The following is a 69,443-nucleotide window of genomic DNA, read 5'->3' as shown; positions in this document are numbered from 1 at the left end:
AGGCCCCTCGCCCACCCCGAAAGACACTCGGAGGACCCTCGCCCTCCCCGAAACACACTCGGAGGCCGCTCGCCCACACCGAAAGCCACTCGCAGGCCCCTCGCCCTCCCCGAAAGACACTCGGAGGCACCTCGCCCACCCCGAAAGCCACTCGGAGGCCACTCGCCCTCCCCGAAAGACACTCGGAGGCCCCTCGCTCTCCTCGAAAACCACTCGGAGGCCCCTCGCCAACCCCGAAAGCACTAGGAGGCCCCTCGCCCTCCCCGAAAGCCACTCGGAGGCCCCTCGCCCACACCGAAAGCCACTCGGAGGCCCCTTGCCGTCCCCGAAAGACACTCGGAGGCCCCTCGCCCTCCCCGAAAGACACTCGGAGGCCCCTCGCTCTCCCCGGAACACACTCGGAGGCCCCTCGCCCACCCCAAAAGCCACTCGGAGCCCCCTCGCCCTCCCCGAAAGCCACTCGGAGGACCCTCACCCACCCCGAAAGACACTCGGAGGCCCCTCGCCCACCCCGAAAGACACTCGCAGGCCCCTCGCCCTCCCCGAAAGACACTCGGAGGCCCCTCGCCCACACCGAAAGACACTCGGAGGCCCCTCGCCCTCCCCGAAAGACACTCGGAGGCACCTCGCCCACACCGCAAGCCACTCGGAGGCCCCTCGCCCTGCCCGAAAGCCACTCGGGGGCCCGTCGCCCTCCCCGAAAGACACTCGCAGGCCCCTCGCCCTCCCCGAAAGACACTCGGAGGCCCCTCGCCCTCCCCGAAAGCCACTCGGAGGCCCCTCGCCCTCCCCAAAAGACACTCGGAGGCCCCTCACCCTCCCCGAAAGCCACTCGGAGGCCCCTCGCCCACCCCGAAAGACACTCGGAGGCCCCTCGCCCACCCCGAAAGCCACTCGGAGGCCCCTCGCCCTTCCTGAAAGCCACTCGGAGGCCCCTCGCCCACCCCGAAAGACACTCGGAGGCCCCTCGCCCACCCCGAAACACACTCGGAGGCCCCTCGCCCTCCCCGAAAGACACTCGGAGGACCGTCGCACTGCCCGAAAGCCACTCGGAGGCCCCTCGCCCACCCCGAAAGCCACTCGGAGGCCCCTCGCCCTCCCCCAAAGACACTCGGAGGCCCCTCGCCCTCCCCGAAACACACTCGGAGGCCCCACGCCCTCCCCGAAAGACACTCGGAGGCCCCTCGCCCACCCCGAAAGACACTCGGAGCCCCCTCGCCCTCCCCGAAAGACACTCGGAGGCCCCTCACCCACCCCGAAAGCCACTCGGAGGCCCCTCCCCAAAACACACTCGGAGGCCCCTCGCCCTCCCCGAAAGACACTCGGAGGCCCCTCGCCCTCCCCGAAAGCCACTCGGAGGCCCCTCGCCCACCCCGAAAGACATTCGGAGGCCCCTCGCCCTCCCCGAAAGACACTCCGAGGCACCTCGCCCTCCCCGAAAGACACTCGGAGGTCCCTCGCCCACCCCGAAAGCCACTCCGAGGCCCCTCGCCCACACCGAAAGCCACTCGGAGGCCCCTCGCCCACCCCGAAAGACACTCGGAGGCCCCTCGCCCTGCCCCGGAAGACAGTCGGAGGCCCCTCGCCCTCCCCGAAAGCCACTCGGAGGCCCCTCGCCCACCCCGAAAGCCACTCGGAGGCCCCTCGCCCACCCCGAAAGCCACTCGGAGGCCCCTCGCCCACCCCGAAAGCCACTCGGAGGCCCCTCGCCCTCCCCGGAAGACACTCCGAGGCCCCTCGCCCTCCCCGAAAGACACTCGGAGGCCCCTCGCCCACACCGAAAGCCACTCGGAGGCCCCTCGCCCACACCGAAAGCCACTCGGAGGCCCCTCGCCCACCCCGAAAGCCACTCCGAGGCCCCTCGCCCTCCCCGAAAGACACTCGGAGGCCCCTCGCCCACCCCGAAAGCCACTCGGAGGCCCCTCGCCCTCCCCGAAAGCCACTCGGAGGCCCCTCGCCCTCCCCGAAAGCCACTCCGAGGCCCCTCGCCCTCCCCGAAAGACACTCGGAGGCCCCTCGCCCTCCCCGAAACACACTCGGAGGCCACTCGCCCTCCCCGAAAGACACTCGGAGGCCCCTCGCTCTCCCCGAAAGCCACTCGGAGGCCCCTCGCCCTCCCCGAAAGCCACTCGGAGGCCCCTCGCCCTCCCCGAAAGACACTCGGAGGCCCCTCGCCCTCCCCGAAAGACACTCGGAGGCCCCTCGCCCACCCCGAAAGACACTCGGAGGCCCCTCGCTCTCCCCGAAAGCCACTCGGAGGCCCCTCGCCCTCCCCGAAAGCAACTTGGAGGCCCCTCGCCCTGCCCGAAAGACACTCGGAGGCCCCTCGCCCTCCCCGAAAGACACTCGGAGGCCCCTCGCCCACACCGAAAGCCACTCCGAGGCCCCTCGCCCACACCGAAAGCCACTCGGAGGCCCCTCGCCCTCCCCGAGAGCCACTCGGAGGCGCCTCTCCCGCCCCGAAAGACACTCGGAGGCCCCTCGCCCTCCCCGAAAGACACTCCGAGGCCCCTCGCCCTCCCCGAAAGACACTCGGAGGCCCCTCGCCCACACCGAAAGCCACTCGGAGGCCCCTCGCCCACACCGAAAGCCACTCGGAGGCCCCTCGCCCACCCGGAAAGCCACTCGGAGGTCCCTCGCCCTCCCCGAAAGCCACTCGGAGGCCCCTCGCCCTCCCCGAAAGCCACTCGGAGGCCCCTCGCCCACCCCGAAAGCTACTCGGAGGCCCCTCGCCCTCCCCGAAAGCCACTCGGAGGCCCCTCGCCCTCCCCGAAACACACTCGGAGGCCCCTCGCCCACCCCGAAAGCCACTCGGAGGCCCCTCGCCCTCCCTGAAAGCCACTCGGAGGCCCCTCACCCACCCCGAAAGACACTCGGATTCCCCTCGCCCACCCCGAAACACACTCGGAGGCCCCTCGCCCACCCCGAAAGACACTTGGAGGACCGTCGCACTGCCCGAAAGCCACTCGGAGGCCCCTCGCCCTCCCCGAAAGCCACTCGGAGGCCCCTCGCCCTCCCCGAAAGCCACTCGGAGGCCCCTCGCCCTCCCCGAAAGACACTCGGAGGCCCCTCGCCCTCCCCGAAACACACTCGGAGGCCCCACGCCCTCCCCGAAAGACACTCGGAGGCCCCTCGCCCTCCCCGAAGACACTCGGAGGCCCCTCGCCCTCCCCAAAACACACTCGGAGGCCCCTCGCCCTGCCCGAAAGACACTCGGAGGCCCCTCGCCCTCCCCGAAAGACACTCGGAGTCCCCTCGCCCTCCCCGAAAGACACTCGGAGGCCCCTCGCCCTCCCCGAAAGACACTCGGAGGCCCCTCGCCCACCCCGAAAGCCACTCGGAGGCCCCTCGCCCTCCCCGAAAGCCACTCGGAGGCCCCTCGCCCTCCCCGAAAGACACTCGGAGGCCCCTCGCCCTCCCCGAAAGACACTCGGAGGCCCCTCGCCCTCCCCGAAAGCCACTCGGAGGACCCTCGCCCTCCCCGAAAGCCACTCGGAGGCCCCTCGCCCTCCCCGAAAGACACTCGGAGGCCCCTCGCCCTCCCCGAAAGACACTCGCAGGCCCCTCGCCCTCCCCGAAACACACTCGGAGGCCATTCGCCCTCCCCGAAAGACACTCGGAGGCCCCTCGCCCACACCGAAAGCCACTCGGAGGCCCCTCGCCCTCCCCGAAAGACACTCCGAGGCCCCTCACCCTCCCCGAATGCCACTCGGAGGCCCCTCGCCCTCCCCGAAAGACACTCGGAGGCACCTCGCCCTCCCCGAAAGCCACTCGGAGGCGACTCGCCCTCCCCGAAAGACACTCGGAGGCCCCTCGCCCACCCCGAAAGCCACTCGGAGGCCCCTCGCCCACCCCGAAAGCCACTCGGAGGCCCCTCGCCCTCCCCGAAAGACACTCGGAGGCCCCTCGCCCTCCCCGAAAGACACTCCGAGGCCCCTCGCCCTCCCCGAAAGCCACTCGGAGGCCCCTCGCCCTCCCCGAAAGACACTCGGGGGCCCCTCGCCCACCCCGAAAGACACTCGGAGGCCCCTCGCCCTCCCCGAAAGACACTCGGAGGCCCCTCGCCCTCCCTGAAAGCCACTCGGAGGCCCCTCGCCCTCCCCGAAAGCCACTCGGAGGCCCATCGCCCTCCCCGAAAGACACTCGGAGGCCCCTCGCCCTCCCCGAAAGACACTCGGAGGCCCCTCGCCCACCCCGAAACACACTCGGAGGCCACTCGCCCTCCCCGAAAGACACTCGGAGGCACCTCGCCCTCCCCGAAAGCCACTCGGAGGCCCCTCGCCCAACCCGAAAGACACTCGGAGGCCCCTCGCCCTGCCCGAAAGCCAGTCGGGGGCCCATGCCCACACCGAAAGCCACTCGGAGGCCCCTCGCCCTCCCCGAAAGACACTCGGAGGCCCCTCGCCCTCCCCGAAAGACACTCGGAGACCCCTCGCCCTCCCCGAAAGACACTCGGAGGCCCCTCGCCCACCCCGAAAGACACTCGGAGGCCCCTCGCCCTCCCCGAAAGACACTCCGAGGCCCCTCGCCCTCCCCGAAAGACACTCGGAGGCCCCTCGCCCTCCCCGAAAGACACTCGGAGGCCCCTCGCCCACCCCGAAAGTCACTCGGAGGCCCCTCGCCCTGCCCGAAAGCCACTCGGAGGCCCCTCGCCCTCCCTGAAAGACACTCGGAGGCCCCTCGCCCACCCCGAAAGCCACTCGGAGGCCCCTCGCCCACCCCGAAAGACACTCGGAGGCCCCTCGCCCTCCCCGAAAGACACTCGGAGGACCGTCGCACTGCCCGAAAGCCACTCGGAGGCCCCTCGCCCACCCCGAAAGACACTCGGAGGCCCCTCGCCCTCCCCGAAAGACACTCGGAGGCCCCTCGCCCTCCCCGAAAGTCACTCGGAGGCCCCTCGCCCACCCCGAAAGCCACTCGGAGGCCCCTCGCCCTCCCTGAAAGACACTCGGAGGCCCCTCGCCCACCCCGAAAGCCACTCGGAGGCCCCTCGCCCTCCCCGAAAGACACTCGGAGGCCCCTCGCCCTCCCCGAAAGACACTCGGAGGACCGTCGCACTGCCCGAAAGCCACTCGGAGGCCCCTCGCCCTCCCCGAAAGCCACTCGGAGGCCCCTCGCCCTCCCCGAAAGACACTCGGAGGCCGCTCGCCCACCCCGAAACACACTCGGAGGCCCCACGCCCTCCCCGAAAGACACTCGGAGGCCCCTCGCCCTCCCCGAAAGACACTCGGAGGCCCCTCGCCCTCCCCGAAAGACACTCGGAGGCCCCTCACCCACCCCGAAAGACACTCGGAGGCCCCTCCCCAAAACACACTCGGAGGGCCCTCGCACACCCCGAAAGCCACTCCGAGGCCCCTCGCCCTCCCCGAAAGCCACTCGGAGGCCCCTCGCCCTCCCCGAAAGACACTCCGAGGCCCCTAGCCCTCCCCGAAAGACACTCGGAGGCCCCTCGCCCACCCCGAAAGCCACTCGGAGGCCCCTCGCCCTCCCCGAAAGACACTCGGAGGCCCCTCGCCCTGCCCGAAAGACACTCGGAGGCCCCTCGCCCTCCCCGAAAGACACTCGGAGGCCCCTCGCCCTCCCCGAAACACACTCGGAGGCCCCTCGCCCACACCGAAAGACACTCGGAGGCCCCTCGCCCTCCCCGAAAGCCACTCGGAGGCCCCTCGCCCTCCCCGAAAGACACTCGGAGGCCCCTCGCCCACCCCGAAAGACACTCGGAGGCCCCTCGCCCTCCCCGAAAGACACTCGGAGGCACCTCGCCCTCCCCGAAAGCCACTCGGAGGCCCCTCGCCCACACCGAAAGCCACTCGGAGGCCCCTCGCCCTCCCCGAAAGCCACTCGCAGGCCCCTCGCCCTCCCCGAAAGCCACTCGGAGGCCCCTCGCCCTCCCCGAAAGCCACTCGGAGGCCCCTCGCCCACCCCGAAAGACACTCGGAGGCCCCTCGCCCTCCCCGAAACACACTCGGAGGCCCCTCGCTCTCCCCGAAAGACACTCGGAGGCCCCTCGCCCTCCCCGAAAGCCACTTGGAGGCCACTCGCCCTCCCCGAAAGACACTCGGAGGCCCCTCGCCCTCCCCGAAAGCCACTCCGAGGCCCCTCGCCCACCCCGAAAGCCACTCGGAGGCCCCTCGCCCACCCCGAAAGCCACTCGGAGGCCCCTCGCCCACCCCAAAAGCCACTCGGAGGCCCCTCGCCCTCCCCGAAAGCCACTCGGAGGCCCCTCGCCCACCCCGAAAGACACTCGGAGGCCCCTCGCCCACCGCGAAAGACACTCGGAGGCCCCTCGCCCACCCCGAAAGCCACTCGGAGGCCCCTCGCCCTCCCCGAAAGACACTCCGAGGCCCCTCGCCCACCCCGAAAGACACTCGGAGGCCCCTCGCCCACCCCGAAACACACTCGGAGGCCACTCGCCCTCCCCGAAAGACACTCGGAGGCCCCTCGCTCTCCCCGAAAGCCACTCGGAGGCCCCTCGCCCTCCCCGAAAGCAACTCGCAGGCCCCTCGCCCTCCCCGAAAGCCACTCGGAGGCCCCTCGCCCTCCCCGAAAGCCACTCGGAGGCCCCTCGCCCTCCCCGAAAGACACTCGGAGGCCCCTCGCCCACCCCGAAAGCCACTCGGAGGCCCCTCGCCCTCCCCGAAAGCCACTCGGAGGCCCCTCGCCCTCCCCGAAAGACACTCGGAGGCCCCTCGCCCACCCCGAAAGCCACTCGGAGGCCCCTCGCCCACCCCGAAAGCCACTCCGAGGCACCTCGCCCTCCCCAAAAGACACTCGGAGGCCCCTCGCCCGCCCCGAAAGACACTCGGAGGCGCCTCGCCCGCCCCGAAAGACACTCGGAGGCCCCTCGCCCACCCCGAAAGACACTCGGAGGCCCCTCGCCCACCCCGAAACACACTCGGAGGCCCCTCGCCCACCCCGAAAGACACTTGGAGGACCGTCGCACTGCCCGAAAGCCACTCGGAGGCCCCTCGCCCACCCCGAAAGCCACTCGGAGGCCCCTCGCCCTCCCCGAAAGCTACTCGGAGGCCCCTCGCCCACCCCGAAAGCCACTCCGAGGCCCCTCGCCCTCCCCGAAACACACTCGGAGGCCCCTCGCCCTCCCCGAAAGACACTCGGAGGCCCCTCGCCCTCCCCGAAAGACACTCGGGGGCCCCTCGCCCTCCCCGAAAGACACTCGGAGGCCCCTCGCCCACCCCGAAAGACACTCGGAGGCCCCTCGCCCACACCGCAAGCCACTCGGAGGCCCCTCGCCCTCCCTGAAAGCCACTCGGAGGCCCCTCGCCCTCCCCGAAAGCCACTCGGAGGCCCCTCGCCCACCCCGAAAGACACTCGGAGGCCCCTCGCCCTCCCCGAAAGACACGTGAAGGACCGTCGCACTGCCCGAAAGCCACTCGGAGGCCCCTCGCCCACCCCGAAAGCCACTTGGAGGCAGCTCGCCCTCCCCGAAAGCCACTCGGAGGCCCCTCGCCCTCCCCGAAAGACACTCGGAGGCCCCTCGCCCTCCCCAAAAAACACTCGGAGGCCCCACGCCCTCCCCGAAAGACACTCGGAGGCCCCTCGCCCTGCCCGAAGACACTCGGAGGCCCCTCGCCCTCCCCGAAAGCCACTCGGAGGCCCCTCGCCCACCCCGAAAGCCACTCGGAGGCCCCTCGCCCTCCCCGAAAGACACTCGGAGGCCCCTCGCCCTCCCCGAAAGACACTCGGAGGCCCCTCGCCCTCCCCGAAAGCCACTCGGAGGCCCCTCGCCCTCCCCGAAAGCCACTCGGAGGCCCCTCGCCCTCCCCGAATGCCACTCGGAGGCCCCTCGCCCTCCCCGAAAGACACTCGGAGGCACCTCGCCCTCCCCGAAAGCCACTCGGAGGCGACTCGCCCTCCCCGAAAGACACTCGGAGGCCCCTCGCCCACCCCGAAAGCCACTCGGAGGCCCCTCGCCCTCCCCGAAAGACACTCGGAGGCCCCTCGCCCTCCCCGAAAGACACTCGGAGGCCCCTCGCCCTCCCCGAAAGCCACTCGGAGGCCCCTCGCCCTCCCCGAAAGACACTCGGGGGCCCCTCGCCCTCCCCGAAAGCCACTCGGAGGCCCCTCGCCCTCCCCGAAAGACACTCGGAGGCCCCTCGCCCTCCCCGAAAGACACTCGGAGGCCCCTCGCCCTCCCTGAAAGCCACTCGGAGGCCCCTCGCCCTCCCCGAAAGCCACTCGGAGGCCCCTCGCCCTCCCCGAAAGACACTCGGAGGCCCCTCGCCCACCCCGAAACACACTCGGAGGCCCCTCGCCCTCCCCGAAAGACACTCGCAGGCCCCTCGCCCACCCCGAAAGACACTCGGAGGCCCCTCGCCCACCCCGAAAGACACTCGGAGGCCCCTCGCCCTCCCCGAAAGACACTCGGAGGCCCCTCGCCCTCCCCGAAAGACACTCCGAGGCCCCTCGCCCTCCCCGAAAGACACTCGGAGGCCCCTCGCCCTCCCCGAAAGACACTCGGAGGCCCCTCGCCCACCCCGAAACACACTCGGAGGCCACTCGCCCTCCCCGAAAGACACTCGGAGGCACCTCGCCCACCCCGAAAGACACTCGGAGGCCCCTCGCCCTCCCCGAAAGACACTCCGAGGCCCCTCACTCTCTCCGAAAGCCACTCGGAGGCCCCTTGCCCTCCCCGAAAGACACTCGGAGGCCCCTCGCCCTGCCCGAAAGCCACTCGGGGGCCCATGCCCACACCGAAAGCCACTCGGAGGCCCCTCGCCCTCCCCGAAAGACACTCGGAGGCCCCTCGCCCTCCCCGAAAGACACTCCGAGGCCCCTCGCCCTCCCCGAAAGCCACTCGGAGGCCCCTCGCCCTCCCCGAAAGCCACTCGGAGGCCCCTCGCCCTCCCCGAAAGCCACTCGGAGGCCCCTCGCCCACACCGAAAGCCACTCGGAGGCCCCTCGCCCACCCCGAAAGACACTCGGAGGCCCCTCGCCCACCCCGAAACACACTCGGAGGCCCCTCGCCCTCCCCGAAAGCCACTCGGAGGCCCCTCGCCCTCCCCGAAAGCCACTCGGAGGCCCCTCGCCCACACCGAAAGCCACTCGGAGGCCCCTCGCCCACCCCGAAAGACACTCGGAGGCCCCTCGCCCTCCCCGAAAGACACTCGGAGAACCGTCGCACTGCCCGAAAGCCACTCGGAGGCCCCTCGCCCACCCCGAAAGCCACTCGGAGGCCCCTCGCCCTCCCCGAAAGACACTCGGAGGCCGCTCGCCCACCCCGAAACACACTCGGAGGCCCCACGCCCTCCCCGAAAGACACTCGGAGGCCCCTCGCCCTCCCCGAAAGACACTCGGAGGCCCCTCGCCCTCCCCGAAAGACACTCGGAGGCCCCTCACCCACCCCGAAAGCCACTCGGAGGCCCCTCCCCAAAACACACTCGGAGGGCCCTCGCACACCCCGAAAGCCACTCCGAGGCCCCTCGCCCTCCCCGAAAGCCACTCGGAGGCCCCTCGCCCTCCCCGAAAGGCACTCCGAGGCCCCTCGCCCTCCCCGAAAGACACTCGGAGGCCCCTCGCCCTCCCCGAAAGCCACTCGGAGGCCCCTCGCCCTCCCCGAAAGCCACTCGGAGGCCCCTCGCCCTCCCCGAAAGACACTCGGAGGCCCCTCGCCCTGCCCGAAAGACACTCGGAGGCCCCTCGCCCTCCCCGAAAGACACTCGGAGGCCCCTCGCCCACACCGAAAGACACTCGGAGGCCCCTCGCCCTCCCCGAAAGCCACTCGGAGGCCCCTCGCCCTCCCCGAAAGACACTCGGAGGCCCCTCGCCCACCCCGAAAGACACTCGGAGGCCCCTCGCCCTCCCCGAAAGACACTCGGAGGCACCTCGCCCTCCCCGAAAGCCACTCGGAGGCCCCTCGCCCACCCCGAAAGACACTCGGAGGCCCCTCGCCCTCCCCGAAAGCCACTCGGAGGCCCCTCGCCCTCCCCGAAAGACACTCGGAGGCCCCTCGCCCTCCCCGGAAGACACTCGCAGGCCCCTCGCCCTCCCCGAAAGACACTCGGAGGCCCCTCGCCCTCCCCGAAACACACTCGGAGGCCCCTCGCTCTCCCCGAAAGACACTCGGAGGCCCCTCGCCCTCCCCGAAAGCCACTCGGAGGCCCCTCGCCCTCCCCGAAAGACACTCGGAGGCCCCTCGCCCTCCCCGAAACACACTCGGAGGCCCCTCGCCCTCCCCGAAAGCCACTCGGAGGCCCCTCGCCCACCCCGAAAGCCACTCGGAGGCCCCTCGCCCTCCCCAAAAGACACTCGGAGGCCCCTCGCCCTCCCCGAAAGCCACTCGGAGGCCCCTCGCCCACCCCGAAAGACACTCGGAGGCCCCTCGCCCACCGCGAAAGACACTCGGAGGCCCCTCGCCCTCCCCAAAACACACTCGGAGGCCCCTCGCCCTCCCCGAAAGACACTCCGAGGCCCCTCGCCCACCCCGAAAGACACTCGGAGGCCCCTCGCCCACCCCGAAACACACTCGGAGGCCACTCGCCCTCCCCGAAAGACACTCGGAGGCCCCTCGCTCTCCCCGAAAGCCACTCGGAGGCCCCTCGCCCACCCCGAAGCCACTCGGAGGCCCCTCGCCCTCCCCAAAAGCAACTCGGAGGCCCCTCGCCCTCCCCGAAAGGCACTCCGAGGCCCCTCGCCCTCCCCGAAAGCCACTCGGAGGCCCCTCGCCCTCCCCGAAAGACACTCGGAGGCCCCTCGCCCACCCCGAAAGCCACTCGGAGGCCCCTCGCCCACCCCGAAAGCCACTCGGAGGCCCCTCGCCCTCCCCGAAAGACACTCGGAGGCCCCTCGCCCACCCCGAAAGCCACTCGGAGGCCCCTCGCCCACCCCGAAAGCCACTCCGAGGCACCTCGCCCTCCCCAAAAGACACTCGGAGGCCCCTCGCCCTCCCCGAAAGACACTCGGAGGCGCCTCGCCCGCCCCGAAAGACACTCGGAGGCCCCTCGCCCACCCCGAAAGACACTCGGATTCCCCTCGCCCACCCCGAAACACACTCGGAGGCCCCTCGCCCACCCCGAAAGACACTTGGAGGACCGTCGCACTGCCCGAAAGCCACTCGGAGGCCCCTCGCCCACCCCGAAACACACTCGGAGGCCGCTCGCCCACACCGAAAGCCACTCGCAGGCCCCTCGCCCTCCCCGAAAGACACTCGGAGGCCCCTCGCCCTCCCCGAAAGCCACTCGGAGGCCCCTCGCCCACACCGCAAGCCACTCGGAGGCCCCTCGCCCACCCCGAAAGACACTCGGAGGCCCCTCGCCCTCCCCGAAAGCCACTCGGAGGCCCCTCGCCCTCCCTGAAAGCCACTCGGAGGCCCCTCGCCCTCCCCGAAAGCCACTCGGAGGCCCCTCGCCCACCCCGAAACACAGTCAGAGGCCCCTCGCCCTCCCCGAAAGATACGTGGAGGACCGTCGCACTGCCCGAAAGCCACTCGGAGGCCCCTCGCCCACCCCGAAAGCCACTCGGAGGCCCCTCGCCCACCCCGAAAGCCACTCGGAGGCCCCTCGCCCTCCCCGAAAGACACTCGGAGGCCCCTCGCCCTCCCCAAAAAACACTCGGAGGCCCCACGCCCACCCCGAAAGACACTCGGAGGCCCCTCGCCCTGCCCGAAGACACTCGGAGGCCCCTCGCCCTCCCCGAAACACACTCGGAGGCCCCTCGCCCACCCCGAAAGACACTCGGAGGCCCCTCGCCCTCCCCAAAACACACTCGGAGGCCCCTCGCCCTCCCCGAAAGACACTCGGAGGCCCCTCGCCCTCCCCGAAAGCCACTCGGAGGCCCCTCGCCCACCCCGAAAGCCACTCGGAGGCCCCTCGCCCTCCCCGAAAGACACTCGGAGGCCCCTCGCCCTCCCCGAAAGCCACTCGGAGGCCCCTCGCCCTCCCCGAAAGCCACTCCGAGGCCCCTCGCCCTCCCCGAAAGACACTCGGAGGCCCCTCGCCCTCCCCGAAAGACACTCGGAGGACCCTCGCCCTCCCCGAAACACACTCGGAGGCCCCTCGCCCTCCCCGAAAGACACTCGGAGGCCGCTCGCCCACACCGAAAGCCACTCGCAGGCCCCTCGCCCTCCCCGAAAGCCACTCGGAGGCACCTCGCCCACCCCGAAAACCACTCGGAGGCCACTCGCCCTCCCCGAAAGACACTCGGAGGCCCCTCGCCCTCCCCGAAAGCCACTCGGAGGCCCCTCGCCCTCCCCGAAAGACACTCGGAGGCCCCTCGCCCACCCCGAAAGCCACTCGGAGGCCCCTCGCCCACACCGAAAGCCACTCGGAGGCCCCTCGCCCTCCCCGAAAGACACTCGGAGGCCCCTCGCCCTCCCCGAAACACACTCGGAGGCCCCTCGCCCTCCCCGAAAGACACTCGGAGGGCCCTCGCCCACACCGAAAGCCACTCGGAGGCCCCTCGCCCACCCCGAAAGACACTCGGAGGCCCCTCGCCCACCCCGAAAGCCACTCGGAGGCCCCTCGCCCACCCCGAAAGACACTCGGAGGCCCCTCGCCCACCCCGGAACACACTCGGAGGCCCCTCGCCCACCCCAAAAGCCACTCGGAGGCCCCTCGCCCTCCCCGAAAGCCACTCGGAGGACCCTCACCCACCCCGAAAGCCACTCGGAGGCCCCTCGCCCACCCCGAAAGCCACTCGGAGGCCCCTCGCCCACCCCGAAACACACTCGGAGGCCCCTCGCCCACACCGAAAGACACTCGGAGGCCCCTCGCCCTCCCCGAAACACACTCGGAGGCCCCTCGCCCTCCCCGAAAGCCACTCGGAGGCCCCTCGCCCTCCCCGAAAGCCACTCGGAGGCCCCTCGCCCTCCCCGAAAGACACTCGCAGGCCCCTCGCCCTCCCCGAAAGACACTCGGAGGCCCCTCGCCCTCCCCGAAAGACACTCGGAGGCCCCTCGCCCTCCCCGAAAGCCACTCGGAGGCCCCTCGCCCTCCCCGAAAGCCACTCGGAGGCCCCTCGCCCACCCCAAAAGACACTCGGAGGCCCCTCGCCCACCCCGAAAGACACTCCGAGGCCCCTCACTCTCCCCGAAAGCCACTCGGAGGCCCCTCGCCCACACCGCAAGCCATTCGGAGGCCCCTCGCCCTCCCCGAAAGACACTCGCAGGCCCCTCGCCCTCCCCGAAAGACACTCGGAGGCCCCTCGCCCTCCCCGAAAGCCACTCGGAGGCCCCTCGCCCACCCCGAAAGCCACTCGGAGGCCCCTCGCCCTCCCCGAAAGACACTCGGAGGCCCCTCGCCCTCCCCGAAAGCCACTCGGAGGCCCCTCGCCCACCCCGAAAGTCACTCGGAGGCCCCTCGCCCACCCCGAAAGCCACTCGGAGGCCCCTCGCCCTCCCTGAAAGCCACTCGGAGGCCCCTCGCCCACCCCGAAAGACACTCGGAGGCCCCTCGCCCACCCCGAAACACACTCGGAGGCCCCTCGCCCTCCCCGAAAGACACTCGGAGGACCCTCGCCCACCCCGAAAGCCACTCGGAGGCCCCTCGCCCTCCCCGAAAGCCACTCGGAGGCCCCTCGCCCTCCCCGAAAGACACTCGGAGGCACCTCGCCCACCCCGAAACACACTCGGAGGCCCCACGCCCTCCCCGAAAGACACTCGGAGGCCCCTCGCCCACCCCGAAAGACACTCGGAACCCCCTGGCCCTCCCCGAAAGACACTCGGAGGCCCCTCACCCACCCCGAAAGACACTCGGAGGACCCTCCCCAAAACACACTCGGAGGCACCTCGCCCTCCCCGAAAGACACTCGGAGGCCCCTCGCCCTCCCCGAAAGACACTCGGAGGCACCTCGCCCTCCCCGAAAGCCACTCGGAGGCCCCTCGCCCACCCCGAAAGTCACTCGGAGGCCCCTCGCCCTCCCCGAAAGACACTCCGAGGCCCCTCGCCCTCCCTGAAAGCCACTCGGAGGCCCCTCGCCCACCCCGAAAGACACTCGGAGGCCCCTCGCCCACCCCGAAACACACTCGGAGGCCCCTCGCCCTCCCCGAAAGACACTCGGAGGACCCTCGCCCACCCCGAAAGCCACTCGGAGGCCCCTCGCCCTCCCCGAAAGCCACTCGGAGGCCCCTCGCCCTCCCCGAAAGACACTCGGAGGCACCTCGCCCACCCCGAAAGACACTCGGAGGCCCCACGCCCTCCCCGAAAGACACTCGGAGGCCCCTCGCCCACCCCGAAAGACACTCGGAACCCCCTGGCCCTCCCCGAAAGACACTCGGAGGCCCCTCACCCACCCCGAAAGACACTCGGAGGACCCTCCCCAAAACACACTCGGAGGCACCTCGCCCTCCCCGAAAGACACTCGGAGGCCACTCGCCCTCACCGAAAGACACTCGGATGCCCCTCGCCCTCCCCGAAAGCCACTCGGAGGCCCCTCGCCCACCCCGAAAGACACTCCGAGGCCCCTCGCCCTCCCCGAAAGACACTCGGAGGTCCCTCGCCCACCCCGAAAGCCACTCCGAGGCCCCTCGCCCACACCGAAAGACACTCGGAGGCCCCTCGCCCTCCCCGAAAGACACTCGCAGGCCCCTCACCCTGCCCCGGAAGACACTCGGAGGCCCCTCGCCCTCCCCGAAAGGCACTCGGAGGACCCTCGCCCACACTGAAAGCCACTCGGAGGCCCCTCGCCCACCCCGAAAGACACTCGGAGGCCCCTCGCCCTCCCCGAAAGACACTCGGAGGCCCCTCGCCCACCCCGAAAGACACTCGGAGGCCCCTCGCCCTCCCCGAAAGACACTCGGAGGCCCCTCGCCCACACCGAAAGCCACTCGGAGGCCCCTCGCCCTCCCCGAAAGACACTCGGAGACCCCTCGCCCACCCCGAAAGCCACTCGGAGGTCCCTCGCCCTCCCCGAAACACACTCGGAGGCCCCTCGCCCACCCCGAAAGACACTCGGAGGCCCCTCGCCCTCCCCGAAAGCCACTCGGAGGCCCCTCGCCCACACTGAAAGCCACTCGGAGGCCCCTCGCCCACCCCGAAAGCCACTCGGAGGCCCCTCGCCCTCCCCGAAAGCCACTCCGAGGCCCCTCGCCCACCCCGAAAGACACTCGGAGGCCCCTCGCCCTCCCCGAAACACACTCGGAGGCCACTCGCCCTCCCCGAAAGCCACTCGGAGGCCCCTCGCCCTCCCCGAAACACACTCGGAGGCCCCTCGCCCTCCCCGAAAGCAACTCGGAGGCCCCTCGCCCTCCCCGAAAGCCACTCGGAGGCCCCTCGCCCTCCCCGAAAGACACTCGGAGGCCCCTCGCCCTCCCCGAAAGACACTCGGAGGCCCCTCGCCCTCCCCGAAAGACACTCGGAGGCCCCTCGCTCTCCCCGAAAGCCACTCGGAGGCCCCTCGCCCTCCCCGAAAGCCACTCGGAGGCCCCTCGCCCTCCCCGAAAGACACTCGGAGGCCCCTCGCCCTCCCCGAAAGACACTCGGAGGCCCCTCGCCCTCCCCGAAAGGCACTCCGAGGCCCCTCGCCCTCCCCGAAAGCCACTCGGAGGCCCCTCGCCCACCCCGAAAGCCACTCGGAGGCGCCTCGCCCGCCCCGAAAGACACTCGGAGGCCCCTCGCCCGCCCCGAAAGACACTCCGAGGCCCCTCGCCCTCCCCGAAAGACACTCGGAGGCCCCTCGCCCACACCGAAAGCCACTCGGAGGCCCCTCGCCCTCCCCGAAAGCCACTCGGAGGCCCCTCGCCCACACTGAAAGCCACTCCGAGGCCCCTCGCCCACCCCGAAAGCCACTCGGAGGCCCCTCGCCCTCCCCGAAAGCCACTCGGAGGCCCCTCGCCCACCCCGAAAGACACTCGGAGGCCCCTCGCCCTCCCCGAAAGACACTCGGAGGCCCCTCGCCCTCCCCGAAAGCCACTCGGAGGCCCCTCGCCCTCCCCGAAAGACACTCGGAGGCCACTCGCCCTCCCCGAAAGACACTCGGAGGCCCCTCGCTCTCCCCGAAAGCCACTCGGAGGCCCCTCGCCCTCCCCGAAAGACACTCGGAGGCCCCTCGCCCACCCCGAAAGACACTCGGAGGCCCCTCGCCCACCCCGAAAGCCACTCGGAGGCCCCTCGCCCACCCCGAAAGACACTCGGAGGCCCCTCGCCCACCCCGAAAGCCACTCGGGGGCCCCTCGCCCACACCGAAAGCCACTCGGAGGCGCCTCGCCCGCCCCGAAAGACACTCGGAGGCCCCTCGCCCGCCCCGAAAGACACTCCGAGGCCCCTCGCCCTCCCCGAAAGACACTCGGAGGCCCCTCGCCCACACCGAAAGCCACTCGGAGGCCCCTCGCCCACACCGAAAGACACTCGGAGGCCCCTCGCCCTCCCCGAAAGACACTCGGAGGCCCCTCGCCCTCCCCGGAAGACACTCCGAGGCCCCTCGCCCTCCCCGAAAGACACTCGGAGGCCCCTCGCCCTCCCCGAAAGACACTCGGAGGCCCCTCGCCCTCCCCGAAAGGCACTCCGAGGCCCCTCGCCCTCCCCGAAAGCCACTCGGAGGCCCCTCGCCCACCCCGAAAGCCACTCGGAGGCGCCTCGCCCGCCCCGAAAGACACTCGGAGGCCCCTCGCCCGCCCCGAAAGACACTCCGAGGCCCCTCGCCCTCCCCGAAAGACACTCGGAGGCCCCTCGCCCACACCGAAAGCCACTCGGAGGCCCCTCGCCCACACCGAAAGCCACTCGGAGGCCCCTCGCCCACACCGAAAGACACTCGGAGGCCCCTCGCCCACCCGGAAAGCCACTCGGAGGTCCCTCGCCCTCCCCGAAAGACACTCGGAGGCCCCTCGCCCTCCCCGAAAGACACTCGGAGGCCCCTCGCCCTCCCCGAAAGCCACTCGGAGGCCCCTCGCCCACACTGAAAGCCACTCCGAGGCCCCTCGCCCACCCTGAAAGCCACTCGGAGGCCCCTCGCCCTCCCCGAAAGCCACTCCGAGGCCCCTCGCCCACCCCGAAAGACACTCGGAGGCCCCTCGCCCTCCCCGAAAGACACTCGGAGGCCCCTCGCCCTCCCCGAAAGCCACTCGGAGGCCCCTCGCCCTCCCCGAAAGACACTCGGAGGCCACTCGCCCTCCCCGAAAGACACTCGGAGGCCCCTCGCTCTCCCCGAAAGCCACTCGGAGGCCCCTCGCCCTCCCCGAAAGACACTCGGAGGCCCCTCGCCCACCCCGAAAGACACTCGGAGGCCCCTCGCCCACCCCGAAAGCCACTCGGAGGCCCCTCGCCCACCCCGAAAGACACTCGGAGGCCCCTCGCCCACCGCGAAAGACACTCGGAGGCCCCTCGCCCACCCCGAAAGACACTCGGAGGACCCTCGCCCTCCCCGAAAGACACTCGGAGGCCCCTCGCCCACCCCGAAAGACACTCGGAGGCCCCTCGCCCACACCGCAAGCCACTCGGAGGCCCCTCGCCCACCCCGAAAGCCACTCGGGGGCCCCTCGCCCACACCGAAAGCCACTCGGAGGCCCCTCGCCCTCCCCGAAAGACACTCGGAGGACCCTCGCCCACCCCGAAAGACACTTGGAGGCACCTCGCCCACCCCGAATGCCACTCGGAGGCCCCTCGCCCTCCCCGAAAGCCACTCGGAGGCCCCTCGCCCACCCCGAAAGCAACTTGGAGGCCCCTCGCCCTCCCCGAAAGACACTCGGAGGCCCCTCGCCCTCCCCGAAAGCCACTCGGAGGCCCCACGCCCTCCCCGAAAGACACTCGGAGGCCCCTCGCCCTCCCCGAAAGACACTCCGAGGCCCCTCGCCCTCCCCGAAAGCCACTCGGAGGCCCCTCGCCCTCCCCAAAACACACTCGGAGGCACCTCGCCCTCCCCGAAAGACACTCGCAGGCCCCTCGCCCTCCCCGAAAGCCACTCGGAGGCCCCTCGCCCTCCCCGAAAGCCACTCGGAGGCCCCTCGCCCTCCCCGAAAGACACTCGGAGGCCCCTCGCCCTCCCCGAAAGACACTCGGAGGCCCCTCGCCCACCCCGAAAGACACTCGGAGGCCCCTCGCCCTCCCCGAAAGCCACTCGGAGGACCCTCGCCCTCCCCGAAAGACACTCGGAGGCCCCTCGCCCTCCCCGAAAGACACTCGGAGGCCCCTCGCCCACCCCGAAAGACACTCGGAGGACCCTCGCCCACCCCGAAAGCCACTCGGAGGCCATTCGCCCTCCCCGAAAGACACTCGGAGGCCCCTCGCCCACACCGAAAGCCACTCGGAGGCCCCTCGCCCTCCCCGAAAGCCACTCGGAGGCCCCTCGCCCTCCCCGAAACACACTCGGAGGCCCCTCGCCCTCCCCGAAAGACACTCGGAGGCACCTCGCCCACCCCGAAAGCCACTCGGAGGCCCCTCGCCCTCCCCGAAAGCCACTCGGAGGCCCCTCGCCCTCCCCGAAAGACACTCGGAGGCCCCTCGCCCTCCCCGAAAGACACTCGGAGGACCCTCGCCCACCCCGAAAGACACTTGGAGGCACCTCGCCCACCCCGAATGCCACTCGGAGGCCCCTCGCCCTCCCCGAAAGCCACTCGGAGGCCCCTCGCCCACCCCGAAAGCAACTTGGAGGCCCCTCGCCCTCCCCGAAAGACACTCGGAGGCCCCTCGCCCTCCCCGAAAGCCACTCGGAGGCCCCTCGCCCTCCCCGAAAGACACTCGGAGGCCCCTCGCCCTCCCCGAAAGACACTCGGAGGCCCCTCGCCCTCCCCGAAAGCCACTCGGAGGCCCCTCGCCCTCCCCAAAACACACTCGGAGGCACCTCGCCCTCCCCGAAAGACACTCGCAGGCCCCTCGCCCTCCCCGAAAGCCACTCGGAGGCCCCTCGCCCTCCCCGAAAGCCACTCGGAGGCCCCTCGCCCTCCCCGAAAGACACTCGGAGGCCCCTCGCCCTCCCCGAAAGACACTCGGAGGCCCCTCGCCCACCCCGAAAGACACTCGGAGGCCCCTCGCCCTCCCCGAAAGCCACTCGGAGGACCCTCGCCCTCCCCGAAAGACACTCGGAGGCCCCTCGCCCTCCCCGAAAGACACTCGGAGGCCCCTCGCCCTCCCCAAAACACACTCGGAGGACCCTCGCCCACCCCGAAAGCCACTCGGAGGCCATTCGCCCTCCCCGAAAGACACTCGGAGGCCCCTCGCCCACACCGAAAGCCACTCGGAGGCCCCTCGCCCTCCCCGAAAGCCACTCGGAGGCCCCTCGCCCTCCCCGAAAGACACTCGGAGGCCCCTCGCCCTCCCCGAAAGACACTCGGAGGCACCTCGCCCACCCCGAAAGCCACTCGGAGGCCCCTCGCCCTCCCCGAAAGCCACTCGGAGGCCCCTCGCCCTCCCCGAAAGCCACTCGGAGGCCCCTCGCCCTCCCCGAAAGACACTCGGAGGCCCCTCGCCCTCCCCGAAAGCCACTCGGAGGCCCCTCGCCCACCCCGAAAGCCACTCGGAGGCCCCTCGCCCTCCCCGAAAGCCACTCGGAGGCCCCTCGCCCACCCCGAAAGCCACTCGGAGGCCCCTCGCCCTCCCCGAAAGCCACTCGGAGGCCCCTCGCCCTCCCCGAAAGACACTCGGAGGCCCCTCACCCTCCCTGAAAGCCACTCGGAGGCCCCTCGCCCTCACCGAAAGACACTCGGAGGCCCCTCGCCCACCCCGAAACACACTCGGAGGCCCCTCGCCCTCCCCGAAAGACACTCGGAGGCCCCTCGCCCACCCCGAAAGGCACTCGGAGGCCCCTCGCCCTCCCCGAAAGCCACTCCGAGGCCCCTCGCCCTCCCCGAAAGACACTCGGAGGCCCCTCGCCCTCCCCGAAAGACACTCGCAGGCCCCTCGCCCTCCCCGAAACACACTCGGAGGCCCCTCGCCCTCCCCGAAAGCCACTCGGAGGCCCCTCGCCCACACCGAAAGCCACTCGGAGGCCCCTCGCCCTCCCCGAAAGACACTCGGAGGCCCCTCGCCCACCCCGAAAGCCACTCGGAGGCCCCTCGCCCAACCCGAAAGACACTCCGAGGCCCCTCACTCTCCCCGAAAGCAACTCGGAGGCCCCTCGCCCTCCCCGAAAGCCACTCGGAGGCCCCTCGCCCTGCCCGAAAGCCACTCGGAGGCCCCTCGCCCACACCGCAAGCCACTCGGAGGCCCCTCGCCCTGCCCGAAAGCCACTCGGGGGCCCGTCGCCCTCCCCGAAAGACACTCGCAGGCCCCTCGCCCTCCCCGAAAGACACTCGGAGGCCCCTCGCCCTCCCCGAAAGACACTCGGAGGCCCCTCACCCTCCCCGAAAGCCACTCGGAGGCCCCTCGCCCACCCCGAAAGACACTCGGAGGCCCCTCGCCCACCCCGAAAGCCACTCGGAGGCCCCTCGCCCTCCCTGAAAGCCACTCGGAGGCCCCTCGCCCACCCCGAAAGACACTCGGAGGCCCCTCGCCCACCCCGAAACACACTCGGAGGCCCCTCGCCCTCCCCGAAAGACACTCGGAGGACCGTCGCACTGCCCGAAAGCCACTCGGAGGCCCCTCGCCCACCCCGAAAGCCACTCGGAGGCCCCTCGCCCTCCCCCAAAGACACTCGGAGGCCCCTCGCCCTCCCCGAAAGCCACTCGGAGGCCCCTCGCCCTCCCCGAAAGACACTCGGAGGCCCCTCGCCCTCCCCGAAAGACACTCGGAGCCCCCTCGCCCTCCCCGAAAGACACTCGGAGGCCCCTCACCCACCCCGAAAGCCACTCGGAGGCCCCTCCCCAAAACACACTCGGAGGCCCCTCGCCCTCCCCGAAAGACACTCGGAGGCCCCTCGCCCTCCCCGAAAGCCACTCGGAGGCCCCTCGCCCTCCCCGAAAGACACTCGGAGGCCCCTCGCCCTCCCCGAAAGACACTCGGAGGCCCCTCGCCCTCCCCGAAAGACACTCGGAGGTCCCTCGCCCACCCCGAAAGCCACTCGGAGGCCCCTCGCCCACACCGAAAGCCACTCGGAGGCCCCTCGTCCTGCCCGAAAGACACTCGGAGGCCCCTCGCCCTCCCCGAAAGACACTCGGAGGCCCCTCGCCCACCCCGAAAGCCACTCGGAGGCCCCTCGCCCTCCCCGAAAGCCACTCGGAGGCCCCTCGCCCTCCCCGAAAGACACTCGGAGGCCCCTCGCCCACCCCGAAAGCCACTCGGAGGCCCCTCGCCCACCCCGAAAGCCACTCCGAGGCACCTCGCCCTCCCCGAAAGCCACTCGGAGGCGCCTCGCCCGCCCCGAAAGACACTCGGAGGCCCCTCGCCCACCCCGAAAGACACTCGGATTCCCCTCGCCCACCCCGAAACACACTCGGAGGCCCCTCGCCCACCCCGAAAGACACTTGGAGGACCGTCGCACTGCCCGAAACACACTCGGAGGCCCCTCGCCCACCCCGAAAGCCACTCGGAGGCCCCTCGCCCTCCCCGAAAGCCACTCGGAGGCCCCTCGCCCTCCCCGAAAGACACTCGGAGGCCCCTCGCCCTCCCCGAAAGACACTCGGAGGCCCCTCGCCCTCCCCGAAAGACACTCGGAGGCCCCTCGCCCTCCCCGAAAGACACTCGGAGGCCCCTCGCCCTCCCCGAAAGACACTCGGAGGCCCCTCGCCCACCCCGAAAGACACTCGGAGGCCCCTCGCCCTCCCCGAAAGCCACTCGGAGGCCCCTCGCCCTCCCTGAAAGCCACTCGGAGGCCCCTCGCCCTCCCCGAAAGCCACTCGGAGGCCCCTCGCCCACCCCGAAACACAGTCAGAGGCCCCTCGCCCTCCCCGAAAGACACGTGGAGGACCGTCGCACTGCCCGAAAGCCACTCGGAGGCCCCTCGCCCACCCCGAAAGCCACTCGGAGGCCCCTCGCCCACCCCGAAAGCCACTCGGAGGCCCCTCGCCCTCCCCGAAAGACACTCGGAGGCCCCTCGCCCTCCCCAAAAAACACTCGGAGGCCCCACGCCCACCCCGAAAGACACTCGGAGGCCCCTCGCCCTGCCCGAAGACACTCGGAGGCCCCTCGCCCTCCCCGAAACACACTCGGAGGCCCCTCGCCCACCCCGAAAGACACTCGGAGGCCCCTCGCCCTCCCCAAAACACACTCGGAGGCCCCTCGCCCTCCCCGAAAGACACTCGGAGGCCCCTCGCCCTCCCCGAAAGCCACTCGGAGGACCCTCGCCCACCCCGAAAGCCACTCGGAGGCCCCTCGCCCTCCCCGAAAGACACTCGGAGGCCCCTCGCCCTCCCCGAAAGACACTCGGAGGCCCCTCGCCCTCCCCGAAAGCCACTCGGAGGCCCCTCGCCCTCCCCGAAAGCCACTCCGAGGCCCCTCGCCCACACCGAAAGACACTCGGAGGCCCCTCGCCCTCCCCGAAAGACACTCGGAGGACCCTCGCCCTCCCCGAAAGACACTCGGAGGCCCCTCGCCCTCCCCGAAAGACACTCGGAGGCCGCTCGCCCACACCGAAAGCCACTCGCAGGCCCCTCGCCCTCCCCGAAAGACACTCGGAGGCACCTCGCCCACCCCGAAAACCACTCGGAGGCCACTCGCCCTCCCCGAAAGACACTCGGAGGCCCCTCGCCCTCCCCGAAAGCCACTCGGAGGCCCCTCGCCCTCCCCGAAAGACACTCGGAGGCCCCTCGCCCACCCCGAAAGCCACTCGGAGGCCCCTCGCCCACACCGAAAGCCACTCGGAGGCCCCTCGCCCTCCCCGAAAGACACTCGGAGGCCCCTCGCCCTCCCCGAAACACACTCGGAGGCCCCTCGCCCTCCCCGAAAGACACTCGGAGGGCCCTCGCCCACCCCGAAAGCCACTCGGAGGCCCCTCGCCCACCCCGAAAGACACTCGGAGGCCCCTCGCCCACCCCGAAAGCCACTCGGAGGCCCCTCGCCCTGCCCGAAAGACACTCGGAGGCCCCTCGCCCACCCCGGAACACACTCGGAGGCCCCTCGCCCACCCCAAAAGCCACTCGGAGGCCCCTCGCCCTCCCCGAAAGCCACTCGGAGGACCCTCACCCACCCCGAAAGCCACTCGGAGGCCCCTCGCCCACCCCGAAAGCCACTCGGAGGCCCCTCGCCCTCCCCGAAACACACTCGGAGGCCCCTCGCCCTCCCCGAAAGACACTCGGAGGCCCCTCGCCCTCCCCGAAAGACACTCGGAGGCCCCACGCCCTCCCCGAAAGACACTCGGAGGCCCCTCGCCCTCCCCGAAAGCCACTCGGAGGCCCCTCGCCCACACCGAAAGACACTCGCAGGCCCCTCGCCCTCCCCGAAAGACACTCGGAGGCCCCTCGCCCTCCCCGAAAGACACTCGGAGGCCCCTCGCCCTCCCCGAAAGCCACTCGGAGGCCCCTCGCCCTCCCCGAAAGACACTCGGAGGCCCCTCGCCCTCCCCGAAAGCCACTCGGAGGCCCCTCGCCCTCCCCGAAAGCCACTCGGAGGCCCCTCGCCCTCCCCGAAAGACACTCGGAGGCCCCTCGCTCTCCCCGAAAGCCACTCGGAGGCCCCTCGCCCTCCCCGAAAGACACTCGGAGGCCCCTCGCCCACCCCGAAAGACACTCGGAGGCCCCTCGCCCACCCCGAAAGCCACTCGGAGGCCCCTCGCCCACCCCGAAAGACACTCGGAGGCCCCTCGCCCACCGCGAAAGACACTCGGAGGCCCCTCGCCCACCCCGAAAGACACTCGGAGGACCCTCGCCCTCCCCGAAAGACACTCGGAGGCCCCTCGCCCTCCCCGAAAGACACTCGGAGGCCCCTCGCCCACACCGCAAGCCACTCGGAGGCCCCTCGCCCACCCCGAAAGCCACTCGGGGGCCCCTCGCCCACACCGAAAGCCACTCCGAGGCCCCTCGCCCTCCCCGAAAGACACTCGGAGGACCCTCGCCCACCCCGAAAGACACTTGGAGGCACCTCGCCCACCCCGAATGCCACTCGGAGGCCCCTCGCCCTCCCCGAAAGCCACTCGGAGGCCCCTCGCCCACCCCGAAAGCAACTTGGAGGCCCCTCGCCCACCCCGAAAGACACTCCGAGGCCCCTCGCCCTCCCCGAAAGCCACTCGGAGGCCCCTCGCCCTCCCCGAAAGCCACTCGGAGGCCCCTCGCCCTCCCCGAAAGACACTCGGAGGCCCCTCGCCCTCCCCGAAAGACACTCGGAGGCCCCTCGCCCTCCCCGAAAGCCACTCGGAGGCCCCTCGCCCTCCCCAAAACACACTCGGAGGCCCCTCGCCCTCCCCGAAAGACACTCGCAGGCCCCTCGCCCTCCCCGAAAGCCACTCGGAGGCCCCTCGCCCTCCCCGAAAGACACTCGGAGGCCCCTCGCCCTCCCCGAAAGACACTCGGAGGCCCCTCGCCCTCCCCGAAAGACACTCGGAGGCCCCTCGCCCTCCCCGAAAGACACTCGGAGGCCCCTCGCCCTCCCCGAAAGCCACTCGGAGGACCCTCGCCCTCCCCGAAAGCCACTCGGAGGCCCCTCGCCCTGCCCGAAAGCCACTCGGAGGCCCCTCGCCCACCCCGAAAGACACTCGGAGGACCCTCGCCCACCCCGAAAGCCACTCGGAGGCCATTCGCCCTCCCCGAAAGACACTCGGAGGCCCCTCGCCCACACCGAAAGCCACTCGGAGGCCCCTCGCCCTCCCCGAAAGCCACTCGGAGGCCCCTCGCCCTCCCCGAAAGACACTCGGAGGCCCCTCGCCCTCCCCGAAAGACACTCGGAGGCACCTCGCCCACCCCAAAAGCCACTCGGAGGCCCCTCGCCCACCCCGAAAGCCACTCGGAGGCCACTCGCCCTCCCCGAAAGACACTCGGAGGCCCCTCGCCCTCCCCGAAAGACACTCGGAGGCCCCTCGCCCTCCCCGAAAGCCACTCGGAGGCCCCTCGCCCACCCCGAAAGCCACTCGGAGGCCCCTCGCCCTCCCCGAAAGCCACTCGGAGGCCCCTCGCCCACCCCGAAAGCCACTCGGAGGCCCCTCGCCCTCCCCGAAAGCCACTCGGAGGCCCCTCGCCCTCCCCGAAAGACACTCGGAGGCCCCTCACCCTCCCTGAAAGCCACTCGGAGGCCCCTCGCCCTCACCGAAAGACACTCGGAGGCCCCTCGCCCACCCCGAAACACACTCGGAGGCCCCTCGCCCTCCCCGAAAGACACTCGGAGGCCCCTCGCCCACCCTGAAAGGCACTCGGAGGCCCCTCGCCCTCCCCGAAAGACACTCCGAGGCCCCTCGCCCTCCCCGAAAGACACTCGGAGGCCCCTCGCCCTCCCCGAAAGACACTCGCAGGCCCCTCGCCCTCCCCGAAAGACACTCGGAGGCCCCTCGCCCTCCCCGAAAGCCACTCGGAGGCCCCTCGCCCACACCGAAAGCCACTCGGAGGCCCCTCGCCCTCCCCGAAAGACACTCGGAGGCCCCTCGCCCACCCCGAAAGCCACTCGGAGGCCCCTCGCCCAACCCGAAAGACACTCCGAGGCCCCTCACTCTCCCCGAAAGCAACTCCGAGGCCCCTCGCCCTCCCCGAAAGCCACTCGGAGGCCCCTCGCCCTCCCCGAAAGCCACTCGGAGGCCCCTCGCCCACACCGCAAGCCACTCGGAGGCCCCTCGCCCTGCCCGAAAGCCACTCGGGGGCCCGTCGCCCTCCCCGAAAGACACTCGCAGGCCCCTCGCCCTCCCCGAAAGACACTCGGAGGCCCCTCGCCCTCCCCGAAAGCCACTCGGAGGCCCCTCGCCCTCCCCGAAAGACACTCGGAGGCCCCTCGCCCTCCCCGAAAGCCACTCGGAGGCCCCTCGCCCACCCCGAAAGACACTCGGAGGCCCCTCGCCCACCCCGAAAGCCACTCGGAGGCCCCTCGCCCTCCCTGAAAGCCACTCGGAGGCCCCTCGCCCACCCCGAAAGACACTCGGAGGCCCCTCGCCCACCCCGAAACACACTCGGAGGCCCCTCGCCCTCCCCGAAAGACACTCGGAGGACCGTCGCACTGCCCGAAAGCCACTCGGAGGCCCCTCGCCCACCCCGAAAGCCACTCGGAGGCCCCTCGCCCTCCCCCAAAGACACTCGGAGGCCCCTCGCCCTCCCCGAAAGACACTCGGAGGCCCCTCGCCCTCCCCGAAAGACACTCGGAGGCCCCTCGCCCACCCCGAAAGACACTCGGAGCCCCCTCGCCCTCCCCGAAAGACACTCGGAGGCCCCTCACCCACACCGAAAGCCACTCGGAGGCCCCTCCCCAAAACACACTCGGAGGCCCCTCGCCCTCCCCGAAAGACACTCGGAGGCCCCTCGCCCTCCCCGAAAGCCACTCGGAGGCCCCTCGCCCACCCCGAAAGCCACTCGGAGGCCCCTCGCCCTCCCCGAAAGACACTCCGAGGCACCTCGCCCTCCCCGAAAGACACTCGGAGGTCCCTCGCCCACCCCGAAAGCCACTCGGAGGCCCCTCGCCCACACCGAAAGCCACTCGGAGGCCCCTCGCCCTGCCCGAAAGACACTCCGAGGCCCCTCGCCCTGCCCCGGAAGACAGTCGGAGGCCCCTCGCCCTCCCCGAAAGCCACTCGGAGGACCCTCGCCCACACCGAAAGCCACTCCGAGGCCCCTCGCCCTGCCCGGAAGCCACTCGGAGGCCCCTCGCCCTCCCCGAAAGACACTCGCAGGCCCCTCGCCCTCCCCGGAAGACACTCCGAGGCCCCTCGCCCTCCCCGAAAGACACTCGGAGGCCCCTCGCCCACACCGAAAGCCACTCGGAGGCCCCTCGCCCACACCGAAAGCCACTCGGAGGCCCCTCGCCCACCCCGAAAGCCACTCGGAGGTCCCTCGCCCTCCCCGAAAGACACTCGGAGGCCCCTCGCCCACCCCGAAAGACACTCGGAGGCCCCTCGCCCGCCCCGAAAGACACTCGGAGGCCCCTCGCCCGCCCCGAAAGCCACTCGGAGGCGCCTCGCCCACCCCGAAAGCCACTCGCAGGCCAATCGCCCTCCCCGAAAGCCACTCCGAGGCCCCTCGCCCACCCGGAAAGACACTCGGAGGCCCCTCGCCCTCCCCGAAACACACTCGGAGGCCACTCGCCCTCCCCGAAAGCCACTCGGAGGCCCCTCGCTCTCCCCGAAAGCCACTCGGAGGCCCCTCGCCCTCCCCGAAAGACACTCGGAGGCCCCTCGCCCTCCCCGAAAGACACTCGGAGGCCCCTCGCCCTCCCCGAAAGACACTCCGAGGCCCCTCGCCCACACCAAAAGCCACTCGGAGGCCCCTCGCCCTCCCCGAGAGCCACTCGGAGGCGCCTCGCCGGCCCCGAAAGACACTCGGAGGCCCCTCGCCCAACCCGAAAGACACTCCGAGGCCCCTCGCCCACACCGAAAGCCACTCGGAGGCCCCTCGCCCTCCCCGAAAGCCACTCGGAGGCCCCTCGCCCACACCGAAAGCTACTCGGAGGCCCCTCGCCCTCCCCGAAAGCCACTCGGAGGCCCCTCGCCCTCCCCGAAAGCCACTCGGAGGCCCCTCGCCCTCCCCGAAAGACACTCGGAGGCCCCTCGCCCACACCGAAAGCCACTCGGAGGCCCCTCGCCCTCCCCGAAAGACACTCGGAGGCCCCTCGCCCACCCCGAAAGCCACTCGGAGGCCCCTCGCCCAACCCGAAAGACACTCCGAGGCCCCTCACTCTCCCCGAAAGCCACTCGGAGGCCCCTCGCCCACACCGCAAGCCACTCGGAGGCCCCTCGCCCTGCCCGAAAGCCACTCGGAGGCCCCTCGCCCACACCGCAAGCCACTCGGAGGCCCCTCGCCCTGCCCGAAAGCCACTCGGGGGCCCGTCGCCCTCCCCGAAAGACACTCGCAGGCCCCTCGCCCTCCCCGAAAGACACTCGGAGGCCCCTCGCCCTCCCCGAAAGCCACTCGGAGGCCCCTCGCCCTCCCCGAAAGACACTCGGAGGCCCCTCACCCTCCCCGAAAGCCACTCGGAGGCCCCTCGCCCACCCCGAAAGACACTCGGAGGCCCCTCGCCCACCCCGAAAGCCACTCGGAGGCCCCTCGCCCTCCCTGAAAGCCACTCGGAGGCCCCTCGCCCACCCCGAAAGACACTCCGAGGCCCCTCGCCCACCCCGAAACACACTCGGAGGCCCCTCGCCCTCCCCGAAAGACACTCGGAGGACCGTCGCACTGCCCGAAAGCCACTCCGAGGCCCCTCGCCCACCCCGAAAGCCACTCGGAGGCCCCTCGCCCTCCCCCAAAGACACTCGGAGGCCCCTCGCCCTCCCCGAAACACACTCGGAGGCCCCACGCCCTCCCCGAAAGACACTCGGAGGCCCCTCGCCCACCCCGAAAGACACTCGGAGCCCCCTCGCCCTCCCCGAAAGACACTCGGAGGCCCCTCACCCACCCCGAAAGACACTCGGAGGCCCCTCCCCAAAACACACTCGGAGGCCCCTCGCCCTCCCCGAAAGACACTCGGAGGCCCCTCGCCCTCCCCGAAAGCCACTCGGAGGCCCCTCGCCCACCCCGAAAGACATTCGGAGGCCCCTCGCCCTCCCCGAAAGACACTCCGAGGCACCTCGCCCTCCCCGAAAGACACTCGGAGGTCCCTCGCCCTCCCCGAAAGCCACTCCGAGGCCCCTCGCCCACACCGAAAGCCACTCGGAGGCCCCTCGCCCTGCCCGAAAGACACTCGGAGGCCCCTCGCCCTGCCCCGGAAGACAGTCGGAGGCCCCTCGCCCTCCCCGAAAGCCACTCGGAGGACCCTCGCCCACACTGAAAGCCACTCGGAGGCCCCTCGCCCACCCCGAAAGCCACTCGGAGGCCCCTCGCCCTCCCCGAAAGACACTCGGAGGCCACTCGCCCTCCCCGGAAGACACTCCGAGGCCCCTCGCCCTCCCCGAAAGACACTCGGAGGCCCCTCGCCCACACCGAAAGCCACTCGGAGGCCCCTCGCCCTCCCCGAAAGACACTCGGAGGCCCCTCGCCCACCCCGAAAGCCACTCGGAGGTCCCTCGCCCTCCCCGAAAGACACTCGGAGGCCCCTCGCCCACCCCGAAAGACACTCGGAGGCCCCTCGCCCGCCCCGAAAGACACTCGGAGGCCCCTCGCCCACCCCGAAAGCCACTCGGAGGCCCCTCGCCCACCCCGAAAGCCACTTGCAGGCCAATCGCCCTCCCCGAAAGCCACTCCGAGGCCCCTCGCCCACCCCGAAAGACACTCGGAGGCCCCTCGCCCTCCCCGAAACACACTCGGAGGCCCCTCGCCCTCCCCGAAAGACACTCGGAGGCCCCTCGCCCTCCCCGAAAGACACTCCGAGGCCCCTCGCCCACCCCGAAAGCCACTCGCAGGCCAATCGCCCTCCCCGAAAGCCACTCCGAGGCCCCTCGCCCACCCCGAAAGACACTCGGAGGCCCCTCGCTCTCCCCGAAAGCCACTCGGAGGCCCCTCGCCCTCCCCGAAAGCCACTCGGAGGCCCCTCGCCCTCCCCGAAAGACACTCGGAGGCCCCTCGCCCTCCCCGAAAGACACTCGGAGGCCCCTCGCCCTCCCCGAAAGACACTCGGAGGCCCCTCGCTCTCCCCGAAAGACACTCGGAGGCCCCTCGCCCTCCCCGAAAGCCACTCGGAGGCCCCTCGCCCTGCCCGAAAGACACTCGGAGGCCCCTCGCCCTGCCCGAAAGACACTCGGAGGCCCCTCGCCCACACCGAAAGCCACTCCGAGGCCCCTCGCCCACACCGAAAGCCACTCGGAGGCCCCTCGCCCTCCCCGAGAGCCACTCGGAGGCGCCTCGCCCGCCCCGAAAGACACTCGGAGGCCCCTCGCCCTCCCCGAAAGACACTCGGAGGCCCCTCGCCCTCCCCGAAAGACACTCGGAGGCCCCTCGCCCACCCCGAAAGCCACTCGGAGGCCCCTCGCCCACACCGAAAGCCACTCGGAGGCCCCTCGCCCACCCGGAAAGCCACTCGGAGGTCCCTCGCCCTCCCCGAAAGCCACTCGGAGGCCCCTCGCCCTCCCCGAAAGCCACTCGGAGGCCCCTCGCCCACCCCGAAAGCTACTCGGAGGCCCCTCGCCCTCCCCGAAAGCCACTCGGAGGCCCCTCGCCCGCCCCGAAAGACACTCGGAGGCCCCTCGCCCTCCCCGAAAGCCACTCGGAGGCCCCTCGCCCTCCCTGAAAGCCACTCGGAGGACCCTCACCCACCCCGAAAGACACTCGGATTCCCCTCGCCCACCCCGAAACACACTCGGAGGCCCCTCGCCCACCCCGAAAGACACTCGGAGGCCCCTCGCCCGCCCCGAAAGACACTCGGAGGCCCCTCGCCCGCCCCGAAAGCCACTCGGAGGCGCCTCGCCCACCCCGAAAGCCACTCGCAGGCCAATCGCCCTCCCCGAAAGCCACTCCGAGGCCCCTCGCCCACCCGGAAAGACACTCGGAGGCCCCTCGCCCTCCCCGAAACACACTCGGAGGCCACTCGCCCTCCCCGAAAGCCACTCGGAGGCCCCTCGCTCTCCCCGAAAGCCACTCGGAGGCCCCTCGCCCTCCCCGAAAGACACTCGGAGGCCCCTCGCCCTCCCCGAAAGACACTCGGAGGCCCCTCGCCCTCCCCGAAAGACACTCCGAGGCCCCTCGCCCACACCAAAAGCCACTCGGAGGCCCCTCGCCCTCCCCGAGAGCCACTCGGAGGCGCCTCGCCGGCCCCGAAAGACACTCGGAGGCCCCTCGCCCAACCCGAAAGACACTCCGAGGCCCCTCGCCCACACCGAAAGCCACTCGGAGGCCCCTCGCCCTCCCCGAAAGCCACTCGGAGGCCCCTCGCCCACACCGAAAGCTACTCGGAGGCCCCTCGCCCTCCCCGAAAGCCACTCGGAGGCCCCTCGCCCTCCCCGAAAGCCACTCGGAGGCCCCTCGCCCTCCCCGAAAGACACTCGGAGGCCCCTCGCCCACACCGAAAGCCACTCGGAGGCCCCTCGCCCTCCCCGAAAGACACTCGGAGGCCCCTCGCCCACCCCGAAAGCCACTCGGAGGCCCCTCGCCCAACCCGAAAGACACTCCGAGGCCCCTCACTCTCCCCGAAAGCCACTCGGAGGCCCCTCGCCCACACCGCAAGCCACTCGGAGGCCCCTCGCCCTGCCCGAAAGCCACTCGGAGGCCCCTCGCCCACACCGCAAGCCACTCGGAGGCCCCTCGCCCTGCCCGAAAGCCACTCGGGGGCCCGTCGCCCTCCCCGAAAGACACTCGCAGGCCCCTCGCCCTCCCCGAAAGACACTCGGAGGCCCCTCGCCCTCCCCGAAAGCCACTCGGAGGCCCCTCGCCCTCCCCGAAAGACACTCGGAGGCCCCTCACCCTCCCCGAAAGCCACTCGGAGGCCCCTCGCCCACCCCGAAAGACACTCGGAGGCCCCTCGCCCACCCCGAAAGCCACTCGGAGGCCCCTCGCCCTCCCTGAAAGCCACTCGGAGGCCCCTCGCCCACCCCGAAAGACACTCCGAGGCCCCTCGCCCACCCCGAAACACACTCGGAGGCCCCTCGCCCTCCCCGAAAGACACTCGGAGGACCGTCGCACTGCCCGAAAGCCACTCCGAGGCCCCTCGCCCACCCCGAAAGCCACTCGGAGGCCCCTCGCCCTCCCCCAAAGACACTCGGAGGCCCCTCGCCCTCCCCGAAACACACTCGGAGGCCCCACGCCCTCCCCGAAAGACACTCGGAGGCCCCTCGCCCACCCCGAAAGACACTCGGAGCCCCCTCGCCCTCCCCGAAAGACACTCGGAGGCCCCTCACCCACCCCGAAAGACACTCGGAGGCCCCTCCCCAAAACACACTCGGAGGCCCCTCGCCCTCCCCGAAAGACACTCGGAGGCCCCTCGCCCTCCCCGAAAGCCACTCGGAGGCCCCTCGCCCACCCCGAAAGACATTCGGAGGCCCCTCGCCCTCCCCGAAAGACACTCCGAGGCACCTCGCCCTCCCCGAAAGACACTCGGAGGTCCCTCGCCCTCCCCGAAAGCCACTCCGAGGCCCCTCGCCCACACCGAAAGCCACTCGGAGGCCCCTCGCCCTGCCCGAAAGACACTCGGAGGCCCCTCGCCCTGCCCCGGAAGACAGTCGGAGGCCCCTCGCCCTCCCCGAAAGCCACTCGGAGGACCCTCGCCCACACTGAAAGCCACTCGGAGGCCCCTCGCCCACCCCGAAAGCCACTCGGAGGCCCCTCGCCCTCCCCGAAAGACACTCGGAGGCCACTCGCCCTCCCCGGAAGACACTCCGAGGCCCCTCGCCCTCCCCGAAAGACACTCGGAGGCCCCTCGCCCACACCGAAAGCCACTCGGAGGCCCCTCGCCCTCCCCGAAAGACACTCGGAGGCCCCTCGCCCACCCCGAAAGCCACTCGGAGGTCCCTCGCCCTCCCCGAAAGACACTCGGAGGCCCCTCGCCCACCCCGAAAGACACTCGGAGGCCCCTCGCCCGCCCCGAAAGACACTCGGAGGCCCCTCGCCCACCCCGAAAGCCACTCGGAGGCCCCTCGCCCACCCCGAAAGCCACTTGCAGGCCAATCGCCCTCCCCGAAAGCCACTCCGAGGCCCCTCGCCCACCCCGAAAGACACTCGGAGGCCCCTCGCCCTCCCCGAAACACACTCGGAGGCCCCTCGCCCTCCCCGAAAGACACTCGGAGGCCCCTCGCCCTCCCCGAAAGACACTCCGAGGCCCCTCGCCCACCCCGAAAGCCACTCGCAGGCCAATCGCCCTCCCCGAAAGCCACTCCGAGGCCCCTCGCCCACCCCGAAAGACACTCGGAGGCCCCTCGCTCTCCCCGAAAGCCACTCGGAGGCCCCTCGCCCTCCCCGAAAGCCACTCGGAGGCCCCTCGCCCTCCCCGAAAGACACTCGGAGGCCCCTCGCCCTCCCCGAAAGACACTCGGAGGCCCCTCGCCCTCCCCGAAAGACACTCGGAGGCCCCTCGCTCTCCCCGAAAGACACTCGGAGGCCCCTCGCCCTCCCCGAAAGCCACTCGGAGGCCCCTCGCCCTGCCCGAAAGACACTCGGAGGCCCCTCGCCCTGCCCGAAAGACACTCGGAGGCCCCTCGCCCACACCGAAAGCCACTCCGAGGCCCCTCGCCCACACCGAAAGCCACTCGGAGGCCCCTCGCCCTCCCCGAGAGCCACTCGGAGGCGCCTCGCCCGCCCCGAAAGACACTCGGAGGCCCCTCGCCCTCCCCGAAAGACACTCGGAGGCCCCTCGCCCTCCCCGAAAGACACTCGGAGGCCCCTCGCCCACCCCGAAAGCCACTCGGAGGCCCCTCGCCCACACCGAAAGCCACTCGGAGGCCCCTCGCCCACCCGGAAAGCCACTCGGAGGTCCCTCGCCCTCCCCGAAAGCCACTCGGAGGCCCCTCGCCCTCCCCGAAAGCCACTCGGAGGCCCCTCGCCCACCCCGAAAGCTACTCGGAGGCCCCTCGCCCTCCCCGAAAGCCACTCGGAGGCCCCTCGCCCGCCCCGAAAGACACTCGGAGGCCCCTCGCCCTCCCCGAAAGCCACTCGGAGGCCCCTCGCCCTCCCTGAAAGCCACTCGGAGGACCCTCACCCACCCCGAAAGACACTCGGATTCCCCTCGCCCACCCCGAAACACACTCGGAGGCCCCTCGCCCACCCCGAAAGACACTTGGAGGACCGTCGCACTGCCCGAAAGCCACTCGGAGGCCCCTCGCCCACCCCGAAAGACACTCGGAGGCCCCTCGCCCTCCCCGAAAGCCACTCGGAGGCCCCTCGCCCTCCCCGAAAGACACTCGGAGGCCCCTCGCCCACCCCGAAACACACTCGGAGGCCCCACGCCCTCCCCGAAAGACACTCGGAGGCCCCTCGCCCTCCCCGAAGACACTCGGAGGCCCCTCGCCCTCCCCAAAACACACTCGGAGGTCCCTCGCCCTGCCCGAAAGACACTCGGAGGCCCCTCGCCCTCCCCGAAAGACACTCCGAGGCCCCTCGCCCTCCCCGAAAGACACTCGGAGGCCCCTCGCCCTCCCCGAAAGCCACTCGGAGGCCCCTCGCCCACCCCGAAAGCCACTCGGAGGCCCCTCGCCCTCCCCGAAAGCCACTCGGAGGCCCCTCGCCCTCCCCGAAAGACACTCTGAGGCCCCTCGCCCTCCCCGAAAGACACTCGGAGGCCCCTCGCCCTCCCCGAAAGCCACTCGGAGGACCCTCGCCCTCCCCGAAAGACACTCGGAGGCCCCTCGCCCTCCCCGAAAGACACTCGGAGGCCCCTCGCCCACCCCGAAAGACACTCGGAGGCCCCTCGCCCTCCCCGAAACACACTCCGAGGCCACTCGCCCTCCCCGAAAGACACTCGGAGGCCCCTCGCCCACACGGAAAGCCACTCGGAGGCCCCTCGCCCTCCCCGAAAGCCACTCGGAGGCCCCTCGCCCTGCCCGAAAGACACTCGGAGGCCCCTCGCCCTGCCCGAAAGACACTCGGAGGCCCCTCGCCCACACCGAAAGCCACTCCGAGGCCCCTCGCCCACACCGAAAGCCACTCGGAGGCCCCTCGCCCTCCCCGAGAGCCACTCGGAGGCGCCTCGCCCGCCCCGAAAGACACTCGGAGGCCCCTCGCCCTCCCCGAAAGACACTCGGAGGCCCCTCGCCCTCCCCGAAAGACACTCGGAGGCCCCTCGCCCACCCCGAAAGCCACTCGGAGGCCCCTCGCCCACACCGAAAGCCACTCGGAGGCCCCTCGCCCTCCCCGAAAGACACTCGGAGGTCCCTCGCCCACCCCGAAAGACACTCGGAGGCCCCTCGCCCACCCCGAAAGCCACTCGGAGGCCCCTCGCCCACCCCGAAAGACACTCGGAGGCCCCTCGCCCACCCCGAAAGCCACTCGGGGGCCCCTCGCCCACACCGAAAGCCACTCGGAGGCGCCTCGCCCGCCCCGAAAGACACTCGGAGGCCCCTCGCCCGCCCCGAAAGACACTCGGAGGCCCCTCGCCCTCCCCGAAAGCCACTCGGAGGCCCCTCGCCCACACCGAAAGCCACTCGGAGGCCCCTCGCCCACACCGAAAGACACTCGGAGGCCCCTCGCCCTCCCCGAAAGACACTCGGAGGCCCCTCGCCCTCCCCGGAAGACACTCGGAGGCCCCTCGCCCTCCCCGAAAGACACTCGGAGGCCCCTCGCCCTCCCCGAAAGACACTCGGAGGCCCCTCGCCCTCCCCGAAAGGCACTCCGAGGCCCCTCGCCCTCCCCGAAAGCCACTCGGAGGCCCCTCGCCCACCCCGAAAGCCACTCGGAGGCGCCTCGCCCGCCCCGAAAGACACTCGGAGGCCCCTCGCCCGCCCCGAAAGACACTCCGAGGCCCCTCGCCCTCCCCGAAAGACACTCGGAGGCCCCTCGCCCACACCGAAAGCCACTCGGAGGCCCCTCGCCCACACCGAAAGACACTCGGAGGCCCCTCGCCCACCCGGAAAGCCACTCGGAGGTCCCTCGCCCTCCCCGAAAGACACTCGGAGGCCCCTCGCCCTCCCCGAAAGACACTCGGAGGCCCCTCGCCCTCCCCGAAACACACTCGGAGGCCCCTCGCCCACACTGAAAGCCACTCGGAGGCCCCTCGCCCACCCCGAAAGCCACTCGGAGGCCCCTCGCCCTCCCCGAAAGCCACTCCGAGGCCCCTCGCCCACCCCGAAAGACACTCGGAGGCCCCTCGCCCTCCCCGAAAGACACTCGGAGGCCCCTCGCCCTCCCCGAAAGCCACTCGGAGGCCCCTCGCCCTCCCCGAAAGACACTCGGAGGCCACTCGCCCTCCCCGAAAGACACTCGGAGGCCCCTCGCTCTCCCCGAAAGCCACTCGGAGGCCCCTCGCCCTCCCCGAAAGACACTCGGAGGCCCCTCGCCCACCCCGAAAGACACTCGGAGGCCCCTCGCCCACCCCGAAAGCCACTCGGAGGCCCCTCGCCCACCCCGAAAGACACTCGGAGGCCCCTCGCCCACCGCGAAAGACACTCGGAGGCCCCTCGCCCACCCCGAAAGACACTCGGAGGACCCTCGCCCTCCCCGAAAGACACTCGGAGGCCCCTCGCCCTCCCCGAAACACACTCGGAGGCCCCTCGCCCACACCGCAAGCCACTCGGAGGCCCCTCGCCCACCCCGAAAGCCACTCGGGGGCCCCTCGCCCACACCGAAAGCCACTCGGAGGCCCCTCGCCCTCCCCGAAAGACACTCGGAGGACCCTCGCCCACCCCGAAAGACACTTGGAGGCACCTCGCCCACCCCGAATGCCACTCGGAGGCCCCTCGCCCTCCCCGAAAGACACTCGGAGGCCCCTCGCCCACCCCGAAAGCAACTTGGAGGCCCCTCGCCCACCCCGAAAGACACTCCGAGGCCCCTCGCCCTCCCCGAAAGCCACTCGGAGGCCCCTCGCCCTCCCCGAAAGACACTCGGAGGCCCCTCGCCCTCCCCGAAAGACACTCGGAGGCCCCTCGCCCTCCCCGAAAGACACTCGGAGGCCCCTCGCCCTCCCCGAAAGCCACTCGGAGGCCCCTCGCCCTCCCCAAAACACACTCGGAGGCCCCTCGCCCTCCCCGAAAGACACTCGCAGGCCCCTCGCCCTCCCCGAAAGCCACTCGGAGGCCCCTCGCCCTCCCCGAAAGACACTCGGAGGCCCCTCGCCCTCCCCGAAAGACACTCGGAGGCCCCTCGCCCTCCCCGAAAGACACTCGGAGGCCCCTCACCCACCCCGAAAGACACTCGGAGGCCCCTCGCCCTCCCCGAAAGCCACTCGGAGGACCCTCGCCCTCCCCGAAAGACACTCGGAGGCCCCTCGCCCTCCCCGAAAGACACTCGGAGGCCCCTCGCCCTCCCCGAAAGACACTCGGAGGACCCTCGCCCACCCCGAAAGCCACTCGGAGGCCATTCGCCCTCCCCGAAAGACACTCGGAGGCCCCTCGCCCACACCGAAAGCCACTCGGAGGCCCCTCGCCCTCCCCGAAAGCCACTCGGAGGCCCCTCGCCCTCCCCGAAAGACACTCGGAGGCCCCTCGCCCTCCCCGAAAGCCACTCGGAGGCACCTCGCCCACCCCGAAAGCCACTCGGAGGCCCCTCGCCCTCCCCGAAAGCCACTCGGAGGCCACTCGCCCTCCCCGAAAGACACTCGGAGGCCCCTCGCCCTCCCCGAAAGACACTCGGAGGCCCCTCGCCCTCCCCGAAAGCCACTCGGAGGCCCCTCGCCCACCCCGAAAGCCACTCGGAGGCCCCTCGCCCTCCCCGAAAGCCACTCGGAGGCCCCTCGCCCGCCCCGAAAGACACTCGGAGGCCCCTCGCCCTCCCCGAAAGCCACTCGGAGGCCCCTCGCCCTCCCCAAAAGACACTCGGAGGCCCCTCACCCTCCCTGAAAGCCACTCGGAGGCCCCTCGCCCTCACCGAAAGACACTCGGAGGCCCCTCGCCCACCCCGAAACACACTCGGAGGCCCCTCGCCCTCCCCGAAAGACACTCGGAGGCCCCTCGCCCACCCTGAAAGGCACTCGGAGGCCCCTCGCCCTCCCCGAAAGACACTCCGAGGCCCCTCGCCCTCCCCGAAAGACACTCGGAGGCCCCTCGCCCTCCCCGAAAGACACTCGCAGGCCCCTCGCCCTCCCCGAAAGACACTCGGAGGCCCCTCGCCCTCCCCGAAAGCCACTCGGAGGCCCCTCGCCCACACCGAAAGCCACTCGGAGGCCCCTCGCCCTCCCCGAAAGACACTCGGAGGCCCCTCGCCCACCCCGAAAGCCACTCGGAGGCCCCTCGCCCAACCCGAAAGACACTCCGAGGCCCCTCACTCTCCCCGAAAGCAACTCCGAGGCCCCTCGCCCTCCCCGAAAGCCACTCGGAGGCCCCTCGCCCTCCCCGAAAGCCACTCGGAGGCCCCTCGCCCACACCGCAAGCCACTCGGAGGCCCCTCGCCCTGCCCGAAAGCCACTCGGGGGCCCGTCGCCCTCCCCGAAAGACACTCGCAGGCCCCTCGCCCTCCCCGAAAGACACTCGGAGGCCCCTCGCCCTCCCCGAAAGCCACTCGGAGGCCCCTCGCCCTCCCCGAAAGACACTCGGAGGCCCCTCACCCTCCCCGAAAGCCACTCGGAGGCCCCTCGCCCACCCCGAAAGACACTCGGAGGCCCCTCGCCCACCCCGAAAGCCACTCGGAGGCCCCTCGCCCTCCCTGAAAGCCACTCGGAGGCCCCTCGCCCACCCCGAAAGACACTCGGAGGCCCCTCGCCCACCCCGAAACACACTCGGAGGCCCCTCGCCCTCCCCGAAAGACACTCGGAGGACCGTCGCACTGCCCGAAAGCCACTCGGAGGCCCCTCGCCCACCCCGAAAGCCACTCGGAGGCCCCTCGCCCTCCCCCAAAGACACTCGGAGGCCCCTCGCCCTCCCCGAAAGCCACTCGGAGGCCCCTCGCCCTCCCCGAAAGACACTCGGAGGCCCCTCGCCCACCCCGAAAGACACTCGGAGCCCCCTCGCCCTCCCCAAAAGACACTCGGAGGCCCCTCACCCACCCCGAAAGCCACTCGGAGGCCCCTCCCCAAAACACACTCGGAGGCCCCTCGCCCTCCCCGAAAGACACTCGGAGGCCCCTCGCCCTCCCCGAAAGCCACTCGGAGGCCCCTCGCCCACCCCGAAAGCCACTCGGAGGCCCCTCGCCCTCCCCGAAAGACACTCCGAGGCACCTCGCCCTCCCCGAAAGACACTCGGAGGTCCCTCGCCCACCCCGAAAGCCACTCGGAGGCCCCTCGCCCACACCGAAAGCCACTCGGAGGCCCCTCGCCCTGCCCGAAAGACACTCCGAGGCCCCTCGCCCTGCCCCGGAAGACAGTCGGAGGCCCCTCGCCCTCCCCGAAAGCCACTCGGAGGACCCTCGCCCACACCGAAAGCCACTCCGAGGCCCCTCGCCCTGCCCGGAAGCCACTCGGAGGCCCCTCGCCCTCCCCGAAAGACACTCGCAGGCCCCTCGCCCTCCCCGGAAGACACTCCGAGGCCCCTCGCCCTCCCCGAAAGACACTCGGAGGCCCCTCGCCCACACCGAAAGCCACTCGGAGGCCCCTCGCCCACACCGAAAGCCACTCGGAGGCCCCTCGCCCACCCCGAAAGCCACTCGGAGGTCCCTCGCCCTCCCCGAAAGACACTCGGAGGCCCCTCGCCCACCCCGAAAGACACTCGGAGGCCCCTCGCCCGCCCCGAAAGACACTCGGAGGCCCCTCGCCCGCCCCGAAAGCCACTCGGAGGCGCCTCGCCCACCCCGAAAGCCACTCGCAGGCCAATCGCCCTCCCCGAAAGCCACTCCGAGGCCCCTCGCCCACCCGGAAAGACACTCGGAGGCCCCTCGCCCTCCCCGAAACACACTCGGAGGCCACTCGCCCTCCCCGAAAGCCACTCGGAGGCCCCTCGCTCTCCCCGAAAGACACTCGGAGGCCCCTCGCCCTCCCCGAAAGCCACTCGGAGGCCCCTCGCCCTCCCCGAAAGACACTCGGAGGCCCCTCGCCCTCCCCGAAAGACACTCGGAGGCCCCTCGCCCTCCCCGAAAGCCACTCGGAGGCCCCTCGCTCTCCCCGAAAGCCACTCGGAGGCCCCTCGCCCTCCCCGAAAGCCACTCGGAGGCCCCTCGCCCTGCCCGAAAGACACTCGGAGGCCCCTCGCCCTCCCCGAAAGACACTCGGAGGCCCCTCGCCCTCCCCGAAAGCCACTCCGAGGCCCCTCGCCCACACCAAAAGCCACTCGGAGGCCCCTCGCCCTCCCCGAGAGCCACTCGGAGGCGCCTCGCCGGCCCCGAAAGACACTCGGAGGCCCCTCGCCCTCCCCGAAAGACACTCCGAGGCCCCTCGCCCTCCCCGAAAGACACTCGGAGGCCCCTCGCCCACACCGAAAGCCACTCGGAGGCCCCTCGCCCACACCGAAAGCCACTCGGAGGCCCCTCCCCCACCCGGAAAGCCACTCGGAGGTCCCTCGCCCTCCCCGAAAGCCACTCGGAGGCCCCTCGCCCTCCCCGAAAGCCACTCGGAGGCCCCTCGCCCACCCCGAAAGCTACTCGGAGGCCCCTCGCCCTCCCCGAAAGCCACTCGGAGGCCCCTCGCCCTCCCCGAAAGCCACTCGGAGGCCCCTCGCCCTCCCCGAAAGACACTCGGAGGCCCCTCGCCCACACCGAAAGCCACTCGGAGGCCCCTCGCCCTCCCCGAAAAACACTCGGAGGCCCCTCGCCCACCCCGAAAGCCACTCGGAGGCCCCTCGCCCAACCCGAAAGACACTCCGAGGCCCCTCACTCTCCCCGAAAGCCACTCGGAGGCCCCTCGCCCACACCGCAAGCCACTCGGAGGCCCCTCGCCCTGCCCGAAAGCCACTCGGAGGCCCCTCGCCCACACCGCAAGCCACTCGGAGGCCCCTCGCCCTGCCCGAAAGCCACTCGGGGGCCCGTCGCCCTCCCCGAAAGACACTCGCAGGCCCCTCGCCCTCCCCGAAAGACACTCGGAGGCCCCTCGCCCTCCCCGAAAGCCACTCGGAGGCCCCTCGCCCTCCCCGAAAGACACTCGGAGGCCCCTCACCCTCCCCGAAAGCCACTCGGAGGCCCCTCGCCCACCCCGAAAGACACTCGGAGGCCCCTCGCCCACCCCGAAAGCCACTCGGAGGCCCCTCGCCCTCCCCGAAAGCCACTCGGAGGCCCCTCGCCCACCCCGAAAGACACTCCGAGGCCCCTCGCCCACCCCGAAAGACACTCGGAGGCCCCTCGCCCTCCCCGAAAGACACTCGGAGGACCGTCGCACTGCCCGAAAGCCACTCCGAGGCCCCTCGCCCACCCCGAAAGCCACTCGGAGGCCCCTCGCCCTCCCCCAAAGACACTCGGAGGCCCCTCGCCCTCCCCGAAACACACTCGGAGGCCCCACGCCCTCCCCGAAAGACACTCGGAGGCCCCTCGCCCACCCCGAAAGACACTCGGAGCCCCCTCGCCCTCCCCGAAAGACACTCGGAGGCCCCTCACCCACCCCGAAAGCCACTCGGAGGCCCCTCCCCAAAACACACTCGGAGGCCCCTCGCCCTCCCCGAAAGACACTCGGAGGCCCCTCGCCCTCCCCGAAAGCCACTCGGAGGCCCCTCGCCCACCCCGAAAGACATTCGGAGGCCCCTCGCCCTCCCCGAAAGACACTCCGAGGCACCTCGCCCTCCCCGAAAGACACTCGGAGGTCCCTCGCCCTCCCCGAAAGCCACTCCGAGGCCCCTCGCCCACACCGAAAGCCACTCGGAGGCCCCTCGCCCTGCCCGAAAGACACTCGGAGGCCCCTCGCCCTGCCCCGGAAGACAGTCGGAGGCCCCTCGCCCTCCCCGAAAGCCACTCGGAGGACCCTCGCCCACACTGAAAGCCACTCGGAGGCCCCTCGCCCACACCGAAAGCCACTCGGAGGCCCCTCGCCCTCCCCGAAAGACACTCGGAGGCCACTCGCCCTCCCCGGAAGACACTCCGAGGCCCCTCGCCCTCCCCGAAAGACACTCGGAGGCCCCTCGCCCACACCGAAAGCCACTCGGAGGCCCCTCGCCCTCCCCGAAAGACACTCGGAGGCCCCTCGCCCACCCCGAAAGCCACTCGGAGGTCCCTCGCCCTCCCCGAAAGACACTCGGAGGCCCCTCGCCCACCCCGAAAGACACTCGGAGGCCCCTCGCCCGCCCCGAAAGACACTCGGAGGCCCCTCGCCCACCCCGAAAGCCACTCGGAGGCCCCTCGCCCACCCCGAAAGCCACTCGCAGGCCAATCGCCCTCCCCGAAAGCCACTCCGAGGCCCCTCGCCCACCCCGAAAGACACTCGGAGGCCCCTCACCCTCCCCGAAACACACTCGGAGGCCCCTCGCCCTCCCCGAAAGACACTCGGAGGCCCCTCGCCCTCCCCGAAAGACACTCCGAGGCCCCTCGCCCACCCCAAAAGCCACTCGCAGGCCAATCGCCCTCCCCGAAAGCCACTCCGAGGCCCCTCGCCCTGCCCGAAAGACACTCGGAGGCCCCTCGCTCTCCCCGAAAGCCACTCGGAGGCCCCTCGCCCTCCCCGAAAGCCACTCGGAGGCCCCTCGCCCTCCCCGAAAGACACTCGGAGGCCCCTCGCCCTCCCCGAAAGACACTCGGAGGCCCCTCGCCCTCCCCGAAAGACACTCGGAGGCCCCTCGCTCTCCCCGAAAGACACTCGGAGGCCCCTCGCCCTCCCCGAAAGCCACTCGGAGGCCCCTCGCCCTGCCCGAAAGACACTCGGAGGCCCCTCGCCCTGCCCGAAAGACACTCGGAGGCCCCTCGCCCACACCGAAAGCCACTCCGAGGCCCCTCGCCCACACCGAAAGCCACTCGGAGGCCCCTCGCCCTCCCCGAGAGCCACTCGGAGGCGCCTCGCCCGCCCCGAAAGACACTCGGAGGCCCCTCGCCCTCCCCGAAAGACACTCGGAGGCCCCTCGCCCTCCCCGAAAGACACTCGGAGGCCCCTCGCCCACCCCGAAAGCCACTCGGAGGCCCCTCGCCCACACCGAAAGCCACTCGGAGGCCCCTCGCCCACCCGGAAAGCCACTCGGAGGTCCCTCGCCCTCCCCGAAAGCCACTCGGAGGCCCCTCGCCCTCCCCGAAAGCCACTCGGAGGCCCCTCGCCCACCCCGAAAGCTACTCGGAGGCCCCTCGCCCTCCCCGAAAGACACTCGGAGGCCCCTCGCCCGCCCCGAAAGACACTCGGAGGCCCCTCGCCCTCCCCGAAAGCCACTCGGAGGCCCCTCGCCCTCCCTGAAAGCCACTCGGAGGCCCCTCACCCACCCCGAAAGACACTCGGATTCCCCTCGCCCACCCCGAAACACACTCGGAGGCCCCTCGCCCACCCCGAAAGACACTTGGAGGACCGTCGCACTGCCCGAAAGCCACTCGGAGGCCCCTCGCCCACCCCGAAAGCCACTCGGAGGCCCCTCGCCCTCCCCGAAAGCCACTCGGAGGCCCCTCGCCCTCCCCGAAAGACACTCGGAGGCCCCTCGCCCACCCCGAAACACACTCGGAGGCCCCACGCCCTCCCCGAAAGACACTCGGAGGCCCCTCGCCCTCCCCGAAGACACTCGGAGGCCCCTCGCCCTCCCCAAAACACACTCGGAGGTCCCTCGCCCTGCCCGAAAGACACTCGGAGGCCCCTCGCCCTCCCCGAAAGACACTCCGAGGCCCCTCGCCCTCCCCGAAAGACACTCGGAGGCCCCTCGCCCTCCCCGAAAGCCACTCGGAGGCCCCTCGCCCACCCCGAAAGCCACTCGGAGGCCCCTCGCCCTCCCCGAAAGCCACTCGGAGGCCCCTCGCCCTCCCCGAAAGACACTCTGAGGCCCCTCGCCCTCCCCGAAAGACACTCGGAGGCCCCTCGCCCTCCCCGAAAGCCACTCGGAGGACCCTCGCCCTCCCCGAAAGACACTCGGAGGCCCCTCGCCCTCCCCGAAAGACACTCGGAGGCCCCTCGCCCACCCCGAAAGACACTCGGAGGCCCCTCGCCCTCCCCGAAACACACTCGGAGGCCATTCGCCCTCCCCGAAAGACACTCGGAGGCCCCTCGCCCACACGGAAAGCCACTCGGAGGCCCCTCGCCCTCCCCGAAAGCCACTCGGAGGCCCCTCGCCCTGCCCGAAAGACACTCGGAGGCCCCTCGCCCTGCCCGAAAGACACTCGGAGGCCCCTCGCCCACACCGAAAGCCACTCCGAGGCCCCTCGCCCACACCGAAAGCCACTCGGAGGCCCCTCGCCCTCCCCGAGAGCCACTCGGAGGCGCCTCGCCCGCCCCGAAAGACACTCGGAGGCCCCTCGCCCTCCCCGAAAGACACTCGGAGGCCCCTCGCCCTCCCCGAAAGACACTCGGAGGCCCCTCGCCCACCCCGAAAGCCACTCGGAGGCCCCTCGCCCACACCGAAAGCCACTCGGAGGCCCCTCGCCCTCCCCGAAAGACACTCGGAGGTCCCTCGCCCTCCCCGAAAGCCACTCGGAGGCCCCTCGCCCTCCCCGAAAGCCACTCGGAGGCCCCTCGCCCACCCCGAAAGCTACTCGGAGGCCCCTCGCCCTCCCCGAAAGCCACTCGGAGGCCCCTCGCCCGCCCCGAAAGACACTCGGAGGCCCCTCGCCCTCCCCGAAAGCCACTCGGAGGCCCCTCGCCCTCCCTGAAAGCCACTCGGATGCCCCTCACCCACCCCGAAAGACACTCGGATTCCCCTCGCCCACCCCGAAACACACTCGGAGGCCCCTCGCCCACCCCGAAAGACACTTGGAGGACCGTCGCACTGCCCGAAAGCCACTCGGAGGCCCCTCGCCCACCCCGAAAGCCACTCGGAGGCCCCTCGCCCTCCCCGAAAGCCACTCGGAGGCCCCTCGCCCTCCCCGAAAGACACTCGGAGGCCCCTCGCCCTCCCCGAAACACACTCGGAGGCCCCACGCCCTCCCCGAAAGACACTCGGAGGCCCCTCGCCCTCCCCGAAGACACTCGGAGGCCCCTCGCCCTCCCCGAAAGACACTCGGAGGCCCCTCGCCCACACCGAAAGCCACTTGGAGGCCCCTCGCCCTCCCCGAAAGACACTCCGAGGCCCCTCGCCCTCCCCGAAAGACACTCGGAGGCCCCTCGCCCTCCCCGAAAGCCACTCGGAGGCCCCTCGCCCACCCCGAAAGCCACTCGGAGGCCCCTCGCCCTCCCCGAAAGACACTCGGAGGCCCCTCGCCCTCCCCGAAAGACACTCGGAGGCCCCTCGCCCTCCCCGAAAGACACTCGGAGGCCCCTCGCCCTCCCCGAAAGCCACTCGGAGGACCCTCGCCCTCCCCGAAAGACACTCGGAGGCCCCTCGCCCTCCCCGAAAGACACTCGGAGGCCCCTCGCCCACCCCGAAAGACACTCGGAGGCCCCTCGCCCTCCCCGAAACACACTCGGAGGCCATTCGCCCTCCCCGAAAGACACTCGGAGGCCCCTCGCCCACACCGAAAGCCACTCGGAGGCCCCTCGCCCTGCCCGAAAGACACTCGGAGGCCCCTCGCCCTCCCCGAATGCCACTCGGAGGCCCCTCGCCCTCCCCGAAAGACACTCGGAGGCACCTCGCCCACCCCGAAAGCCACTCGGAGGCGACTCGCCCTCCCCGAAAGACACTCGGAGGCCCCTCGCCCACCCCGAAAGCCACTCGGAGGCCCCTCGCCCACCCCGAAAGCCACTCCGAGGCCCCTCGCCCTCCCCGAAAGACACTCGGAGGCCCCTCGCCCTCCCCGAAAGCCACTCGGAGGCCCCTCGCCCTCCCCGAAAGACACTCGGGGGCCCCTCGCCCACCCCGAAAGCCACTCGGAGGCCCCTCGCCCTCCCCGAAAGACACTCGGAGGCCCCTCGCCCTCCCCGAAAGACACTCGGAGGCCCCTCGCCCTCCCTGAAAGCCACTCGGAGGCCCCTCGCCCTCCCCGAAAGCCACTCGGAGGCCCCTCGCCCTCCCCGAAAGACACTCGGAGGCCCCTCGCCCACCCCGAAACACACTCGGAGGCCCCTCGCCCTCCCCGAAAGACACTCGCAGGCCCCTCGCCCACCCCGAAAGCCACTCGGAGGCCCCTCGCCCACCCCGAAAGCCACTCGGGGGCCCCTCGCCCACCCCGAAAGCCACTCGGAGGCCCCTCGCCCTCCCCGAAAGACACTCGGAGGCCCCTCGCCCTCCCCGAAAGACACTCGGAGGCCCCTCGCCCTCCCCGAAAGACACTCGGAGGCCCCTCGCCCACCCCGAAACACACTCGGAGGCCACTCGCCCTCCCCGAAAGACACTCGGAGGCACCTCGCCCACCCCGAAAGCCACTCGGAGGCCCCTCGCCCAACCCGAAAGACACTCCGAGGCCCCTCACTCTCCCCGAAAGCCACTCGGAGGCCCCTTGCCCTCCCCGAAAGACACTCGGAGGCCCCTCGCCCTGCCCGAAAGCCAGTCGGGGGCCCATGCCCACACCGAAAGCCACTCGGAGGCCCCTCGCCCTCCCCGAAAGACACTCGGAGGCCCCTCGCCCTCCCCGAAAGACACTCCGAGGCCCCTCGCCCACACCGAAAGACACTCGGAGGCCCCTCGCCCACCCCGAAAGACACTCGGAGGCCCCTCGCCCTCCCCGAAAGCCACTCCGAGGCCCCTCGCCCTCCCCGAAAGCCACTCGGAGGCCCCTCGCCCTCCCCGAAAGACACTCGGAGGCCCCTCGCCCTCCCCGAAAGACACTCGGAGGCCCCTCGCCCTCCCCGAAAGCCACTCGGAGGCCCCTCGCCCTCCCTGAAAGACACTCGGAGGCCCCTCGCCCACCCCGAAAGCCACTCGGAGGCCCCTCGCCCACCCCGAAAGACACTCGGAGGCCCCTCGCCCTCCCCGAAACACACTCGGAGGACTGTCGCACTGCCCGAAAGCCACTCGGAGGCCCCTCGCCCACCCCGAAAGCCACTCGGAGGCCCCTCGCCCTCCCCGAAAGACACTCGGAGGCCGCTCGCCCACCCCGAAAGCCACTCCGAGGCCCCACGCCCTCCCCGAAAGACACTCGGAGGCCCCTCGCCCTCCCCGAAAGACACTCGGAGCCCCCTCGCCCTCCCCAAAAGACACTCGGAGGCCCCTCACCCACCCCGAAAGCCACTCGGAGGCCCCTCCCCAAAACACACTCGGAGGCCCCTCGCCCTCCCCGAAAGCCACTCCGAGGCCCCTCGCCCTCCCCGAAAGACACTCGGAGGCACCTCGCCCTCCCCGAAAGACACTCGGAGGCCCCTCGCCCACACGGAAAGCCACTCGGAGGCCCCTCGCCCTCCCCGAAAGGCACTCGGAGGCCCCTCGCCCTCCCCGAAAGCCACTCGGAGGCCCCTCGCCCTGCCCGAAAGACACTCGGAGGCCCCTCGCCCTGCCCGAAAGACACTCGGAGGCCCCTCGCCCTCCCCGGAAGACACTCGGAGGCCCCTCGCCCACACCGGAAGACACTCGGAGGCCCCTCGCCCTCCCCGAAAGCCACTCGGAGGCCCCTCGCCCTCCCCGAAAGACACTCGGAGGCCCCTCGCCCACCCCGAAAGACACTCGGAGGCCCCTCGCCCTCCCCAAAACACACTCGGAGGCACCTCGCCCTCCCCGAAAGCCACTCGGAGGCCCCTCGCCCTCCCCGAAAGCCACTCGGAGGCCCCTCACCCACCCCGAAAGCCACTCGGAGGCCCCTCGCCCTCCCCGAAAGACACTCGGAGGCCCCTCGCCCTCCCCGGAAGCCACTCGGAGGCCCCTCGCCCACCCCGAAAGACACTCGGAGGCCCCTCGCCCTCCCCGAAACACACTCGGAGGCCCCTCGCTCTCCCCGAAAGACACTCGGAGGCCCCTCGCCCTCCCCGAAAGCCACTCGGAGGCCCCTCGCCCTCCCCGAAAGCCACTCGGAGGCCCCTCGCCCTCCCCGAAAGCCACTCCGAGGCCCCTCGCCCACACCGCAAGCCACTCGGAGGCCCCTCGCCCTGCCCGAAAGCCACTCGGAGGCCCCTCGCCCACACCGCAAGCCACTCGGAGGCCCCTCGCCCTGCCCGAAAGCCACTCGGGGGCCCGTCGCCCTCCCCGAAAGACACTCGCAGGCCCCTCGCCCTCCCCGAAAGACACTCGGAGGCCCCTCGCCCTCCCCGAAAGACACTCGGAGGCCCCTCGCCCTCCCCGAAAGACACTCGGAGGCCCCTCACCCTCCCCGAAAGCCACTCGGAGGCCCCTCGCCCACCCCGAAAGACACTCGGAGGCCCCTCGCCCACCCCGAAAGCCACTCGGAGGCCCCTCGCCCTCCCTGAAAGCCACTCGGAGGCCCCTCGCCCACCCCGAAAGACACTCCGAGGCCCCTCGCCCACCCCGAAACACACTCGGAGGCCCCTCGCCCTCCCCGAAAGACACGTGGAGGACCGTCGCACTGCCCGAAAGCCACTCGGAGGCCCCTCGCCCACCCCGAAAGCCACTCGGAGGCCCCTCGCCCTCCCCCAAAGACACTCGGAGGCCCCTCGCCCTCCCCGAAACACACTCGGAGGCCCCACGCCCTCCCCGAAAGACACTCGGAGGCCCCTCGCCCACCCCGAAAGACACTCGGAGCCCCCTCGCCCTCCCCGAAAGACACTCGGAGGCCCCTCACCCACCCCGAAAGCCACTCGGAGGCCCCTCCCCAAAACACACTCGGAGGCCCCTCGCCCTCCCCGAAAGACACTCGGAGGCCCCTCGCCCTCCCCGAAAGCCACTCGGAGGCCCCTCGCCCACCCCGAAAGACATTCGGAGGCCCCTCGCCCTCCACAAAAGACACTCCGAGGCACCTCGCCCTCCCCGAAAGACACTCGGAGGTCCCTCGCCCACACCGAAAGCCACTCCGAGGCCCCTCGCCCACACCGAAAGCCACTCGGAGGCCCCTCGCCCTCCCCGAAAGACACTCGGAGGCCCCTCGCCCTGCCCCGGAAGACAGTCGGAGGCCCCTCGCCCTCCCCGAAAGGCACTCGGAGGACCCTCGCCCACACTGAAAGCCACTCGGAGGCCCCTCGCCCACCCCGAAAGCCACTCGGAGGCCCCTCGCCCTCCCCGAAAGACACTCGGAGGCCCCTCGCCCTCCCCGGAAGACACTCCGAGGCCCCTCGCCCTCCCCGAAAGACACTCGGAGGCCCCTCGCCCACACCGAAAGACACTCGGAGGCCCCTCGCCCACACCGAAAGCCACTCGGAGGCCCCTCGCCCACCCCGAAAGCCACTCGGAGGTCCCTCGCCCTCCCCGAAAGCCACTCGGAGGCCCCTCGCCCACCCCGAAAGACACTCGGAGGCCCCTCGCCCGCCCCGAAAGACACTCGGAGGCCCCTCGCCCACCCCGAAAGCCACTCGGAGGCCCCTCGCCCACCCCGAAAGCCACTCGCAGGCCAATCGCCCTCCCCGAAAGCCACTCCGAGGCCCCTCGCCCACCCCGAAAGACACTCGGAGGCCCCTCGCCCTCCCCGAAACACACTCGGAGGCCACTCGCCCTCCCCGAAAGACACTCGGAGGCCCCTCGCTCTCCCCGAAAGCCACTCGGAGGCCCCTCGCCCACACCGAAAGCCACTCGGAGGCCCCTCGCCCTCCCCGAAAGACACTCGGAGGCCCCTCGCCCTCCCCGAAAGACACTCGGAGGCCCCTCGCCCTCCCCGAAAGCCACTCGGAGGCCCCTCGCTCTCCCCGAAAGCCACTCGGAGGCCCCTCGCCCTCCCCGAAAGCCACTCGGAGGCCCCTTGCCCTGCCCGAAAGACACTCGGAGGCCCCTCGCCCTCCCCGAAAGACACTCGGAGGCCCCTCGCCCACACCGAAAGCCACTCCGAGGCCCCTCGCCCTCCCCGAAAGCCACTCGGAGGCCCCTCGCCCTCCCCGAGAGCCACTCGGAGGCGCCTCGCCCGCCCCGAAAGACACTCGGAGGCCCCTCGCCCTCCCCGAAAGCCACTCCGAGGCCCCTCGCCCTCCCCGAAAGCCACTCGGAGGCCCCTCGCCCACACCGAAAGCCACTCGGAGGCCCCTCGCCCACACCGAAAGCCACTCGGAGGCCCCTCGCCCACCCGGAAAGACACTCGGAGGTCCCTCGCCCTCCCCGAAAGCCACTCGGAGGCCCCTCGCCCTCCCCGAAAGCCACTCGGAGGCCCCTCGCCCACCCCGAAAGCTACTCGGAGGCCCCTCGCCCTCCCCGAAAGCCACTCGGAGGCCCCTCGCCCGCCCCGAAAGACACTCGGAGGCCCCTCGCCCTCCCCGAAAGCCACTCGGAGGCCCCTCGCCCTCCCTGAAAGCCACTCGGAGGCCCCTCACCCACCCCGAAAGACACTCGGATTCCCCTCGCCCACCCCGAAACACACTCGGAGGCCCCTCGCCCACCCCGAAAGACACTTGGAGGACCGTCGCACTGCCCGAAAGCCACTCGGAGGCCCCTCGCCCACCCCGAAAGCCACTCGGAGGCCCCTCGCCCTCCCCGAAAGCCACTCGGAGGCCCCTCGCCCTCCCCGAAAGACACTCGGAGGCCCCTCGCCCTCCCCGAAACACACTCGGAGGCCCCACGCCCTCCCCGAAAGACACTCGGAGGTCCCTCGCCCTCCCCGAAGACACTCGGAGGCCCCTCGCCCTCCCCGAAAGACACTCGGAGGGCCCTCGCCCTCCCCGAAAGACACTCGGAGGCCCCTCGCCCTCCCCGAAAGCCACTCGGAGGACCCTCGCCCACCCCGAAAGCCACTCGGAGGCCCCTCGCCCTCCCCGAAAGACACTCGGAGGCCCCTCGCCCACCCCGAAAGCCACTCGGAGGCCCCTCGCCCTCCCCGAAACACACTCGGAGGCCATTCGCCCTCCCCGAAAGCCACTCGGAGGCCCCTCGCCCACACCGAAAGCCACTCGGAGGCCCCTCGCCCTCCCCGAAAGCCACTCGGAGGCCCCTCGCCCTCCCCGAATGCCACTCGGAGGCCCCTCGCCCTCCCCGAAAGACACTCGGAGGCACCTCGCCCACCCCGAAAGCCACTCGGAGGCGACTCGCCCTCCCCGAAAGACACTCGGAGGCCCCTCGCCCACCCCGAAAGCCACTCGGAGGCCCCTCGCCCACCCCGAAAGCCACTCGGAGGCCCCTCGCCCTCCCCGAAAGACACTCGGAGGCCCCTCGCCCTCCCCGAAAGCCACTCGGAGGCCCCTCGCCCTCCCCGAAAGACACTCGGGGGCCCCTCGCCCACCCCGAAAGCCACTCGGAGGCCCCTCGCCCTCCCCGAAAGACACTCGGAGGCCCCTCGCCCTGCCCGAAAGACACTCGGAGGCCCCTCGCCCTCCCTGAAAGCCACTCGGAGGCCCCTCGCTCTGTCCGAAAGCCACTCGGAGGCCCCTCGCCCTCCCCGAAAGACACTCGGAGGCCCCTCGCCCACCCCGAAACACACTCGGAGGCCCCTCGCCCTCCCCGAAAGACACTCGCAGGCCCCTCGCCCACCCCGAAAGCCACTCAGAGGCCCCTCGCAAACCCCGAAAGCCACTCGGGGGCCCCTCGCCCACCCCGAAAGCCACTCCGAGGCCCCTCGCCCTCCCCGAAAGACACTCGGAGGCCCCTCGCCCTCCCCGAAAGACACTCGGAGGCCCCTCGCCCTCCCCGAAAGACACTCGGAGGCCCCTCGCCCACCCCGAAACACACTCGGAGGCCACTCGCCCTCCCCGAAAGACACTCGGAGGCACCTCGCCCACCCCGAAAGCCACTCGGAGGCCCCTCGCCCACCCCGAAAGCCACTCGGAGGCCCCTCACTCTCCCCGAAAGACACTCGGAGGCCCCTTGCCCTCCCCGAAAGACACTCGGAGGCCCCTCGCCCTCCCCGAAAGCCAGTCGGGGGCCCATGCCCACACCGAAAGCCACTCGGAGGCCCCTCGCCCTCCCCGAAAGACACTCGGAGGCCCCTCGCCCTCCCCGAAAGACACTCCGAGGCCCCTCGCCCTCCCCGAAAGACACTCGGAGGCCCCTCGCCCACCCCGAAAGACACTCGGAGGCCCCTCGCCCTCCCCGAAAGCCACTCGGAGGCCCCTCGCCCTCCCCGAAAGCCACTCGGAGGCCCCTCGCCCTCCCCGAAAGACACTCGGAGGTCCCTCGCCCTCCCCGAAAGACACTCGGAGGCCCCTCGCCCACCCCGAAAGCCACTCGGAGGCCCCTCGCCCTCCCTGAAAGACACTCGGAGGCCCCTCGCCCACCCCGAAAGACACTCCGAGGCCCCTCGCCCACCCCGAAAGACACTCGGAGGCCCCTCGCCCTCCCCGAAAGACACTCGGAGGACCGTCGCACTGCCCGAAAGCCACTCGGAGGCCCCTCGCCCACCCCGAAAGCCACTCGGAGGCCCCTCGCCCTCCCCGAAAGACACTCGGAGGCCGCTCGCCCACCCCGAAACACACTCGGAGGCCCCACGCCCTCCCCGAAAGACACTCGGAGGCCCCTCGCCCACACCGAAAGACACTCGGAGGCCCCTCGCCCTCCCCGAAAGACACTCGGAGGCCCCTCACCCACCCCGAAAGCCACTCGGAGGCCCCTCCCCAAAACACACTCGGAGGGCCCTCGCACACCCCGAAAGCCACTCCGAGGCCCCTCGCCCTCCCCGAAAGCCACTCGGAGGCCCCTCGCCCTCCCCGAAAGACACTCCGAGGCCCCTCGCCCACCCCGAAAGACACTCCGAGGCCCCTCGCCCACCCCGAAAGGCACTCGGAGGCCCCTCGCCCTCCCCGAAAGCCACTCGGAGGCCCCTCGCCCTGCCCGAAAGACACTCGGAGGCCCCTCGCCCTGCCCGAAAGACACTCGGAGGCCCCTCGCCCTCCCCGAAAGACACTCGGAGGCCCCTCGCCCACACCGAAAGACACTCGGAGGCCCCTCGCCCTCCCCGAAAGCCACTCGGAGGCCCCTCGCCCTCCCCGAAAGACACTCGGAGGCCCCTCGCCCTCCCCGGAAGACACTCGGAGGCCCCTCGCCCTCCCCGAAAGACACTCGGAGGCACCTCGCCCTCCCCGAAAGCCACTCGGAGGCCCCTCGCCCACACCGAAAGCCACTCGGAGGCCCCTCGCCCTCCACAAAAGCCACTCGGAGGCCCCTCGCCCTCCCCGAAAGACACTCGGAGGCCCCTCGCCCTCCCCGGAAGCCACTCGGAGGCCCCTCGCCCACCCCGAAAGACACTCGGAGGCCCCTCGCCCTCCCCGAAACACACTCGGAGGCCCCTCGCCCTCCCCGAAAGACACTCGGAGGCCCCTCGCCCTCCCCAAAAGCCACTCGGAGGCCCCTCGCCCTCCCCGAAAGCCACTCCGAGGCCCCTCGCCCACACCGAAAGCCACTCGGAGGCCCCTCGCCCTCCCCGAAACACACTCGGAGGCCCCTCGCCCTCCCCGAAAGACACTCGGAGGCCCCTCGCCCTCCCCGAAAGCCACTCGGAGGCCCCTCGCCCACCCCGAAAGACACTCGGAGGACCCTCGCCCACCGCGAAAGACACTCGGAGGCCCCTCGCCCACCCCGAAAGCCACTCGCAGGCCCCTCGCCCTCCCCGAAAGACACTCCGAGGCCCCTCGCCCACCCCGAAAGCCACTCGGAGGCCCCTCGCCCACCCCGAAACACACTCGGAGGCCACTCGCCCTCCCCGAAAGACACTCGGAGGCCCCTCGCTCTCCCCGAAAGCCACTCGGAGGCCCCTCGCCCTCCCCGAAAGCAACTCGGAGGCCCCTCGCCCTCCCCGAAAGCCACTCGGAGGCCCCTCGCCCTCCCCGAAAGCCACTCGGAGGCCCCTCGCCCTCCCCGAAAGACACTCGGAGTCCCCTCGCCCACCCCGAAAGCCACTCGGAGGCCCCTCGCCCTCCCCGAAAGCCACTCGCAGGCCCCTCGCCCTCCCCGAAAGACACTCGGAGGCCCCTCGCCCACCCCGAAAGCCACTCGGAGGCCCCTCGCCCACCCCGAAAGCCACTCCGAGGCCCCTCGCCCACACCGAAAGCCACTCGGAGGCCCCTCGCCCACCCCGAAAGACACTCGGAGGCGCCTCGCCCGCCCCGAAAGACACTCGGAGGCCCCTCGCCCACCCCGAAAGACACTCGGAGGCCCCTCGCCCACACCGCAAGCCACTCAGAGGCCCCTCGCCCTCCCCGAAAGCCACTCGGGGGCCCCTCGCCCACAACGAAAGCCACTCGGAGGACCCTCGCCCTCCCCGAAAGACACTCGGAGGACCCTCACCCACCCCAAAAGCCACTTGGAGGCACCTCGCCCACCCCGAAAGCCACTTGGAGGCCCCTCGCCCTCCCCGAAAGCCACTCGGAGGACCCTCGCCCTCCCCGAAAGCCACTTGGAGGCCCCTCGCCCTCCCCGAAAGACACTCGGAGGCCCCTCGCCCTCCCCGAAAGACACTCGGAGGCCCCTCGCCCACCCCGAAAGACACTCGGAGGCCCCTCGCCCACACCGCAAGCCACTCGGAGGCCCCTCGCCCTCCCTGAAAGCCACTCGGAGGCCCCTCGCCCTCCCCGAAAGCCACTCGGAGGCCCCTCGCCCACCCCGAAACACAGTCAGAGGCCCCTCGCCCTCCCCGAAAGACACGTGGAGGACCGTCGCACTGCCCGAAAGCCACTCGGAGGCCCCTCGCCCACCCCGAAAGCCACTTGGAGGCACCTCGCCCTCCCCGAAAGCCACTCGGAGGCCCCTCGCCCTCCCCGAAAGACACTCGGAGGCCCCTCGCCCTCCCCAAAAAACACTCGGAGGCCCCACGCCCTCCCCGAAAGACACTCGGAGGCCCCTCGCCCTGCCCGAAGACACTCGGAGGCCCCTCGCCCTCCCCGAAACACACTCGGAGGCCCCTCGCCCTCCCCGAAAGACACTCGGAGGCCCCTCGCCCTCCCCAAAACACACTCGGAGGCCCCTCGCCCTCCCCGAAAGCCACTCGGAGGCCCCTCGCCCTCCCCGAAAGACACTCGGAGGCCCCTCGCCCACCCCGAAAGCCACTCGGAGGCCCCTCGCCCTCCCCGAAAGACACTCGGAGGCCCCTCGCCCACCCCGAAAGACACTCGGAGGCCCCTCGCCCTCCCCGAAAGCCACTCGGAGGCCCCTCGCCCTCCCCGAAAGACACTCCGAGGCCCCTCGCCCTCCCCGAAAGCCACTCGGAGGCCCCTCGCCCTCCCCGAAAGACACTCGGAGGACCCTCGCCCTCCCCGAAACACACTCGGAGGCCATTCGCCCTCCCCGAAAGCCACTCGGAGGCCCCTCGCCCACACCGAAAGCCACTCGGAGGCCCCTCGCCCTCCCCGAAAGACACTCGGAGGCCCCTCGCCCTCCCCGAAAGACACTCGGAGGCCCCTCGCCCTCCCCGAAAGACACTCGGAGGGCCCTCGCCCACCCCGAAAGCCACTCGGAGGCCCCTCGCCCACCCCGAAAGCCACTCGGAGGCCCCTCGCCCACACCGAAAGCCACTCGGAGGCCCCTCGCCCACACCGAAAGCCACTCGGAGGCCCCTCGCCCTCCCCGAAAGACACTCGGAGGCCCCTCGCCCTCCCCGAAACACACTCGGAGGCCCCTCGCCCTCCCTGAAAGACACTCGGAGGGCCCTCGCCCACCCCGAAAGCCACTCGGAGGCCCCTCACCCTCCCCGAAAGACACTCGGAGGCCCCTCGCCCTCCCCGAAAGCCACTCGGAGGCCCCTCGCCCACACCGAAAGACACTCGGAGGCCCCTCGCCCACCCCGGAACACACTCGGAGGCCCCTCGCCCACCCCGAAAGACACTCCGAGGCCCCTCGCCCTCCCCGAAAGCCACTCGGAGGACCCTCACCCACCCCGAAAGCCACTCGGAGGCCCCTCGCCCACCCCGAAAGCCACTCGGAGGCCCCTCGCCCACCCCGAAACACACTCGGAGGCCCCTCGCCCACACCGAAAGACACTCGGAGGCCCCTCGCCCTCCCCGAAAGACACTCGGAGGCCCCACGCCCTCCCCGAAAGACACTCGGAGGCCCCTCGCCCTCCCCGAAAGCCACTCGGAGGCCCCTCGCCCTCCCCGAAAGACACTCGCAGGCCCCTCGCCCTCCCCGAAAGCCACTCGGAGGCCCCTCGCCCTCCCCGAAAGCCACTCGGAGGCCCCTCGCCCTCCCCGAAAGCCACTCGGAGGCCCCTCGCCCACCCCGAAAGCCACTCGGAGGCCCCTCGCCCACCCCGAAAGACACTCCGAGGCCCCTCACTCTCCCCGAAAGCCACTCGGAGGCCCCTCGCCCACACCGCAAGCCATTCGGAGGCCCCTCGCCCTCCCCGAAAGACACTCGGGGGCCCCTCGCCCACACCGAAAGCCACTCGGAGGCCCCTCGCCCTCCCCGAAAGACACTCGGAGGTCCCTCGCCCTCCCCGAAAGACACTCGGAGGCCCCTCGCCCTCCCCGAAAGCCACTCGGAGGCCCCTCGCCCACCCCGAAAGCCACTCGGAGGCCCCTCGCCCTCCCCGAAAGACACTCGGAGGCCCCTCGCCCTCCCCGAAAGCCACTCGGAGGCCCCTCGCCCTCCCCGAAAGCCACTCCGAGGCCCCTCGCCCACACCGAAAGCCACTCGGAGGCCCCTCGCCCTCCCCGAAAGCCACTCGGAGGCCCCTCGCCCACCCCAAAAGCCACTCGGAGGCCCCTCGCCCTCCCCGAAAGCCACTCGGAGGCCCCTCGCCCACCCCGAAAGACACTCGGAGGCCCCTCGCCCACCGCGAAAGACACTCGGAGGCCCCTCGCCCACCCCGAAAGACACTCGGAGGCCCCTCGCCCTCCCCGAAAGACACTCCGAGGCCCCTCGCCCACCCCGAAAGACACTCGGAGGCCACTCGCCCTCCCCGAAAGACACTCGGAGGCCCCTCGCTCTCCCCGAAAGCCACTCGGAGGCCCCTCGCCCTCCCCGAAAGCCACTCGGAGGCCCCTCGCCCTCCCCGAAAGCCACTCGGAGGCCCCTCGCCCTCCCCGAAAGACACTCGGAGTCCCCTCGCCCACCCCGAAAGCCACTCGGAGGCCCCTCGCCCACCCCGAAAGACACTCGGAGGCCCCTCGCCCTCCCCGAAAGACACTCGGAGGCCCCTCGCCCACCCCGAAAGACACTCGGAGGCGCCTCGCCCGCCCCGAAAGACACTCGGAGGCCCCTCGCCCACCCCGAAAGACACTCGGAGGCCCCTCGCCCACAACGCAAGCCACTCAGAGGCCCCTCGCCCTCCCCGAAAGCCACTCGGGGGCCCCTCGCCCACAACGAAAGCCACTCGGAGGACCCTCGCCCTCCCCGAAAGACACTCGGAGGACCCTCACCCACCCCGAAAGCCACTTGGAGGCACCTCGCCCACCCCGAAAGCCACTTGGAGGCCCCTCGCCCTCCCCGAAAGCCACTCGGAGGCCCCTCGCCCTCCCCGAAAGCCACTTGGAGGCCCCTCGCCCTCCCCGAAAGACACTCGGAGGCCCCTCGCCCTCCCCGAAAGACACTCGGAGGCCCCTCGCCCACCCCGAAAGACACTCGGAGGCCCCTCGCCCACACCGCAAGCCACTCGGAGGCCCCTCGCCCTCCCCGAAAGCCACTCGGAGGCCCCTCGCCCTCCCCGAAAGCCACTCGGAGGCCCCTCGCCCACCCCGAAACACAGTCAGAGGCCCCTCGCCCTCCCCGAAAGACACGTGGAGGACCGTCGCACTGCCCGAAAGCCACTCGGAGGCCCCTCGCCCACCCCGAAAGCCACTTGGAGGCACCTCGCCCTCCCCGAAAGCCACTCGGAGGCCCCTCGCCCTCCCCGAAAGACACTCGGAGGCCCCTCGCCCTCCCCAAAAAACACTCGGAGGCCCCACGCCCTCCCCGAAAGACACTCGGAGGCCCCTCGCCCTGCCCGAAGACACTCGGAGGCCCCTCGCCCTCCCCGAAACACACTCGGAGGCCCCTCGCCCTCCCCGAAAGCAACTCGGAGGCCCCTCGCCCTCCCCAAAACACACTCGGAGGCCCCTCGCCCTCCCCGAAAGCCACTCGGAGGCCCCTCGCCCTCCCCGAAAGACACTCGGAGGCCCCTCGCCCACCCCGAAAGCCACTCGGAGGCCCCTCGCCCTCCCCGAAAGCCACTCGGAGGCCCCTCGCCCTCCCCGAAAGACACTCGGAGGCCCCTCGCCCACACCGAAAGCCACTCGGAGGCCCCTCGCCCTCCCCGAAAGACACTCCGAGGCCCCTCGCCCTCCCCGAAAGCCACTCGGAGGCCCCTCGCCCTCCCCGAAAGACACTCGGAGGACCCTCGCCCTCCCCGAAACACACTCGGAGGCCATTCGCCCTCCCCGAAAGACACTCGGAGGCCGCTCGCCCACACCGAAAGCCACTCGGAGGCCCCTCGCCCTCCCCGAAAGACACTCGGAGGCACCTCGCCCTCCCCGAAAACCACTCGGAGGCCACTCGCCCTCCCCGAAAGACACTCGGAGGCCCCTCGCCCTCCCCGAAAGCCACTCGGAGGCCCCTCGCCCACCCCGAAAGCCACTCGGAGGCCCCTCGCCCACACCGAAAGCCACTCGGAGGCCCCTCGCCCTCCCCGAAAGACACTCGGAGGCCCCTCGCCCTCCCCGAAACACACTCGGAGGCCCCTCGCCCTCCCCGAAAGACACTCGGAGGGCCCTCGCCCACCCCGAAAGCCACTCGGAGGCCCCTCGCCCACCCCGAAAGCCACTCGGAGGCCCCTCGCCCACACCGAAAGCCACTTGGAGGCCCCTCGCCCTCCCCGAAAGACACTCCGAGGCCCCTCGCCCTCCCCGAAACACACTCGGAGGCCCCTCGCCCTCCCCGAAAGACACTCGGAGGCCCCTCGCCCTCCCCGAAAGACACTCGGAGGCCCCTCGCCCACCCCGAAAGCCACTCGGAGGCCCCTCGCCCACACCGAAAGCCACTCGGAGGCCCCTCGCCCACCCCGAAAGACACTCGGAGGCCCCTCGCCCTCCCCGAAACACACTCGGAGGCCCCTCGCCCTCCCCGAAAGACACTCGGAGGGCCCTCGCCCACCCCGAAAGCCACTCGGAGGCCCCTCACCCTCCCCGAAAGACACTCGGAGGCCCCTCGCCCTCCCCGAAAGCCACTCGGAGGCCCCTCGCCCACACCGAAAGACACTCGGAGGCCCCTCGCCCACCCCGGAACACACTCGGAGGCCCCTCGCCCACCCCGAAAGGCACTCGGAGGCCCCTCGCCCTCCCCGAAAGCCACTCGGAGGACCCTCACCCGCCCCGAAAGCCACTCGGAGGCCCCTCGCCCACCCCGAAAGCCACTCGGAGGCCCCTCGCCCACAACGAAACACACTCGGAGGCCCCTCGCCCACACCGAAAGACACTCGGAGGCCCCTCGCCCTCCCCGAAAGACACTCGGAGGCCCCACGGCCTCCCCGAAAGCCACTCGGAGGCCCCTCGCCCTCCCCGAAAGCCACTCGGAGGCCCCTCGCCCTCCCCGAAAGCCACTCGGGGGCCCCTCGCCCACCCCGAAAGACACTCGGGGGCCCCTCGCCCTCCCCGAAAGCCACTCGGAGGCCCCTCGCCCTCCCCGAAAGCCACTCGGAGGCCCCTCGCCCTCCCCGAAAGCCACTCGGAGGCCCCTCGCCCACCCCGAAAGCCACTCGGAGGCCCCTCGCCCACCCCGAAAGACACTCCGAGGCCCCTCACTCTCCCCGAAAGCCACTCGGAGGCCCCTCGCCCACACCGCAAGCCATTCGGAGGCCCCTCGCCCTCCCCGAAAGACACTCGGGGGCCCCTCGCCCTCCCCGAAAGCCACTCGGAGGCCCCTCGCCCTCCCCGAAAGACACTCGCAGGCCCCTCGCCCTCCCCGAAAGACACTCGGAGGCCCCTCGCCCTCCCCGAAAGCCACTCGGAGGCCCCTCGCCCACACCGAAAGACACTCGGAGGCCCCTCGCCCTCCCCGAAAGACACTCGGAGGCCCCTCGCCCTCCCCGAAAGCCACTCGGAGGCCCCTCGCCCACCCCGAAAGTCACTCGGAGGCCCCTCGCCCACCCCGAAAGCCACTCGGAGGCCCCTCGCCCTCCCCGAAAGACACTCGGAGGCCCCTCGCCCACCCCGAAAGACACTCGGAGGCCCCTCGCCCTCCCCGAAAGACACTCGGAGGCCCCTCGCCCTCCCCGAAACACACTCGGAGGCCCCTCGCCCTCCCCGAAAGCCACTCGGAGGCCCCTCGCCCACCCCGAAAGCCACTCGGAGGCCCCTCGCCCTCCCCGAAAGACACTCGGAGGCCCCTCGCCCTCCCCGAAAGACACTCGGAGGCCCCTCGCCCTCCCCGAAAGCCACTCGGAGGCCCCTCGCCCTCCCCGAAAGACACTCCGAGGCCCCTCGCCCTCCCCGAAAGCCACTCGGAGGCCCCTCGCCCTCCCCGAAAGACACTCGGAGGACCCTCGCCCTCCCCGAAACACACTCGGAGGCCATTCGCCCTCCCCGAAAGACACTCGGAGGCCGCTCGCCCACACCGAAAGCCACTCGCAGGCCCCTCGCCCTCCCCGAAAGACACTCGGAGGCCCCTCGCCCACCCCGAAAACCACTCGGAGGCCACTCGCCCTCCCCGAAAGACACTCGGAGGCCCCTCGCCCTCCCCGAAAGCCACTCGGAGGCCCCTCGCCCACCCCGAAAGCCACTCGGAGGCCCCTCGCCCTCCCCGAAAGACACTCGGAGGCCCCTCGCCCTCCCCGAAACACACTCGGAGGCCCCTCGCCCTCCCCGAAAGACACTCGGAGGGCCCTCGCCCACCCCGAAAGCCACTCGGAGGCCCCTCGCCCACCCCGAAAGCCACTCGGAGGCCCCTCGCCCACACCGAAAGCCACTCGGAGGCCCCTCGCCCTCCCCGAAAGACACTCGGAGGCCCCTCGCCCTCCCCGAAACACACTCGGAGGCCCCTCGCCCTCCCCGAAAGACACTCGGAGGCCCCTCGCCCTCCCCGAAAGACACTCGGAGGCCCCTCGCCCACCCCGAAAGCCACTCGGAGGCCCCTCGCCCACACCGAAAGCCACTCGCAGGCCCCTCGCCCTCCCCGAAAGACACTCGGAGGCCCCTCGCCCTCCCCGAAACACACTCGGAGGCCCCTCGCCCTCCCCGAAAGACACTCGGAGGGCCCTCGCCCACCCCGAAAGCCACTCGGAGGCCCCTCACCCTCCCCGAAAGACACTCGGAGGCCCCTCGCCCACCCCGAAAGCCACTCGGAGGCCCCTCGCCCACACCGAAAGACACTCGGAGGCCCCTCGCCCACCCCGGAACACACTCGGAGGCCCCTCGCCCACCCCGAAAGGCACTCGGAGGCCCCTCGCCCTCCCCGAAAGACACTCGGAGGACCCTCACCCACCCCGAAAGCCACTCGGAGGCCCCTCGCCCACCCCGAAAGCCACTCGGAGGCCCCTCGCCCTCCCCGAAACACACTCGGAGGCCCCTCGCCCTCCCCGAAAGCCACTCGGAGGCCCCTCGCCCTCCCCGAAAGCCACTCGGAGGCCCCTCGCCCACCCCGAAAGCCACTCGGAGGCCCCTCGCCCACCCCGAAAGACACTCCGAGGCCCCTCACTCTCCCCGAAAGCCACTCGGAGGCCCCTCGCCCACACCGCAAGCCATTCGGAGGCCCCTCGCCCTCCCCGAAAGACACTCGGAGGCCCCTCGCCCACACCGAAAGCCACTCGGAGGCCCCTCGCCCTCCCCGAAAGACACTCGCAGGCCCCTCGCCCTCCCCGAAAGACACTCGGAGGCCCCTCGCCCTCCCCGAAAGCCACTCGGAGGCCCCTCGCCCTCCCCGAAAGACACTCGGAGGCCCCTCGCCCTCCCCGAAAGCCACTCCGAGGCCCCTCGCCCTCCCCGAAAGACACTCGGAGGCCCCTCGCCCTCCCCGAAAGCCACTCAGAGGCCCCTCGCCCACCCCAAAAGCCACTCGGAGGCCCCTCGCCCTCCCCGAAAGCCACTCGGAGGCCCCTCGCCCACCCCGAAAGACACTCGGAGGCCCCTCGCCCACCGCGAAAGACACTCGGAGGCCCCTCGCCCACCCCGAAAGCCACTCGGAGGCCCCTCGCCCTCCCCGAAAGACACTCGGAGGCCCCTCGCCCACCCCGAAAGACACTCGGAGGCCCCTCGCCCACCCCGAAACACACTCGGAGGCCCCTCGCCCTCCCCGAAAGACACTCGGAGGCCCCTCGCTCTCCCCGAAAGCCACTCGGAGGCCCCTCGCCCTCCCCGAAACACACTCGGAGGCCCCTCGCCCTCCCCGAAAGACACTCGGAGGCCCCTCGCCCTCCCCGAAAGCCACTCGGAGGCCCCTCGCCCTCCCCGAAAGACACTCGGAGTCCCCTCGCCCACCCCGAAAGCCACTCGGAGGCCCCTCGCCCTCCCCGAAAGCCACTCGGAGGCCCCTCGCCCTCCCCGAAAGACACTCGGAGGCCCCTCGCCCACCCCGAAAGCCACTCGGAGGCCCCTCGCCCACCCCGAAAGCCACTCCGAGGCCCCTCGCCCACACCGAAAGCCACTCGGAGGCCCCTCGCCCACCCCGAAAGACACTCGGAGGCGCCTCGCCCGCCCCGAAAGACACTCGGAGGCCCCTCGCCCACCCCGAAAGACACTCGGAGGCCCCTCGCCCACACCGCAAGCCACTCAGAGGCCCCTCGCCCTCCCCGAAAGCCACTCGGGGGCCCCTCGCCCACAACGAAAGCCACTCGGAGGACCCTCGCCCTCCCCGAAAGACACTCGGAGGACCCTCACCCACCCCGAAAGACACTCGGAGGCACCTCGCCCACCCCGAAAGCCACTTGGAGGCCCCTCGCCCTCCCCGAAAGGCACTCAGAGGCCCCTCGCCCTCCCCGAAAGCCACTTGGAGGCCCCTCGCCCTCCCCGAAAGACACTCGGAGGCCCCTCGCCCTCCCCGAAAGACACTCGGAGGCCCCTCGCCCACCCCGAAAGACACTCGGAGGCCCCTCGCCCACACCGCAAGCCACTCGGAGGCCCCTCGCCCTCCCTGAAAGCCACTCGGAGGCCCCTCGCCCTCCCCGAAAGCCACTCAGAGGCCCCTCGCCCTCCCCGAAAGACACTCGGAGGCCCCTCGCCCTCCCCGAAAGACACGTGGAGGACCGTCGCACTGCCCGAAAGCCACTCGGAGGCCCCTCGCCCACCCCGAAAGCCACTTGGAGGCACCTCGCCCTCCCCGAAAGCCACTCGGAGGCCCCTCGCCCTCCCCAAAAAACACTCGGAGGCCCCACGCCCTCCCCGAAAGACACTCGGAGGCCCCTCGCCCTGCCCGAAGACACTCGGAGGCCCCTCGCCCTCCCCGAAACACACTCGGAGGCCCCTCGCCCTCCCCGAAAGACACTCGGAGGCCCCTCGCCCTCCCCAAAACACACTCGGAGGCCCCTCGCCCTCCCCGAAAGCCACTCGGAGGCCCCTCGCCCTGCCCGAAAGCCACTCGGAGGCACCTCGCCCACCCCGAAAGCCACTCGGAGGCCCCTCGCCCTCCCCGAAAGACACTCGGAGGCACCTCGCCCTCCCCGAAAGACACTCGGAGGCCCCTCGCCCTCCCCGAAAGCCACTCGGAGGCCCCTCGCCCTCCTCGAAAGACACTCCGAGGCCCCTCGCCCTCCCCGAAAGCCACTCGGAGGCCCCTCGCCCTCCCCGAAAGACACTCGGAGGACCCTCGCCCTCCCCGAAACACACTCGGAGGCCATTCGCCCTCCCCGAAAGACACTCGGAGGCCGCTCGCCCACACCGAAAGCCACTCGGAGGCCCCTCGCCCACACCGAAAGACACTCGGAGGCACCTCGCCCACCCCGAAAACCACTCGGAGGCCACTCGCCCTCCCCGAAAGACACTCGGAGGCCCCTCGCCCTCCCCGAAAGCCACTCGGAGGCCCCTCGCCCACACCGAAAGCCACTCGGAGGCCCCTCGCCCACACCGAAAGCCACTCGGAGGCCCCTCGCCCTCCCCGAAAGACACTCGGAGGCCCCTCGCCCACCCCGAAAGACACTCGGAGGCCCCTCGCCCTCCCCGAAAGACACTCGGAGGCCCCTCGCCCACCCCGAAAGCAACTCGGAGGCCCCTCGCCCACCCCGAAAGCCACTCGGAGGCCCCTCGCCCACACCGAAAGCCACTCGGAGGCCCCTCGCCCTCCCCGAAAGACACTCGGAGGCCCCTCGCCCTCCCCGAAACACACTCGGAGGCCCCTCGCCCTCCCCGAAAGACACTCGGAGGCCCCTCGCCCTCCCCGAAAGACACTCGGAGGCCCCTCGCCCACCCCGAAAGCCACTCGGAGGCCCCTCGCCCACACCGAAAGCCACTCGGAGGCCCCTCGCCCTCCCCGAAAGACACTCGGAGGCCCCTCGCCCTCCCCGAAACACACTCGGAGGCCCCTCGCCCTCCCCGAAAAACACTCGGAGGGCCCTCGCCCTCCCCGAAAGACACTCGGAGGCCCCTCACCCTCCCCGAAAGACACTCGGAGGCCCCTCGCCCACCCCGAAAGCCACTCGGAGGCCCCTCGCCCACACCGAAAGACACTCGGAGGCCCCTCGCCCACCCCGGAACACACTCGGAGGCCCCTCGCGCACCCCGAAAGGCACTCGGAGGCCCCTCGCCCTCCCCGAAAGCCACTCGGAGGACCCTCACCCACCCCGAAAGCCACTCGGAGGCCCCTCGCCCACCCCGAAAGCCACTCGGAGGCCCCTCGCCCACCCCGAAACACACTCGGAGGCCCCTCGCCCACACCGAAAGACACTCGGAGGCCCCTCGCCCTCCCCGAAAGACACTCGGAGGCCCCACGCCCTCCCCGAAAGACACTCGGAGGCCCCTCGCCCTCCCCGAAAGCCACTCGGAGGCCCCTCGCCCTCCCCGAAAGACACTCGCAGGCCCCTCGCCCTCCCCGAAAGACACTCGGAGGCCCCTCGCCCTCCCCGAAAGCCACTCGGAGGCCCCTCGCCCTCCCCGAAAGCCACTCGGAGGCCCCTCGCCCTCCCCGAAAGCCACTCGGAGGCCCCTCGCCCACCCCGAAAGCCACTCGGAGGCCCCTCGCCCACCCCGAAAGACACTCCGAGGCCCCTCACTCTCCCCGAAAGCCACTCGGAGGCCCCTCGCCCACACCGCAAGCCATTCGGAGGCCCCTCGCCCTCCCCGAAAGACACTCGGGGGCCCCTCGCCCACACCGAAAGCCACTCGGAGGCCCCTCGCCCTCCCCGAAAGACACTCGCAGGCCCCTCGCCCTCCCCGAAAGACACTCGGAGGCCCCTCGCCCTCCCCGAAAGCCACTCGGAGGCCCCTCGCCCACCCCGAAAGCCACTCGGAGGCCCCTCGCCCTCCCCGAAAGACACTCGGAGGCCCCTCGCCCTCCCCGAAAGCCACTCGGAGGCCCCTCGCCCACCCCGAAAGTCACTCGGAGGCCCCTCGCCCACCCCGAAAGCCACTCGGAGGCCCCTCGCCCTCCCTGAAAGCCACTCGGAGGCCCCTCGCCCACCCCGAAAGACACTCGGAGGCCCCTCGCCCACCCCGAAACACACTCGGAGGCCCCTCGCCCTCCCCGAAAGACACTCGGAGGACCCTCGCCCACCCCGAAAGCCACTCGGAGGCCCCTCGCCCTCCCCGAAAGCCACTCGGAGGCCCCTCGCCCTCCCCCAAAGACACTCGGAGGCACCTCGCCCACCCCGAAACACACTCGGAGGCCCCACGCCCTCCCCGAAAGACACTCGGAGGCCCCTCGCCCACCCCGAAAGACACTCGGAACCCCCTGGCCCTCCCCGAAAGACACTCGGAGGCCCCTCACCCACCCCGAAAGACACTCGGAGGACCCTCCCCAAAACACACTCGGAGGCACCTCGCCCTCCCCGAAAGACACTCGGAGGCCACTCGCCCTCACCGAAAGACACTCGGATGCCCCTCGCCCTCCCCGAAAGACACTCGGAGGCCCCTCGCCCTCCCCGAAAGACACTCCGAGGCCCCTCGCTCTCCCCGGAACACACTCGGAGGTCCCTCGCCCACCCCGAAAGCCACTCCGAGGCCCCTCGCCCACACCGAAAGACACTCGGAGGCCCCTCGCCCTCCCCGAAAGACACTCGCAGGCCCCTCACCCTGCCCCGGAAGACACTCGGAGGCCCCTCGCCCTCCCCGAAAGACACTCGGAGGACCCTCGCCCACCCCGAAAGCCACTCGGAGGCCCCTCGCCCACCCCGAAAGACACTCGGAGGCCCCTCGCCCTCCCCGAAAGACACTCGGAGGCCCCTCGCCCTCCCCGAAAGACACTCCGAGGCCCCTCGCCCTCCCCGAAAGACACTCGGAGGGCCCTCGCCCACACCGAAAGCCACTCGGAGGCCCCTCGCCCTCCCCGAAAGACACTCGGAGGCCCCTCGCCCACCCCGAAAGCCACTCGGAGGTCCCTCGCCCTCCCCGAAAGACACTCGGAGGACCCTCGCCCACCCCGAAAGACACTCGGAGGCCCCTCGCCCTCCCCGAAAGCCACTCGGAGGCCCCTCGCCCTCCCCGAAAGACACTCGGAGGCCCCTCGCCCTCCCCGAAAGCCACTCGGAGGCCCCTCGCCCACCCCGAAAGCCACTCCGAGGCCCCTCGCCCACACCGAAAGCCACTCGGAGGCCCCTCGCCCTCCCCGAAAGCCACTCGGAGGCCCCTCGCCCACCCCAAAAGCCACTCGGAGGCCCCTCGCCCTCCCCGAAAGCCACTCGGAGGCCCCTCGCCCTCCCCGAAAGCAACTCGGAGGCCCCTCGCCCTCCCCGAAAGACACTCAGAGGCCCCTCGCCCTCCCCGAAAGACACTCGGAGGCCACTCGCCCTCCCCGAAAGACACTCGGAGGCCCCTCGCTCTCCCCGAAAGCCACTCGGAGGCCCCTCGCCCTCCCCGAAAGCCACTCGGAGGCCCCTCGCCCTCCCCGAAAGACACTCGGAGGCCCCTCGCCCTCCCCGAAAGACACTCGGAGGCACCTCGCCCTCCCCGAAAGGCACTCGGAGGCCCCTCGCCCTCCCCGAAAGCCACTCGGAGGCCCCTCGCCCACCCCGAAAGCCACTCGGAGGCGCCTCGCCCTCCCCGAAAGACACTCCGAGGCCCCTCGCCCTCCCCGAAAGACACTCGGAGGCCCCTCGCCCACACCGAAAGCCACTCGGAGGCCCCTCGCCCACACCGAAAGCCACTCGGAGGCCCCTCGCCCACCAGGAAAGCCACTCGGAGGTCCCTCGCCCTCCCCGAAAGACACTCGGAGGCCCCTCGCCCTCCCCGAAAGCCACTCGGAGGCCCCTCGCCCACACTGAAAGCCACTCCGAGGCCCCTCGCCCACCCCGAAAGCCACTCGGAGGCCCCTCGCCCTCCCCGAAAGCCACTCCGAGGCCCCTCGCCCACCCCGAAAGCCACTCGGAGGCCCCTCGCCCTCCCCGAAACACACTCGGAGGCCCCTCGCCCTCCCCGAAAGACACTCGGAGGCCCCTCGCTCTCCCCGAAAGCCACTCGGAGGCCCCTCGCCCTCCCCGAAAGCAACTCGGAGGCCCCTAGCCCTCCCCGAAAGCCACTCGGAGGCCCCTCGCCCTCCCCGAAAGACACTCGGAGGCCACTCACCCTCCCCGAAAGACACTCGGAGGCCCCTCGCTCTCCCCGAAAGCCACTCGGAGGCCCCTCGCCCTCCCCGAAAGACACTCGGAGGCCCCTCGCCCACCCCGAAAGACACTCGGAGGCCCCTCGCCCACACCGAAAGCCACTCGGAGGCCCCTCGCCCACCCCGAAAGCCACTCCGAGGCCCCTCGCCCACCCCGAAAGACACTCGGAGTACCCTCGCCCACCCCGAAAGACACTCGGAGGACCCTCGCCCTCCCCGAAAGACACTCGGAGGCCCCTCGCCCACCCCGAAAGACACTCGGAGGCCCCTCGCCCACACCGCAAGCCACTCGGAGGCCCCTCGCCCACCCCGAAAGCCACTCGGGGGCCCCTCGCCCACACCGAAAGCCACTCGGAGGCCCCTCGCCCTCCCCGAAAGACACTCGGAGGACCCTCGCCCACCCCGAAAGCCACTTGGAGGCACCTCGCCCACCCCGAATGCCACTCGGAGGCCCCTCGCCCTCCCCGAAAGCCACTCGGAGGCCCCTCGCCCACCCCGAAAGCAACTTGGAGGCCCCTCGCCCTCCCCGAAAGACACTCGGAGGCCCCTCGCCCTCCCCGAAAGACACTCGGAGGCCCCTCGCCCACCCCGAAAGACACTCGGAGGCCCCTCGCCCACCCCGAAAGACACTCGGAGGCCCCTCGCCCTCCCCGAAACACACTCGGAGGCCCCTCGCCCTCCCCGAAAGCCACTCGGAGGCCCCTTGCCCTCCCCAAAACACACTCGGAGGCACCTCGCCCTCCCCGAAAGACACTCGCAGGCCACTCGCCCTCCCCGAAAGCCACTCGGAGGCCCCTCGCCCTCCCCGAAAGCCACTCGGAGGCCCCTCGCCCTCCCCGAAAGACACTCGGAGGCCCCTCGCCCTCCCCGAAAGACACTCGGAGGCCCCTCGCCCACACCGAAAGCCACTCGGAGGCCCCTCGCCCTCCCCGAAAGCCACACGGAGGACACTCGCCCTCCCCGAAAGCCACTCGGAGGCCCCTCGCCCTCCCCGAAAGACACTCGGAGGCCCCTCGCCCACCCCGAAAGACACTCGGAGGACCCTCGCCCTCCCCGAAAGACACTCGGAGGCCATTCGCCCTCCCCGAAAGACACTCGGAGGCCCCTCGCCCACACCGAAAGCCACTCGGAGGCCCCTCGCCCTCCCCGAAAGCCACTCGGAGGCCCCTCGCCCTCCCCGAAAGACACTCGGAGGCCCCTCGCCCTCCCCGAAAGACACTCGGAGGCACCTCGCCCACCCCGAAAGCCACTCGGAGGCCCCTCGCCCTCCCCGAAAGCCACTCCGAGGCCCCTCGCCCTCCCCGAAAGACACTCGGAGGCCCCTCGCCCTCCCCGAAAGACACTCGGAGGCCCCTCGCCCTCCCCGAAAGACACTCGGAGGCCCCTCGCCCACCCCGAAAGCCACTCGGAGGCCCCTCGCCCACACCGAAAGCCACTCGGAGGCCCCTCGCCCTCCCCGAAAGACACTCGGAGGCCCCTCGCCCTCCCCGAAAGCCACTCGGAGGCCCCTCGCCCTCCCCGAAAGACACTCAGAGGGCCCTCGCCCACCCCGAAAGACACTCCGAGGCCCCTCGCCCACCCCGAAAGACACTCGGAGGCCCCTCGCCCACCCCGAAAGCCACTCGGAGGCCCCTCGCCCACACCGAAAGACACTCGGAGGCCCCTCGCCCACCCCGGAACACACTCGGAGGCCCCTCGCCAACCCCAAAAGCCACTCGGAGCCCCCTCGCCCTCCCCGAAAGCCACTCGGAGGACCCTCACCCACCCCGAAAGCCACTCGGAGGCCCCTCGCCCACCCCGAAAGCCACTCGGAGGCCCCTCGCCCACCCCGAAACACACTCGGAGGCCCCTCGCCCTGCCCGAAAGCCACTCGGAGGCCCCTCGCCCTCCCCGAAAGACACTCGGAGGCCCCACGCCCTCCCCGAAAGACACTCGGAGGCCCCTCGCCCTCCCCGAAAGCCACTCGGAGGGCCCTCGCCCTCCCCGAAAGACACTCGCAGGCCCCTCGCCCTCCCCGAAAGACACTCGGAGGCCCCTCGCCCTCCCTGAAAGCCACTCGGAGGCCCCTCGCCCTCCCCGAAAGCCACTCGGAGGCCCCTCGCCCTCCCCGAAAGCCACTCGGAGGCCCCTCGCCCACCCCGAAAGACACTCGGAGGCCCCTCGCCCACCCCGAAAGACACTCGGAGGCCCCTCACTCTCCCCGAAAGCCACTCGGAGGCCCCTCGCCCACACCGCAAGCCATTCGGAGGCCCCTCGCCCTCCCCGAAAGACACTCGGGGGCCCCTCGCCCACACCGAAAGCCACTCGGAGGCCCCTCGCCCTCCCCGAAAGACACTCGCAGGCCCCTCGCCCTCCCCGAAAGACACTCCGAGGCCCCTCGCCCTCCCCGAAAGCCACTCGGAGGCCCCTCGCCCTCCCCGAAAGCCACTCGGAGGCCCCTCGCCCTCCCCGAAAGACACTCGGAGGCACCTCGCCCTCCCCGAAAGACACTCGGAGGCCACTCGCCCTCCCTGAAAGACACTCGCAGGCCCCTCGCCCTCCCCGAAAGACACTCGGAGGCCCCT

This window comes from Struthio camelus, chromosome 21, assembly GCF_040807025.1.
Source record: "Struthio camelus isolate bStrCam1 chromosome 21, bStrCam1.hap1, whole genome shotgun sequence".
NCBI lineage: Eukaryota > Metazoa > Chordata > Aves > Struthioniformes > Struthionidae > Struthio > Struthio camelus.
The sequence above is the reverse complement of the archived record's forward strand: the minus strand, read 5'-3'. Positions refer to the sequence as shown.